Below are 72,089 nucleotides of genomic sequence, written 5' to 3' on the forward strand. Positions count from 1 at the left end.
AAGAGGATCAGGAAAAGACCACTTTTACTTGCCCTTTCGGTACCTTTGCTTATAGACGTATGCCTTTTGGTTTATGCAATGCGCCTGCTACCTTCCAAAGATGTATGACTGCTATATTCTCTGACTTTCCTAAAAAGATTGTTGATGTTTTCATGGATGATTTCTCCATTTACGACACTTATTTTAATGATTTCTTAAGCAACCTTGATCGAATTTTGCAGAGATGTGAAGAAACTAATCTTGTCTTGAATTGGGAGAAGTGCCACTTTATAGTTAATGAAGGTATTGTCTTGGGGCATAAAATTTCTGAAAGAGGTATTGAAGTTGATAAAGCTAAAGTAGATGCTATTGAAAAGATGATGTGTCCTAAAGATATCAATGGTCTAAGAAGTTTTCTTGGTCATGCTAGTTTCTATAGGAGGTTTATTAAAGACTTCTCAAAGATTTCTAGGCCTCTGACTAATCTCTTGCAAAAAGATGTTCCTATTGTTTTTGATGATGATTGTGTATAAGCATTTGAAATACTTAAGAAAGCCTTGATTTCTGCACCTATTGTCCAGCCACCTAATTGGAATTTACCCTTTGAAATTATGTGTGATGCTAGTGATTATGACGTTGGTGTCATACAAGGACAAAGAGTTGATAAAAAATTAAATATTATCCAATGTGCTAATAAAACTCTAGACAGTGCCCAGAGAAATTATGCTACTACTGAAAAAGAATGTTTAGCACTTGTATTTGCTTGTGATAAGTTTAGACCTTATATGGTTGATTCCAAAGTAACTGTTCACACTGATCATGCTGCTATTAAATATCTCATGGAAAAGAAAGATGCTAAACCTAGACTTATTAGATGGGTTCTCTTGCTACAAAAATTTGATTCGCGTATTATTGATAGAAAGGGAGCTGAGAACCTCGTTGCAGACAACTTTTCTAGGTTAGAAAATATTCTTGATGACCCACTACCTATTGATGATAGTTTTCCTAATGAATAATTAGCTGTCATAAATGCTTCTTGTACTGCTCCACGGTATGCTGATTATGCTAATTACATTGTTGCTAAATTTATACCACCTAGTTTCACATACCAGCAAAAGAAAAAGTTTTTCTATGATTTAAGACATTACTTTTGGGATGACCCGCACCTTTATAAAGAAGGAGTAGATTGTGTTATTAGACGTTGTGTACCTGAGCATGAACAGGAACAGATCCTACGCAAGTGTCACTCCGAGGCTTACGGAGGACACCGTGCTGGAGATAGAACTGCACATAAGGAATTGCAATCCAGTTTTCATTGGCCTACTATTTTCAAAGATGCCCATAAGCTTGTCTGGTCTTGTGATGAATGTCAAAGAATTGGTAATATTAGTAGACGTCAAGAAATTCCTATGAACTATTCACTTGTTATTGAACCATTTGATGTTTGGGGGTTTGATTATATGGGACCTTTTCCTTCCTCTAATGGGTATACACATATTTTAGTTGCTATTGATTACTTTACTAAGTGGGTAGAAACTATTCCAACTAGTAGTGCTAATCATAACACTTCTATTAAGATGCTTAAAGAAGCTATTTTTCCATGGTTTGGAGTCCCTAGATATTGAATGACTGATGGTGGTTCACATTTTTTCATGGTGCTTTTCGTAAAATGCTTGCTAAGTATGATGTTAATCATAGAATTGCATCTCCATACCATCCTCAGTCTAGTGGTCAAGTAGAATTGAGTAATAGAGAGATTAAATTGATTTTGCAAAAGTCTGTTAATAGATCTAGAAAGAATTGGTCCAAGAAACTTGGTGATGCATTATGGGCCTGTAGAACTGCATACAAAAATCCTATGGGTATGTCTCCATATAAAACGGTTCATAGAAAAGCATGTCACTTACCTCTCGAACTAGAATATAAGGCATATTGGGCTATTAAAGAGCTCAATTATGATTTCAAACTTGCCGTTGAGAAGAGGTTATTTGACATTAGCTCTCTTGATGAATGGAGAACCCAAGCCTGTGGGAATGCCAGGTTGTTTAAATAAAAAGTAAAAAGATGGCATGACAAAAGGATACAAAAGCATGAGTGTAATATAGGTCATTATGTGTTGTTATACAACTCTCGTTTAAGATTATTTGCAGGAAAACTTCTCTCTAAATGGGAAGGTCCTTACATTATCGAGGAGGTCTATCATTCCGGTGCCATCAAAATCAACAACGCCGAAGGCACAAATCCGAAGGTGGTAAACGGTCAACGAATCAAACATTATATCTCAGGTAATCCCATAAATGTTGAAACCAATGTCATTGACACTGTAACACTGGAGGAGTACATAAGTGACACTTTCCAGAATGTTTCAGACTCCGAAAAGGAATAGGTATGTGGTACGGTAAGTAAACCAACTCCAAAACTGTTCAAACATCAATTTTTCTCTGTTTTGGAATATTTAAAAAATTAGGAAAATTAAAAGTAGTCTGAAAGAGACATGAGGCATCCACGAGGATGGAGGGCGCGCCCCTTGCCTCGTGGAAACCTTGTCTGTCCTCCGGATTCCGTTTTCTTGCACGATACTTCTTTTGGTCGGTAAAAATTCATTATATAATCTCCCGAAGGTTTTAACCACCGTATCACGACGAAACCCTCTGTTTTTCTTTTGAGTTGTTTGTGTCGCAGATTTAGAGCAATATGCTGGCCCAGGATTCGGAGGGAGAGAGCTATGTGGCTGATTACCTTGCAGGCCCCAAAGTCTATGGGGACTTGGAGCATTGTGGTTGGACCATGGTGGAAGAAGAAGACTATGACCCTAAGGGAACGGAGGAGACAAGCTCAGATGAAGATGAAGCCCCACTACCTCAACCTGGGGACATGCATGTGGAGTTTAAAAAATCAAGTCTCCCTAACAGAGCAAAGAAACCCTCAGATCGAGTTTATCCCTTTTCGTCTCTTGCACGAAAACAAACAGGAACTATGTAAGAAGATATTAAGTCTTGAGCAGGAGATAGATGACTTCAGGGAGCAGAATTCTATCCTTAAGCGCAAGCTAAGGGACAAGCCTACATAATCAACAACTCCGTCATCAACACCCCCGAAGAAAGAGACATAAATACATGGGTATGGGAACTCCCCTTGGCAACTGCCAAGCTTGGGGAGGTGCCCCAGTATCGTATCACCATCACACTTCTATCTTTACCGTTTTTCTTAGTTCGATCCTTTTGGTTATATCTTTATCTAGTACAATAAAGTTTTAGTATGATCTAGCTTTGAGTTTTGCTTTGATCTCTATCTATGTAATCGAGTATGTGATTTATATATAATAAAGAGTAGTTTTGAGTTGAGGGCTTTGCTTATTTGCTATGATCTTGAGGGAATAAAAATAAAAGAAAGAATAAAAAGAAATAAAAAGGGAAATGACTTCACACATAAAGAGTGTGATGAATAAAAGTTGTTGAGAGTTGACAAACATAGTTTTGGTCATCGTTGAAATTAATAGGAATTAATAAAGAAAGAGAGGTTTTCACATATAAATATACTATCTTGGACATCTTTTATGATATAGCACTCATTAAAATATGACATGCTAAAAAGTTGATGTTGGTCAAGGAAGACAACGTAATGGGTTATGTTTTCTTATATCTGAATAAGTTATATTGTCATGGATCATCCAACATGTTGAGCTTGCCTTTTTCCCTCATGCTAGCCAAATTCTTTGCACCAAGTAGAGATACTACTTGTGCTTCCAAACATCCCTAAACCCAGTTTTTCCATGAGAGTCCACCATACCTACCTATGGATTGAGTAAGATCCTTCAAGTAAGTTGTCATTGGTGCAAGCAATAAAAATTTCTCTCTAAATATGTATGATCTATTAGTGTGAAGAAAATAAGCTTTATACGAGCTTGTGATATGCAAGAAATAAAAGCGAGGGACTGCATAATAAAGGTCCCTATCACAAGTGGCAATATAAAGTGATGTTCTTTTGCATTAAGATTTTGTGCATCCAACCATAAAAGCGCATGACAACCTCTGCTTCCCTCTACGAAGGGCCTATCTTTTATTTTTACCTTCTACCCTTGTACAAGAGTCATGGTGATCATCACTGTTCCTTTTTACACTTTATCCTTTGGCAAGCACTATGTGTTGGAAAGATCCTGATATATATACCCAAGTGGATGTAGGTTTTCATAAAATAATATTGTTGACATTACCCTTGAGGTAAAAGGTTTGGGAGGCAAAACTAAAAGCCCCTATGTTTCTCTGTGTCCGATTGAAACTTCATACCCATAAGTATCGCGTGAGTGTTAGCAATTGTGAATGATAAATTGATAGTTTAGAATGTGGACTTGCTGAAAAGCTCTTATATTGACTCTTTCCAAAGTTATGATAAATTGCAATTGCTTCAATGACTGAGACCATAGTTTGTTAGTTTTCAATGAAGTTTCTAATTCATACTTTACATTGTGAATAGATTGTTACTTTAGCATAAGAAATCATGATGCCCTCATATCCGTATTTTATTTTTATCGATACCTCTCTCTAAACATGTGGACATATTTTTTGATTTCGGCTCTGCTTGAGGACAAGCGAGGTCTAAGCTTGGTGGATTAAATACGTCCATTTTTCTTTTATATCAATATTTATTGCATTATGGGCTGTTATTACATGTTATAGCACAATACTTATGCCTATTCCCTCGTATTTTACAAGGTTTACATGAATAGGGAGAATGCCGGCAGCTGGAATTCTGGGCTGGAAAAGGAGCAAATATTAGAGACCTATTCTGCACAACTCCAAAAGTCCTGAAACTCCACGAAAGTCAGTTTTGGAATATATTAAAAATAATGGGTGAAGAAAGCACTAGAGGGGGGCCAACCACCAGCCACGAGGGTGGAGGGCGCGCCCTACCCTCCAGGGCACACCCCCTACCTCGTGGGCCACCTGGCAGGCCCCCGACATCCATCTTCTGCTATATGGTGTCTTTTGCCCTGGAAAAAATCATAAGGAAGTTTTCTGGACAAAGCGCCACCATCTCGAGACCAAACCTAGGCAGGACCAATCTAGGGCTCCGGCTGTTCTGCCGGGGAAACATCCCTCCGGGAGGGGGAAATCACCGCCATCGTCATCACCATCGATCCTATCATCAAGAGGGGGTCAATCTCCATCAACATCTTCACCAGAAACATCTCCTCTCAAACCCCAGTTCATCTCTTGTATCTGTTCTTTGTCTCCAAACCTCATATTGGTACCAGTGGGTTGCTAGTAGTGTTGATTACTCCTTGTAGTTGATGCTAGTTGGTTTATTCGGTGGAAGATCATATGCTCATATCCTTAATGCATATTAATACCCCTCTGATTATAAACCTAAATATGCTTTGTGAGTAGTTACGTTTGTTCCTGAGGACATGGGAGAAGTCTTGTTATAAGTAATCATGTGAATTTTTATTTGTACGATATTTTGATAAGATGTATGTTGTCTATCCTCTAGTGGTGTTATGTGAACATAGACTACATGACACTTCACCATGATTTGGGCCTAGGGGAAGGCATTGGGAAGTAATAAGTAGATGATGGGTTGCTAGAGTGACAGAAGCTTAAACCCTGGTTTATGCATTCCTTCGTAAGGGGATGATTTGGATCCATATGTTTCATGCTATGGTTAGGTTTACCTTAATTCTTCTTTCGTAGTTGCGGATTCTTGCGAGAGGGGTTAATCATAAGTGGGATGCTTATCCAAGGAAGGGCGGTACCCAAGCACTGGTCCACCCACATATCAAATTATCAACGTAACGAATGCGAATCATATGAGCACGATGAAAACTAGCTTGACAGTAATTGCCATGTGTCCTCGGGAGTGCTTTGCTTTATATAAGAGTTTGTCCAGGCTTGTACTTTTCTACAAAAATGATTGGGCCACCTTGCTGCACCTTAGTTACTTTTGTTACTAGTTACCCGTTACGAATTACCTTATCACAAAACTATCTATTATCGATAATTTCAGTGCTTGCAGATAATACCTTACTGAAAACCGCATGTCATTTCCTTCTGCTCCTCATTGGGTTCGACACTCTTACTTATGGAAAGGACTACTATAGATCCCTACACTTGTGGGTCATCAGCCACCATTGTCTTCCATCTTCTCGTAAGGGCAATCCACCACAAAGTGACTCACATTGCCAAAATTGTAGCAAGTTCTTACACGTTGCTTGTCCTTTGACCCACTTGAGTCGTTCTTGGTGAAGTTGGGCCTTGAGTTCCTCTTGTTGCTCCAGAATTGCCTTGATCCAAGAGCCATGTGCTCATGGTAATCATATTTGGTGTCCTTGGGATCACACTCCTCTTCTTCTTCATCTTCTTCCGAAATGGCCTTGGACTTCAAAGAAAGTGTGGAGTGATTTTCTTCGACCAGACCCGAGCAAGAGCATTGTCTACGGTCTTGTTCATGATGTTCATGGCAATAAACTCATCAAACACTTCACTTGAGGTTAAGGAGTGAAAGTCCGGCCTTTGAAGAATCACAGAAAACATGGCCTTGTTGAAGGGCATGATGGCCTTGAGGAACTTGCGCTTGATCCAAGTGTCATCCGTATCCTTGCTTCCACTGTCTGTGGATAGCAACCGCTAGAGTAGTCACCCTCCGGTAAAGATCACGTGGATCCTCGTGTTGGAGCATCATGAAATCATCGGTCTCATCAAGGACCACTTCAAAGTTGGACTGTTGGATGCTTGAGCTCCCTTTATACATCGAAACAATGTGCTCCCAACAATCCTTTGCATGAGTGAAAGGTCATAGGTGCGCTAGGTCTTCGGGAGGGACCGCTTCTTGAAGGATGAACAACGCGGAGTGATTGTATTGATTGTCCACTTCTTCTCTTGGGGTGAAGTTGTTTGGATCATGCGGGTAGAAGCCTTGCTCGATGATTCAAGGTTAGTTGAGCAATGATTCAAATGAGAGCTGCGGGAGGAGGGCCACAAATATTAATGCGAGTTGTGGGGACCGGTCCTCCATAGACTAGGAGAGGGGGAACCGAGGCAAAGGTTCCTGTCCCATTCTTGTCATGAGGGGAAGGAACATGAGTACCTTTAGCTGCTTCCTTGGCAGAATTGGCCTCCGACTCCGATGCCATGGGATTAACCACGAGCAAGGGATCGGAAATGAATTTTATCCCCTCAAGAAATTCTTTAAGAATGGACTTGACTTCGTCCGTCATAGATGTCTTAAGTGAAGCCATAGCTTCATTTAAGTCGTCTCGAGTAATCGAAGTCAACTCCACGACGTCAGGCACTTCCTCCCCGGTGTCAACCATACTCTTCGGGTGGTGAAACCCTTAATAAAGAGACGAGGCTCTGATACCAATTAAAAGGATCGATATGGTTGACTAGAGGGGGGTGAATAGGCAACTACCAATTTTTATCTTTTGTTAACAAATTAGGTTTAGCAAAAAAAGGGTTGCCTAGATGAGCAACTAGCTAAGCAACCTATATGATCTAACTACAACAACAACTGCAAGCAAATGATACAACACAACAATAGCTTGCACAAAGTAAAGAGAAGAGATAACCACAAGTGGAGCCGGTGGAGACGAGGATGTGTTACCGAAGTTCCTTCCCTTTGGGGGAAGTACGTCTCCATTGGAGCGGTGTGGAGGCACAATGCTCCTCAAGAAGGCACTAGGGCCACCATATTCTCCTCACACCCTCACACAATGCGAGATGCCGTGATTCCACTAGTGGTGCCCTTGAAGGCGGCGACCGAACCTTCACAAACAAGATTGGGGCTATCTACACAACTTGATTGGAGGCTCCCAACGATACCACAGAGATTCACCACAATGGAATGTGTCTCCGAGGTGACCTCAACCGTCTAGGGTGCTCAAACACCCAAGAGTAACAAGATCTGCAAGGGATTAGTGGGGGAATCAAATTTCTCTTCGTGGAAGTGTAGATCTGGGTCTTCTCAACCAATCCCTAGAAAATCAACAAGTTTGATTCGCTAGGGAGAGAGATCGGGCGAAAATGAGCTTTGGAGCAACAATAAAGATTGAGGGAGAAGAGCTAGGTCTTCTTGGAGAAGAGGACCTCCTTTTATAGGGAGGAAACAAAACCAACCGTTATCCCACAAACCAGCCAGCAGAGGGCGGTACTACCGCTCAAGGGAGCGGTACTACCACACCAGGTAGCGATACTACCGCTAGGCCCAGCGGTAGTGCTGCTGGGGCTTTGCACAGAGAGTGGAGAGAAGGGGCAAAGAGGAGGAGGCCCTCGAGTGCGCAGTAGTAGAGGTGGTAGGATCATACTATCGCTCTAGAGCGGTACTACCACGCCTACTGCCGCTCCTACTGCCGCCCAACCCGACACGAGAGTCGACGCCCCCGAATCGAGGCGGTACCAGCCCAGAACAGGAGTAGTAGTGTCGCTTATGGTCATGAGCGGTACTACCGCTTGAGGCCATAAGTGGTACTACCGCTCTGGTACGGCGGTACTACCGCTGGCTCCACTCAAGACCCACTTCCGTGATAACGGTAAACTCCAAGAAAGAGGGAAGGAGCTGGGGGTGCAAGAATGAAGTGTACGTGTTGATTCCACCCTAGCCTTTCCGATGTGGACTCCCTCTTGATAGTACGGTGTCTCCTATGACTCAAGTCCACAAAAACCGAAACGAAAGAGACAACACCGTCTTCACTTTGACCTCCGATGGGAAAGAATCATCTTGTGCCAATGAATGAATATCTGAAATGCTCAATGCACATAATTATTCCGCAAATGCATTGTCATCAATCACCAAAACCACTTAGAGAGAGATATGCCCAAACACCAGCGAATGGGAATCCTTTCATGGTACGTACTTGATATAAAGCTTAGGGCGACCGCGAAAAGATTGTAGAGCTGGAGCAACCGGTGAAGGTCATCCCCAAGCTGGACAAGGCGATGGAACTGTCGACCAGGAATTTAGTCTGAGAAAGCTCTTGAAAGGAAAACTGCTAGGATTGTGTTCTCTTCAGAGAACAATTGCGAGGCAGCACTCGAGGATGATGTATATGAGGAAGGGAGATGCCAATACTAGTTTTTTCACCAGCATGCCCGACACCGACTAAGGAAGAATGCCATTACAACCTTGCGATAGGAGGACATTATCTTGACTGGTCAGAAGCAAATTACCACGGTGATAGACGATTTCTATAACAACCTCTTTGGCCAGGCACCAGAACGGGAATACACCTTGGACTTGGGGCTAGTTGGCATCCCATGTAGGGATCTATCGCATTTGGAGGTAGAATTTGTCGAAAAGGAGGTGGAGAAGGTGGTGAAGGCTATGCCTCTGGATAAGGTCCCAGGGCCGGACGGGTTCACATGACGTTTCTTCTCGACATGCTTGCACAGCTGCTGGTCCAAATATATACAAGAGACAAAGTAAGGTTGCAACACAATGGGCCCTATTTGGCCGTATATCCACACATAATTTGTAAGCAGTAACCTTGTGCGGTGCTTCCATTTCGCCTACCAATTGTTTTCTAAAATTGTGTGTGATGGCTCCATGTTTGCCTTGAATAAACCATATCGCACACGTATATTTTCTAGAGAAACCGCGTGCCTCGTTTTCATCTTGAATAAATGGTGTATGGGGCTAGGGCCGGTGGTGAATGCGGATAATTTTTTCGGAAATGTACTAGGAAAAACATTCGAATATAACAAATATTGCATTACAGACTAAATTAACATAAAAATTACTTAGTATTTGGAGGGCTCCATTCAGAACATTTCAGCCCTTCCAAAGATATACAAGGTACTCAAAACATCGACATATAATTTGGAACGAAGGGACTAATAATTAACTAATTTGACCGCTTGTGAGAGGAGTTGATGTCCACGTCGCACTGGGTGTCGTCAATGCATGGCTGGCTGGAGCCCAAGGCCCTGGCAACATCGTCGTTGGCATTGCACTTCTTAGTGTCGATCTTCTAAGAGCATCTCCAGCAGTTGGCCCCCCATATGTGGCGCCTAAAATTGCCGCCTGAGAACGAGCCGGCGCAAAAAAGGGTCTGGGGCGAGTTCGCCTCCAGTCGTCGGCCTCTGGCCCGCACCCAAACGCGTCTGATTTTTTTCTTTAAATTCAACAAGTTGGCGAAGTTCGGTTAACACATGCCGAATTTTGGACAAACTTCGGCATATATTGTTTCGCGACGCGTTTACAAACATAAACTAAAAAAAGAAATCACTGAAAACGGAGTAGTCGCCGTCGTCGTCGGCCTTCTCCTCCTTGACGTGGTCGCCCCTGCTGGACCCCTGCCCGGCGTCGCCGTGGCGGACTGGTGGCGGCGGTGGCGGCGCGTCGTCCTCGTCGCTCTCGTCGAGGACGATGGCTCCTCCTTCTTCGTGGCCCTGGCGGCGCTGCTCGAAGCGCCGCAGGGTGGCGATCTGGCTTTCCCGCTCCATCCTCACGAAATCCTTGTGCGCCCATTTCAGGGCCATGTCGTCGAGCTCAGCGTCGCCGGGCTCCGTCTTCACGGCGGGGAGCCCCTGCTCCGTTTTCACCGGCGCGAGCCCCGGCTCCGTCTTCGGCTTGACGAAGCATGGAGGAGGCGACGAGGAGGCGCGCCGGCCGCCCTCGTTGATGACGATGCCGGCGCTGCGAGTGCGTCGGCCGAGCGGCATCTCCGCCGCAGGCTCGGCCTTGACGCCGAGCAGCGCCAGAGAGCCAGAGGAGTGGGAAGAAGATCGTGACGATGAGTGCGAGGAGGAAGATGAGGGAGTAACGAACCTCCTGGGCAGCCATTGCCCGGCACGTCGGCACTGGGCCGAGGCCGTCGGGGGGTATGCCAACGGCGGGTTGTTGCCGCCCTCGAGGTGCGCCAACACGCCGTCGAGCGTGCGGCCGGGGACGCCCCACCACACGTGACGCCCCTCGCTGTTCTTCGTGCCGCCCAACACCGGCGCCCCGTTGGTGGACGCCAGCCGCTGCTCCTGACGGCGTGCGAAGTAGTCCGCCCACGCCGTGTGGTTGTCGGCACCATACTGGGGGAGGGCGAGCTGCAAGTCGGTGAGGGAGACGCGCACGAGCTCGACCTTGGCAGCGAAGTAGTGGGGGCGCGCCGCGATGTCGGGCAACGCGGGAACGGGCACTCCCCCATTGCTCAGCCTCCACCCTGACGGCCCGGCGCGCATGTCCGGCGGCGCCGGAATGTTGGCCTCGAACAGGACCCAAGACTCATGTTCGTGGAGTGAGCGGCGGCCGAAGCCATTGGCCGCCGCAGCGTAGCCGTGGAAACGTGCGGCCATCGGGAGAGGGAGAGATGGGAGGGGGAAGGGCTCGGCGGTGGCGTACGGGAAGAGAGAGGGCTCGGCGGCGGCGCGCTGGAGAGGGAGAGCTCGTCGTCTAGGCTGGTGTGGCCAGAGGCGAGGAAGGCCGACGTCTTAAATAGGCGGGCTCGTGTGTACGCGTGGCGGAAGGGAAGGCGTCGCCGCGCCGCCCGTGAGGAATCAATGGCAAGGCTGACCGGCGGCGACAACCTTGGCATTGATTCCTGCGGGAACCGAGGCGATGAGGGCGACGAAATGCCTGTCTCGCTGACTTGGCGGGTCCGCATCTGTTTCGTGCCAAAACCAGTTGCCCCGGCGCCCCCTGCCATTGACTTCCTCGACTCCTCTGTTCTCTCTCAAATTTGGATTGATCGATGACTGACTCTAGCCTCCTGCCAGGTGTTTAGCTAGTCCTTTTCGATTAACTTCGGTTTCTACTCATAATTCCTCATTTTCTAATTAATTAACTAATAACTATTGGCAGGACCCAAAATTAGGTGAGTTAGAATGTTCGTCTAAATGGAAAACATTGATGCATGATATCCAATTGATATATGCTACTGTGTAACTTTAATTTTATTTTATTCATCTTCTTTATCTTCTTATGTAAGACATTATATTATATACATACAATTTTTTATGCGATATATATATACTATAATTGCTTGTTAATTCATTTTTTTAAGATAGGGCCCTATTTTTTTTAATTTCGCACAGGGCCCCGGATTTTGCCGGCCCGGCCCTGCAGGGTGGCCTCGCCGGAAGAGAGCGTCGATGGCCATGGACAACGCGGAGGACAACCAGCTGGCCTCATGTCCACGGAGAACGTCGTCCGGGCATACTGCCTCCTCGACAACGTGATCCGTGTCCTCATGATAAGCCTCGTTCTGCCAAACCTAGATCCCCTCGTTTCACCCGTTGCCGACGCAGCGACGACGGCGCATTGACGAGATCGCTCGAGCACGTACCGGACCAGCCCCTCGTCAAGTAGCTGTGCCGTGAATGCGCTTGCCTCTTATGCCCCATCCATTCAGAAGGATGAGGAGATTCGACACCAGGTAGGAGCTCATCTTCGTTGCCTCTACATGTCCCCAAGTACAACAGGCTCTCCCTTGCACAATTTCAGGCTAAACTGTCAGATGCGTGCCATTAGCTTGTGTTTAGGTCTCGTGGAGATGAGAAGCTGCTACGATCCCATCTTCTGAAGGAGGATGCCCACCATCTAAGGTGCTCAACATCACCATCATTTGTTGCCCACAAGGTGACTTATTTGATTAGTTTTACTTTTACGTGAGAGATAATCCTCAAATACAATCAGAGCAAATTAAACTGCGGCGTCACACAAACAGATTGATATGCAGTTTTGCAGATTTTTTGTACATTAACTGAAATATAGTTCTATAATTAAACAAAAAACTTTGATCTATACATAAGCCAAATGCTGAAACATAAGCCCCAATTGTCATTCTCATACGACGTATCATGCTGGATATGTTATCGATCTTTTGCCTACCAGGGGTCATCTGGACTCCAAGCAGTACATTGCCACATTCTATATTTGTTAGTGAGCAAGAGTTTAGAGATTACTGCGTCAGACACATGCCAAGTTATTCCCTTTTCGTTGTCTTTCTAAGCTTTAAATAATTCAATCATGGGATTGAAAAATAAAATAGTATTCAATTAGGTTTAGTGTGTTATCTCTTTGTTTGGAGTGGGCATATTTTAGTTACTTCTTTATCTTAATTAACCTGTATGGCTAATTTGAGAGAAATGTTTTGTTTCACAGGACACACATAACCAAGAAGGGTTGCCTTTACTGAAGCTTCTTGACTAAAAAAATGGTTCTCTGTAACATAATCCCGTGTTTGTTCTTTACGGAGTTGCGAACAATGAGGTAATTCATAATTGTTCAAAAGATTGGTTTCTACTTATTATTTCATATTTTTCTTAAAAGGTAATGAAACCATGTACTCATGTTTCATTCCTATTTTACGTAAGCTTCTTACTTTCATGTATCCATAATAACTTCCTTCTTATAGGATTTTGTCTCTGACTTCGTTAAAGTAGGTGTCGAATTGATACTTTATTAGTAAGTTCATACCTGAGTTTCGTAAGCACTTCTAATTTCAGCCTAAAAAGGACTATGTGTCTAAGACATTGAAGAGGCTAGAGGAGAAGATAAATGGACTAGTAAGTTCTGCTCACTGCTTCTTTTTTCTTTTATTTGCCAAGTTGTTGTATCTACTCGACTTGACTCACACACTATCTTCAACAGGTATTAAAACCACTGTTTCAAATAGCCGGCTATAGCTCCGCTATAGCACGCTATAGCGTTTACAAAAGATCTTGCGCTAAGAGACTTTGGTCCAAACAAATGAACAAACATTTTAAATAGCGCGCTATAGCTCCGCTATAGCACGCTATAGCATTTGAAAGAGGTCCGGTGCTAAGATGCTTAGCGCGCTATTTAAAACTTTGATTAAAACACTTGGTTTATCTCATGAGAGTAGGAGAAAACTCTGTGTAAAGGCGTCAACGAACAATTTTTACTGATAATAATGGTACGAATATTAGACATCTGAATTGTTCCTTGTCTCAATTGTGTTTTGTTCTCCATTGATTAAATTCTGGCTTAATTCAGGTCTCAACTTGCTTCTTGATCTTCTGGCTTCAGTGACCTCCAAACATCAACAGGATGGTTCAATAGCACTATACAAATTAGCCAACAAAGCTGCAACATTCTCTCTGATGGATGCTGAACCTCCATCTCCAACGCGACTGGTTTAGTAGAAACAAAAAAAGGGTGGTCTGTCTTTTACTATGTAGTTATGCTATTAAACTGAATAAGGTCGTGCTTAAAAAAGAGATTTGTCTAACAAAATTGTTATAAAAATATTGAGTTCTAGGGACCTATAACACGGTTTATAAATGTTTTCAATTAAATATTATGCATTGTCAAGTGCTCAAATAACTATACTGTCTTCCATTTCTTAGTATCTATGCTGAGAGCATCTCCAGCCCTCCCCCCGCCGAGCGCCCCAGGACCACTTTTTTCACCCCAGCGCTAAAAAAATGAGCCAGTCGGACCCCCAAGATCTCGTTTTGCACCGGATTTAGTCAAAAACATAGCCGGCGATCGTGGGCGAGACCCAGAAACCTGGGGGGCAGCTGGGAGGCACCGGCGCTATTCTTATTCCTTTTCGGCCCACTGTCGGTCACTCTCCCCTCTTTCTCTCTCTCCTCTCTCCTCCTTTTCTTCCACCGAACACAACACACCGTGCGGAGATGAGGCGGAGATGACAAGATTCGAAGCGGAGGAGGCGTGGACGGTGTTGAAGGCCGGCAGGAGGGGAGGAGGAGGGCGTGAGGTAGGGGTTCGAGCTCCTGGCGCCATGGGAGCTGCAGCTCGCGGACGCCTGGGTGGCCTCCCACCGCCGCCACCACCTCCCACTCCTGCCGTGCGTGGCTGTGCGTGGCCGGGACAGGCGAGGCCGGGGCGGGCGCTGGCCGGAGCTGGCGAGGCGGGGCGAGCGGGCAAGGCCGGGGCGGGCGCAGGCCGGAGCTGGCGAGGCGGGGCGGGCGCAGGCCGGAGCTGGCGAGGAGGGGCGGGCGCAGGCCGGAGCTGGCGAGGCGGGGCGGGCGCAGGCCTGAGCTGGCGAGGCGGGGCGTGCGGGCAAGGCGGTCGGGCGGAGCGCGCGCTGCCGGGTGGAGCTGCAGCGCGCGGCGGCCGAGCGGAGCGCGGCACGGGCGCAGTTGCTCCCGTCTTCCGCAGCACCTCCTCCAAGCTCCGTCGGCGGCTCGCGTAGCAGCAGCGCAAGGCCCCAAGGCGTGCGCGGACGTCGCCGGCGGCCGTGCTGCCGAGGACCGCCACCGGGCGCGACGTGCTGGAGGTGGAGGAGGCTCCGGACCAAGAACAAGAAGAGGCCGGGCGCCGGTGAGAGGCGGTGCAGGCCGATGGTCAACCTGTTGCGCCATGCTCATCCATCTCTTCTTCACTGCGCGCCACGCGTCCTCCTCGTCGAGGTGCAGAGATGCTTGGGGGTCGAGACAGCTGGAAAAATCCCCCCCCCCCCCCCCAAGCCCAAAATTTGCGCCGGCGCAGCCCCGGCCGGATGAAAAAACGTCCCTGGATTTTCAAATTTTCCTATAAAAAAGTTGGCTGAATATTTCTATGCTACAATCCTATAACAAGGTTCATTACTGTTTTCAACTCAAAATTTTGCATTGTCAAATGTTCAATTAACTATACTATCTTCCATTCTGGTTACACGGTTCATCTATTGTAAGCATGTGCCTAAACTTATAAAAGATTTCATTGATGAGGTTTGGGCTCAACTGAAAATGGTTTGTGAATCTGATACAGATGAGTTACTTTTGGAAGAGAAGCTTGCCTTTGTTTAGGAAACCAGACACGCCTTTGGAAGGACTGCGCTACTCTTAAGTGGGGGTGCTTCACTGGGTTCATTCCACGTAGGCGTAGTGAAAACCATAGTTAAAAAAGACGCGCCTAAGCGAGCGCTTAAGCGCGCCCAGCCTCTAGGCGTTGGCAAAATGCATTGCACATAACTACGCTTAATCTGTGCATAACTGCGCATAAGCATGCGCTTTGATTAGTAAAGCCTAAGGCGGTGGCAAAACGCACAATTAACGCCTAGCGTTTTTTTGAACTATGGTGAAAACTTTGGTTGAGCATAAGCTTCTGCCTCGGATAGTCACAGGATCGAGTGTTGGTTCCATTATATGCTCAATTGTCGCTACCCGAACATGGCCTGAGATTAAGAGCTTCTTCATACTCATTACAGATCTTAAAGTTCTTTGATAGGATAGGTGGAGTTTTTACTGTGACGAAACAGGTTATGACTTATGTGCACTTCATGACATTAGCCAGATGCAAGGGCTTTTGAGGGATCGCACAAGTGACTTAACATTTCAAGAGGCTTACGACATAACTGGCCGTGTTCTTGGGGTCACAGTTTGCTCTCCTAGACAAAATGAGCCACCTCGCTGCCTCAACTACCTGACATCACCATATGTTGTCATTTGGAGTTCTGTAACTGCCTCATTCCCGGGCCTCTTTGAAGCTCGGGAGTTGATGGCAAAGGATAAGATTTTGCCACACAGTTCCCTTCGACGTGCCCTTTGCCACAGATCCAGAACGGAGGCCTGCTTCGGTGCTCCCCCCTAATCTAATTTTGGAGGGGTATTTTTGTCCCCGCGAATTTGTTTTTTTCCTGGCCCGCCGCAGCCCAGATCCAAGCCCTGTCTAGCCCTGTATAACCCAGACCGTATACGTACAGTATCCTGGTCCGAAAAAAAAATATCACACGACCCCACGTCCACGTAAGACCTGCCGAATCCAATCATTCACGCGAGCAGCTCCATCAATCTCGCGAGCATTGACGCAGCTCCATAAGTCACGTAGTAGATCTCCACCGGCCGGCGGCTATCTCGTCGCCAACGATCTCGTCGGACAGCGGGCGCGACAACATCGTGAATCTCCAACGATCGCGCACAGGTACCGCATCCCACGTCCCCCCTCTAGTCTCGCTCGCGGCAACATCGAATGAACTGCCGCCGCGCCAGTGGCAGTGGTTAACCTAGCGGAGCGGGTAACCTAGCCACCCGGCGGCGCATGCGATCGTGGATCTTGTTCCGGTAGTGCTGCTCCTCATGATCTGGGTTCACGTAGCGTCGGTTGCCGTCGGTTGTGTGCACCATGTGGATCGTTAATTGATGTGGCGGCTAACCTAGGTATCCGGCGGCAGAGGTAATCACAGATCTAGCTAGGTTTTGAGATCGTGCAGTTCCTCGCGATTGAAAGTGATCTCGACGGGTGCCGTGGCCATCTTCCTTACTAAGTTTGGCAGATCTGAACGGCCTCGGTTGTGGTTGTTTACATAACATCCGTGATCATGTCCTATGTGTTTTATATTTCATCATTGATAATGTTTGCACATGTGATGATACATATTATTGGTTGTAGGAAATGGCAGACGAGGAGTTAACTGATATCATGGTAGACATGGAGTTTGGAGAACTGATGAAAGATTGGATAGAAAATTGCTCAGATGATGAAAATTCAGATCGTCAAGATCGGTCAGAGAATGGGAACGAATGGGACGATCTTAATGTGCGTGGCATTGTCATGTTGTAATTTTTTGGTGGCATCTGACAACATTTAATCTTTGTGTTGAAAATTTATAGATGGATGAGCTTGATGATGATCAGGAAAACAACTCGGAGCTCTCGAATGAAGATTACATTAGTCAGGTACGTAAGTGAAACGTTTTGTTGGCATGCAAATTGAATTTCTTCTGGAACATTATATGATAAGTAATTATGTATTTGTGTTGTATTTTTCAGTTCATTTCCGAATGTCATAATGCGTACGACTATTACGGTGAATCCGACGTGGAGACAGACCTTAACGACGAATCATTAGATGCACCTGGTTCTAGGGAGTCCGAGTCGTCGGTCATCATGAATGAGGTATGTGTGTAATCAATGTTCTATGGATGTAAGTAATGTTAAACCATACAAAACAGTTTGCATGGCTATGTTTTGATTGTGTAGGTGACAGAAGATGGTGGGGTAATGAATGTCCAAGATACTGCCAGTGCAGATGATAAGAGGGATATGTTCATGCGGATAATGGACATGACTTTTATGACTCACGATGCTGCGTATGATTTCTACAACAGCTGTGCTAGAGCTAATGGTTTCAGCATTAGGAAGAATAAGGTCAGGTATACCAAAACCGAGGCACATCTTATGCGTTATAGGAAGTTTGTTTATTCCAGACAAGGGAACGTGACAGCAAGTTGCTAATGTCAGGGATATACCCCGCGGCGTAAACCGGCCGGAAGTATAACCCGGCCGGACTTGGCAGTTTATTTGAGACCCCGCTGACACTTGGCGGTTCACCGGCGACCCGTTTGGACCTGACGGTTCACGACTGATTGGTAATCCGGCAGGCGGGTGCGAGGAGCGACAAGACCTGGTGGCCCAACAGGCGTTTCATGAAGGCCGGGTCATACTATGGTGGGCCGGTTTAAGAGGAAAGGCATAATGAATATTTGTCTTACAAGGAGTTAAGACCTGGACTTGTATCCGGTTTGTATTAGAGATAGACTAGTCATAATTCTAATAGGACTCCACATGTAACCCGCCCCTTCAACATATATAAGGAGGGGTAGGGCTCCCCAAAGAGGGACAAGCGACAAGCAAAAAGAAACAATCTTAAGGCTAGACACAAAGAGGAGAGCCGGTTTACGGCGACTCCCTCGTGATCATAATGAGACCTAGCCTCAAACAGCATGTAGGATTTTTACCGGATGATGTTTCCCGGGGCCAGAAGCTGTCTAAATCCATGTCTTGTGTTGCGTCTCTCGATTCCGCTCAACCCCTCTCAAGCTACCACATAGATGCGTTGGCCTCGCGACTAAATCCTCACACTAAGGACATCTGACGTGACAATTTCACGACAGTTGGCGCCCACCGTGGGGCTCACGCACAATGATGATGAGTTCTTGGAGGGATCTTTTCCAGGGATCTGAGACGTTTGCAATTTTTCGCATGAGTCGGTTTGGAAGGATCTGCATGATCATCAATGAGCAGTCGAGCGCCATAAGCGAATTAAGACGAGAGTTAGGGTTGCGCGTCCGTCTGCCGCCGTAAGTCGCCAAAGATAACAGAAGTTTTCATTGTGGATCCGATGCAAAGCCCGCTGCTCGTATTTGGGTAGAAGATCGCGACACCTATCCCAAGCAGAAATCAAAGTTGTCGTATCCGAAATGGACACGAGACCGGACTGGCCGTTGCTCATTACGTACAAACTTCAAGTCCAGAGAATCAAGCTACGGTCTCTGCTGCTTCCTCCACGTGAAGAAAAATAATTCATCTACCAAGTACTAGTTGAGTGCCCACGTCAAGGTCAATTGAAGTACTACTTTGTAATACTCCCATGTCACACGAAGTTGCAGTATTGCCATGAGCCGCCAGAAATCCACCGTGGCCTCACTCGCCGCCGTGTACCTTGAACCGTCTCCGCCATCTCACGCGCGCCGCTATCAACCACGAGCCGGCCCCGAGTCACCAGGCCGGTCTTTGCCTCGATGGGTCTTGCCTTGATGGCCGCTTCAGTCTCTGCCAAGTCGCCGACTCCCGCAGTGGTTCGCCGGCATCGGCAAACCGCTGTGTTGAGCAAACCCGCGCCGTGAACCGCCCGGTGTCGCGGCAGCCTCCACTGCGGCCCGCCTGCACCTCTGCGTGTTTCCTGAGCCATCGGCCCCGCTGCGCGCGAGTTCGCCTCCACCTCTGCTGTAGCCCAAACGGTTTAGTTCCGTGCGCGGCTTCAAATCGCCGACGCCTCGTCTTCTGCTCCAAATCGGCCGCTCCGGGCCACCGCTCCTCTACATCTACTGATGCCGGCTTCGTCGACCTCCTCAGTAGCTGCCGGCGAGTTACCAGCCTCCACACCCGCTGCGGCGCTTCAAGTCACGAGCTTGTTTCAATCGCCATACCGCCATGTCTTTGTTTCCGGGCTGAGTCGCCGGGGCCTCATGGCTGTTGCTTCAGAGAGCTGCTTCGTTACGAGTCGCCGGCGCCCCTTGTATTTCGGATGCACTCAACCTCCGAGGTGTGGCGTCGCCGCTGTAGCTATGCCCTTAACCCATCAAGCTGCATTTTTCTGTATTGAGTCGCCGCTGAAGAGCCGTCCTGTGCCACTCATCGCGGACTGGCCCTGTTGTGTCTGCTGCGAACCGCCTGGCCGTGTGCCGACTCCGCCTTGGTCAAACTGCCGGCCCGTCTCGCCTCTGAAATATGCCTCAAGCCGGGGCCCTCACTCGAGACACCGGTCGATTCCCGCGCGTTTGTCATCACCGGAGTACTGGTCGTGCTAATTAACCCGCCGGCTTTGCGTGGACTTTGTGTCGATCCACTAATCCGGCTGCTGCTGCTTGGCATGAATCCAAAGGCGTACTGTTATTCAATGGCACGAAGAGATTCATTACATATACGCACATGAAGGACAACTCTACTACAAAGCCCCGCAAAGACAAAAAGTTATATGCTGGCATGCTTTTGTGCCACACGCACATTACATGGAGATTGAAAAAGGAGAAAATTCATCAAGTCGCTGGCTAAAAGCGCTAGGCGACATCTTACGGGACGGTTTGATGACTTGTCTGCCTGATTTTCTTCGTCTCTGCCGCGGCTGACTACTACCTCGCCTCCACCACTGCTGTTGTTGCGGTCTGCTTCAACTCGCTGTACCGCAGCTTTTACCTCTGCTGCTGCTACACTCTGGCACTGGTTCTGCTACGTGGTTTATTAAACATCAGGACAGGCGAGGTACAAGTTCCACCATGAAGTAAAACTTTTGTCCAAAGCAAAGTTCGTCCGCTGTCCGGCAGAGAACAACAATATCATCGGTTATTCAAAGGCATCAGGTGATATTCATCTAACTCTATTTTATCAGCACATACTAAATTGTTTCAGAGCAATTATTTGGTCTATGATAATTTTTTGCAGGACCATTGTTCCTTACAAAAAGGTGTCGCAAAAGGGGCGTGGGCAAAAATTATTTTTGCACTAGCGCTCGTTTTGCGCAAGTTGCCACCCCCGCTACCTCAACACACGCGACTGACTCATTGTCCGTGCCCATGGCCGACTTGCCTGCGTCTGTGCCGTTTCCAATCCTGCGGCCAATTTTCGCGATTGCACCGGCTTACAATGCCACGGACGACTCGCCCGTCCGCTCTCGCAGCCGGTTCATGCGTCCACACCGGCTTACAACGAGGAGGACAAACTTGCTTGCACCGGCGTACGATGCCGCGGCCGGCTTATCTGTCTGATCTCACGGCCGACTCGGCTGTGATTGATTTCAGCTTCACCGTGGTGATCATCAACTCTGTGATGAATAATTTTCTGGCTTAACAAATCAGGTGATATCCATCTAAAATATCTTTTATTGGCACATATTATTGTCAAAGAGCAGTTTATCTTTGTCTTGGTCTGCAATATTGTTCATGCAGGACAATTGTTCACTATATCAAAACGACGCGATTAACTCGCCCGTCTGTGCCGGTTTACGACACCAATATCCGGTTTACAATGCCGCGGCCGACTCGTCTGTCAGAGCTGCCACTGATGATGCGGTCGTCTCTGATGTCCGTCTCTCGCGGCCTGGTCTACATCGACATACTGCGCCGCACCATCTGCATGAGCTGTTTATTGGATACGGGCAAGTCACAGCTTGGGTAGCCCGGTTTTCTTTCAAATTGGAGGCAAATTATCGTCAACCGCCGTCTACACTGGATGGCTCAATAAGCAGGCACACAAGTCGCCGACATTACAGTTCTGATTAACTTCAAATCGCCAGTTGGAAGGAACCATTGGCCGAGTTGCTGACACGGCTCATACGGGATCATTTATAACCCGCCGCAGTCACCTCAACCTTCTGTGGATTTACATCGTGCTATCAACACCAATGATATACAAGTTATGTCGGTTTATATCATGGTCAAATATGAAGAGTTTCAAGCCAACTCCTCGAGTCACCTTGAGACTCGGGGGCTACGATGACATGACTCAGCAAATCTTGCTAGTTTCAGCAAATTTAAGAACCCCAGGACGATGGAGGGAAAGATAACCCGGTCCAGGAGGCTACTGTTATTTGAAGGTAGTCAGACAATTTCCGGCTTAGAAAGTATATGACAGTTACAAAATCCCGGCTCAATGAAGAAGATCCGGGTCATCAGAAAGGATTCCGGTTTAAAATCCGGCTCAAGGAAAGCCAGAGTCATTGAAGTTCTCAAATATCTGGTTTACAATCCGGTTCAAGGGAAATCTGTCCTCCCACAAAGCTTTGAATTGCCCAAATCCGGATTAACAATGTCCGGTTCAAAAAGGAATTAACTTCTCACAAGTTCAAGTTTAAAGACCGTCAGAAAATTTCCGGCTGAAAATGAAGATTCCGGTTTAAAATCCGGGTCAAGGGAAAGATGTCTCCCACAAAGCTTTGAAGCTATCAATATCCGGTTCAAGAAGAATTTATCTCTTGCAAAAAAAAGTTAAAAATTACCAAACAGGACCTGCTGCCATGATGCGCGGTTCAAACATGGGTATCCTGCCTTATTGGCCTAACATATTATTGATCACATGGGGGCTTCTGCTTCATAAAGTGGGGTCTCTGTCTTTTTCTTATCATGTGTGGTTACATGGAGTTGTTCTGTCTTAGAGCGGCCTCCGGTTTACCCCTTGAAATTTGCTTTTCAAGCTTTGTGATATCACTTGGGGCCTTGGTCGTGTCCGAACCAATGCAACACCTCTTGATAGGCGAAAGCCACCAGATCACTTGGGGACATGGTCAAGTCTGAACCAGTCACGCCTCTTGATCGGTCTAAGGCCATAGAGTCACTTGGGGGCTTGGTCGAACCCGAACAGTTGCCACGCCACTTGATCGGCATAATGCCACGGTTTCAGTTGGGGACCTGGCTGACTTGAACCATAGCTACACCTTATTGGGAGCTTGGTCGTGTCCGACCATGGTAACACCATCTGATCGGCTCAGTAAAGCCTCTTTTTGCAAATGGTCTTATCATTGCCTTTGCTTGCATATTTTTTCATAACTGTTATTTGATTTTTGTTGCGTTTTTTAAACCGGCATTGTTAATCCGGTTCGACTGTCAATTACAAATTGGCGGAACACGGTCAAATCTTAATCCGGAGACTATCTGCCTGGTTTGATTTTATGTTACCATCTTATTATGGAGTGAACCGACGTTCATTAACCCGGCTTGACTTTCAATTACAAGTTGTCAATACAGGATCAAGTTATAATCCGGAGACTATCAGCCCGGTCTGGTTTGACTATGAGTCGCCAGTATTATATATGGTTAAACCGGTGTTTATCACAACCCGGTACGGTTTTATCATAAACCGACACAGTATGAAAGGAGTTATCATTACTCAAGATTGGGGTTATCACCCTTACTACAAAAAGTTGGTAAACCAATGATGTGATTCAATGTCACAGGTATGATATATTTCATTGATTATTCTTAAGTGCAGCCTTGGTTATAAACATGGGTTATATGTTGGGCATTATGACCCGTCCGGCGGTAAACCGCCAGGACACTTTAAACTTGTTGTATGCAGAGACAGTTTGAATAAGGCATGATGATAAATTATCCGGTGTTTGTTAACCGGGCCTGGCTTTGGACTATAAGTCGCCAGTACATATTTGGATTCCGCCATTAGAATCATGCACTTATAATTCATTGGGTTATGTTATTCAAATAGCCAAACTTGGCTGAATTTTCATTATGATATTGAATGAATAAGGTTTTTTCATACTAGATTATGTTATCTTTAATAGCCAACACGACTGGATTTTTATTATGGTTATCAATGACCAATATTATAATTGAGGTTTTCAAAGTCGCTTTTAGCGCAATGGTTATCATATTATTAATGGATATGATTTATTCTACAATTGAAGGAATAGTCCCGAGTCGCTGCAGGCTTACGACCCGGCACTTGGGAGCTACATTATTTAAGTTGAGATTATATCAAATATGCAAGTCTCATATCGCTGCAAGCATGCACCATGACACTTGGGGGCTAATGCAAAGTAATTTTCTGCTCATATTATTGAAGACCCGACTCATCACATTATAATGAGTCGGCCCTCGGGGCTACCAATTGCTCCTATCAACAGTTGAAGGTACAAAGCTTTTTATTCATTATATTGAAGGGTCCACTGCTCAGTTGGTAAAGCACAAGGCTCTTAACCTTGTGGACGTGGATTCAAGTCCCATGATGGGGGTTACATCATATGATATTATTTTCATTGAAGTATATATCAAGTCCCAGCTCAATATTATCTTACTGAGCCGGCCCTTGGGGGCTACACATCATTGCTCAAATCTATATGATTATACCTACAAAGTCCCTGCTTATTATTGCATAATGACCCGGCACATGGGGGCTACATAATATGGAGTATTCAGTTTTTACTAAGTGACTGGGATGAACAACATGGATTTCTTCTTAAGTGGCAGTATTTATATTGAAACAAGTCTTAAGCCATCATTTTGTTCTACTCAAGACTTGGGGGCTACAGGTATTATATTATTATGGAAGAACTATTTTCAAATTCTCTGTTTTGAGCAAACCGGATTGACCCGGCGTCACCAACCATTACGACCTTGTGTCTGCAACCCGGCGTCATCAATAAACATGAACTAGCATTGGCAACAATCATGACCCGGAATTATCAGTTTTTATAACCCGGCAATTTTGGTAATATTAAACCGGCAAGTTTTACATCTTTAGACCGGCTGAACATCAGTTGAATATTTGAAGACCAATATTTCTGTCAAGTCAGAGCATTCAAGGCCGATTCAAGAGGATTCTTTATTTACAAAATGTTTTCTACAAGCAAATTGGTTATGAAACTGGTCTATTGACTCGGATTTTTTAGAAGGAGGAAATGACAAGGATTTAAGGATGATCAGATGCCGGTTGACAAGAATTCTTAACCCGGAGCATAATCTGTCAAGTTTGTTCTTGTGTTTATTTCACAGCATCATTTTAACAGGATAAATCCAAATTAAATCGGGGGCTAATCTCGGGGATATACCCCGCGGCGTAAACCGGCCGGAAGTATAACCCGGCCGGACTTGGCGGTTTATTTGAGACCCCGCTGACACTTGGTGGTTCACCGGCGACCCGTTTGGACCTGGCGGTTCACGACTCATTGGTAATCCGGCAGGCGGGTGCGAGGAGAGACAAGACCTGGTGGCCCAACAGGCGTTTCATGAAGGCCGGTTCATACTATGGTGGGCCGGTTTAAGAGGAAAGGCATAATGAATATTTGTCTTACAAGGAGTTAAGACCTGGACTTGTATCCGGTTTGTATTAGAGATAGACTAGTCCTAATCCTAATAGGACTCCACATGTAACCCGCCCCTTCAACATATATAAGGAGGGGCAGGGCTCCCCAAAGAGGGACAAGCGACAAGCAAGAAGAAACAATCTTAGGGCTAGACACAAAGAGGAGAGCCGGTTTACGGCGACTCCCTCATGATCATAATGAGACCTAGCCTCAAACAGCATGTAGGGTTTTTACCGGATGATGTTTCCCGGGGCCCGAAGCTGTCTAAATCCCTGTCTTTTGTCGCGTCTCTCGATTCCGCTCAACCCCTCTCAAGCTACCACATAGATGCGTTGGCCTCGCGACTAAGTCCTCACACTAAGGACATCTGACGTGACAATTCCACGACACTAACCAAGGAAGGGCACAGCCGTTGGCTCAGAGCCGAGACACGCTGCTTTTGCGAAGCACACTTGACTGTCAAGCTTGACCAAAAGCGTGGGGTTTGGTATGTTGCAAGTTTTGAGGACAAGCATAGCATATGTTGGCAGGACCAGACGAGGTACCTTTTCTTTGGTCCCACAGAAAAATCAAAGAGTTTCAGAAGCATGAGATAATGTCCATGGGAGCTGCAGGGATTAGAATTCACGACATGATGGATTGCCTCATCAGCAAACATGTATCGTATGGCGGTGTTGGTTTTACCAGGCGTGAAATATACAACCTTTGTGCCAGGGAGAAGAGGAAGCTGCTTTCAAAAGGTGATGCTGCCACAGCCATAGGCATCATGGCCAGTAGGAAACAGAGGGATCCTTGCTTCTTTTTCGAGTACATGCTAGATAATGAAGGACACTTGAATAGGATGTTCTGGTGTGACTCCCAGTCTCGTCATGACTATGAGGACTTTGGCGACGTGCTTGTATTTGACAGCACGTACAAGATGAACCGCTATGGTATGCCATTCATACCTTTTGTTGGTCTTAACAGTCACCGGAAGACCACTGTTTTTGGTTGTGCCATAGTTTTGGACGAGACCGAACAGACATACGTGTGGCTGTTGCAGACTTTTTTGAGGTCCATGTGTCAAAAGATGCCGAAGAGTGTAATCACAGATGCCGACGCTGCGATGATCAAGGCAATTCGCGAAGTCTTGCCAGACGTGTGGCACCGTATATGTACGTGGCATATAGAAAAAAATATGAAGATTCACCTCAGTCCCAAGTCCTTGAAGGAGGTTCGAACCCTTCTGTACTACAGCACGTCCACGGCCACGTTTGAGGAGAGATGGCACGCGTTTACCAAAAGATGGCAGTCGGAAAAAATAGTAACATGGTTGAGACGGATGTATAAGAAGAGGAGACTGTGGGCCGCGGCTTATCTGGCAGAGGGGTTTTGGCTTGGCATGAAAAGCAACCAGCGGAGTGAAAGCCTAAACTCATGCCTTCACATCCACCTAGACGGTGAAATGACCCTGGTGGATATGATTTTGCATTACGAGAACGCCGTTGTACGTATCCGTGAAAACGAGGCGCGAGATGACTGCACGACCTCACAGAGCTACCGGTGCCAGTTACTAGCTCGAGGGAACTTGAGATAGCTGCTTCTCACGTCTTCACTCCAGCAAACTTCTATATGTTGCAAGATGATCTTAGAAAAATTGATGGCATGGAGATTGTAGAAATTAAGCTGGGAGACGGATCACAGCAGTACATCATGGCCTGGAAGAATAACCGGAATAGCCGTTTTTGGGTGGAGTGTACAGCAGTAAATTCCGCAGAACCTGTACGGTGCAGCTGCAGAAGAATAATTCGAAAGGGTCTACCTTGCAAACACATATTCCACGTACTGAAGTACTTGAACATATCTGAAATACCAAAGTGTTTAGTTCTTGTTCGGTTCACAAAACAAGCAAGGTTGGGACTGCCCGCGAGGCGCACAAGCGGTCTGTTGGGATATGGTTGGACTGGGGCAGAGGAAAGAATGAAATATAGCCAAGTCAGTGTGTTAGCTTCAGAAGCTATGCATGCGGCATGCAAACACCCAGCTTTGTGGGATCAGTTACAAGATAGTTTTAAGGCTGTGATAGCTAAGAGTCATGAGTATGATCTGCTACAGGAAAATTTGAGCAACAATATAACTGACTTCAGTAAGTGTGCGGTTGAATATGTAGACGATGGTGAAGGCAACATGGTCGCAGTTAAAGATCCTATGAAAGTGTCCAGCAAAGGTGCAACAAAGGTAGATGAGAACCGCCCTGTCTCGAAAAATGGTAGACCACTCTCTTTTGATGAGTTAAAAACCCGGTGCGGCGCTTGCAAATTGCTAGGGCACACTAAATGTAGCAAGAAATGCAAACTCAATCAGAAGTAAGTGTTTGTATGCATTCTGGATTATTGAAAAAATTATCATTCATTAACTTATCTTGTCTTCTATGATGTGCAGAACAGTGGAGAAGGAAGAAGTGTAGAACACTTGCTTCAATTTTTTACGGATAAATCGAGTGAACATGGCAGTATATCCTTTTCACATTATGGCATCAATTTTAGTTCGACGTTTAACATCGTGTTTGGATCCTATATATATCTTCTATACCTAAATAGCTAGCCCCCACTACTAGATTTGACTACACATGCGTGCTTCCACATCACCTCAATTATTTACAGCCTTCCGATCAAAATTGTGTGGCATCAAGGAATCATGCATGTGCTCATAAGTTACTTTTTGCATTAATGTAAATTATGCCACCTCATTGGTCATGCATGTCTTATTTTCCCAATGCATGCATGCATTTTTTGCATTAACCTATCAACTCAAACAACGCCACTTCATCAATCATGTCTTTTATTTGTGGGGATTTTTTTTCTCTTTTATGCATCATTTTGCCACACACACTTCTTTTAAGTTTTATCATTTTTAACATGTAAAACTCTTACATTTAATTTCATTGGTTTTAAGCACTAATTTATGGATTGGTTTTAACACGGTTCCCGCAGCAACGCGCGGGGAATCATCTAGTTGTAGCAACTCGATCGACACTTTGTTTAGTGGGAGTGTCAAATTTTTACATCTCTAAATAAACAACAAAATCCGACCTAAATAACTTAGCTATAAATTAGAAAGAATATTGTACATTTCCCCTCCCCACGTCCTAACTGCCATTAAATCACCTAACTTACCACTCCCCACCACACATTCACCCACCTACCTCGTGCGTCGGTTCGAACTCCCCTTATCCCCACCTACAGTAGATCGAGAAAACCCCCGCCAGCGACCGCTGCAGCCGCCTACATGGAGAAAAGCCTCGGCTGGCAGAGAGCGATGATGAAGCTCGCCAGCGATGACGAGGGGTGGCGCGCCCAGTTGGCGGAGGTGTGCAGCTGGTTCCCCAGCATGGAGATGTTGGTCAACCACGCGTGTGGCCTCGTCAAAGTCCTCACCGACGCCGAGAAGAAGCGCGCCTTCCCCTACGGCTGCGGCGTCCCGCCAGCTCTCCTCCTCGTCTGGGCAATGCGAGAGGCCACGCTAAGCGACTCCCCTGTTCAGCGTGCAAGGTGGTGGATGTACCGCTCCACCACCATGACGCTGCGGCCAGATCCAGCACGCGTCGCGTCGATGGCGGAGCGCATCGACGTCGAGCTCGCTATCCCTGCGCCCGTGAGCCCGGACAACCAGGTCCGCCACGTGCCGAAGCCAGTCCTGCCGTTGGGCTCTGACGTCGTGGAGGACGACGTGGACGAGGTACTGCTCATCCCTGATGACCCTGAGGAGGGCGAGGAGGACGCCGTGCAGATGGTAGCGCCGGTTGCCGTCGAGGGTGGCAAAACATTGCCCATCGATGTTGAGCTCCTTCCCCTGCACCCTGACATAGTGAAGGTGGAAGAAGAGGAGGTGGCTCAGGATCAGGTGGCACCGGCGGTGGTCAAGAAGAAGGCCTTCTCCGTGTGTGGTGCGCCGCTCACGCCGCCTCAAATTTCTGAAGAAGATGAAGATGGGCACAATTGCTGAAGGAGGATGAAGCTGCTGGTTATCTTAAGTTAGGTATGTTGTTATATGTTTCAGCATATAAGTTAACATTATTTTGGGTTTGATGTTGGTTAGGTATGCTTTTATATGTAAGCATATAAGTAATGCAATCGGTACGGTTTGATCGGGTTCTTTGTGGCTGAAGAACTGAATATCTACTGCTCACCCTAAGTGCCAAGTTCGGTTAAATATATGAATATTGAACATGTATTGTTGCTTTGCTTCAGTGTTGCATGGAAGCTGCTAGATGTTGCTCCTATGTTGCAACAAGACAATGTACTAGTCTGCTACATAAATCAGTAGTGTTGCTAGGTGATGTGCCCATGTGCATCACATACCAAATATAGAACATGCCAAAAGTGCATTGTCTGTGAAATACAGGACATGCCAAAAGTGCATTGTCTGCCAAATATAGAACATGCCAAAAGTGCACTGTCTACCAATCATTATGGCCCCATGTTATTTATGATGCAATCTCTGTTACACTTTGCCCACAAAATGAATAGCAAATAATTCAGCATCATTTCATCATGTCAATTACAATGATGTCAATAACTTTATGAACAATCTACTTGATAACTATGACAGCAATCATAATGGCAAGTAGGCCAAGATATAGAAGACCTCCAAATCCTAAAATCCTATCCCTATAGAGCAATATCTCCTTGTGCATCTTAACCATTGCCCTCTTTTCTTTCAGCTTCATATTATGTAATCTTAGTCTCCAGTTTCTTGTTCTTCATGGCAAGATACTTAATGACTGACTTTGCTTTGCTATCCCACTACCCATCAACCCATTCAACATACTCAGAAGTGATATCATCCTAAATAAATCATGAGCAATTCAAGTCATTTTATAACTGAACTTGTCGCTGCAAGCGTTAAACACTGAACATTTTTGCAGCTTGACCGCAATAGCAGTACTAGTTTGAAGATCATGCTCAGTACACTAACCTCCAACACACATCCCCCAAGTGCGCTGCCAAAATTGTCTGCATCTATGCAGACACGGGCACTAGGAGTTTCCTGATGACCACATAGATGGAGCTTGTCATGGCCACAGGTGATGAATTATGGGCGATAATGCTGGGATGTAAAGAACAATGGTAAAGAACTTACCTTTTTGCCACCAAAGTGTAGCACTGAAGAAATCCTAGCCGTGGGTTCTCCCAGCCCGCCACCGCCCACGAAACCCCCGTCCCCTGTTCCACTAGATCCGCCGCCGCTGCCTCCTGTGCCACTAAATCCGGCCCACCTGCTTGCAGGACCCAGGGTTCGACCTAACTTGCGGTCGCCACCGCTCTTCACGCTGCTGCCGCCGCCGTCCGATGCCCAGCCCGCTGTCATGCTTTCGGCGTTGAGATTTGGAGGCGCAAATAGAGAGGGAGGGCTAGGGATTTGGAAAGGGAAACGAGAAAAGGGGAAAGATTGATGTGAACCTGGCAAAATGGGCTGGTGTAGCGCTGCCGGGAAGATAGCCCCGCCCGTGGGCCCCTCACGTGGTTAGATTGGCCGTGCCTGGCATTATGGTGAGTACAGAAAAAGTTAATTATACATATAATAAAAATACGACGGGTTTATAAAACAAACTAGAAAAACATGATGCCTGATAACACACGATAGAGCCAACGAGCTGACACGACTAATTTTGATGAGTGTAATATTACATTTTGGCTTGATATATTTACTTATCTACCATGACTACTTTTCATAATAATGTGATGAGGGGGAATTACTGGGAGATTATGCAAGATGATGACATGCAGATAGCTAAGGCAGAATGCTAAGCTTGGTAGAGTTTAAAAAAAGTTAAGATTGTGAAATTTTTAATATGAAACTTACGAGAGCAGTTGAAGAGAAAAATAGAATATTATAAAAAATTGGAGAAGGAGAAAAATATTAAGCAAGAACAGTTGATAAGTGAAGCCGTGAAAAATGCAATTATAAAAAATTGGAGAAGGAGAAAAATATTAAGCAAGAACAATTGATAAGTGAAGCCAAAACTTTATTGGTATGACCAAATTGTCTTCTCCGAGCGAATTTTATGACCAAATTGTCTTGTACAAGCAAATTGTCTGACAGACACATACACATGCATGTGCCCTGTTTATTACATAAAATGATAGAACCCCTAAGATAATCATGCCGTCGAAACCTTCGACCGGACTAAATCCAAACCACTAAAACTTCAATCTTTGCATGCCGCATGGATTCTTCAGGCGCGCCTTTTGCTTGCGATTTCATGAATTTTGTTCTTCACACACTCCATCGTGTTTGAAGGTGACATAATCAACTCTGCGACGAAACGTCTTCTCCTTGCGTCAACGGTGGCCTGCAGAAAATGACATAAAGGTTACATGAACCGAAGTTGCTACACCACCATAGTAGCTAGTCTACAAACGAAATAACAGCATACCTGTGTAAATTTGCGGGTGATTTTGTCCCCGTCCCAATGTTCTAGACATTCTGTGAAAAAAAGGCCACAAGAGTTCCTGGTACATATGCAGACATTAGCGGTGGGCAATACAAAAATGTGTGTTGTTGTTTGATTATGCATGATGTCCTATTAACTCACCCATCCTCTTGTTGGGGTATATCATACTCCTTGATAGGCCACTTACTACGTCCAGATATTTCCCTGGTGTAATAAGATTTGCCTGACGCATATCATGTGCTATAGCCCTTCGCTATAAAGAGGATAGTGTTAAAGAACAATCATAAACAATATGTAAGAGCATTGGTACAAATGTTGGTTACATTACCAGTGCTTTAACAGTCCTCTTAGTCAGGTCCAGAGGATAGAGCGAATCGAGAACTTGGAATTCTTTCTTGATCATGTGCATGACCACGGTCATCCAGTGGCTATTGTCGATATTCAACGCGATATATGTCTACAGTGCAAAAATCCATTACGTAGCAAAAGAAATACTTGATGAACTATCCTGTAGTGATGAATCACAAACATTACGTACCTTATCACGCACAGTATACTCTTTCGTGACTCTATTAACTGCCCCAGCTTTGGTCAGAGCACTATCCATGTTGCAGCAAGATGGCAATGGATCGTCATTTGCGATAGCATGATCTACAAGGAATTTGGACCTCCACACTGGATAGAGATAACGATCATGACCAACACGCAGCTCCAAATGTCCCATATAAGCATCAATAACCTGCATAGAATATCAGCGCATTACATGTTGAGAGTTGAGACATAGATTTTTGAGCATTTTAAAAATAGGACATACAAGTAGTACTTACATCGTCCGAAAGCCATCTATGGCCTAGTACCGGTAGAATCCTTTCGGAAGTCAGAGTTATGCCAGAGCCTTCACTGTAGTAAATTTTTTTGTTCTTGTTCTTCTCAGTGCTAGCAGCTAACTCGACAAATGAAACAGCAGCATCAATTATTTCTGGCGTCAACTCATGTGCCACAACCGCCGGCACATTATTGTTTGAAAATAGAGCTGCATGAAATAATATGAACGTCAACAATGGTGATCATATGCATTGGTAGTAAATAAAAAAATTAAGAATGTTAGTTATGATACCTCTAGTAGCAGTACTAGTACCAGAGGCTCTCTGACCACGGCTGGTACGCCTGCCGGGCTTGTCAAGTGCGAAGGGGGATTCAAATTTCTTGGGAACGGTCCGCTTCCAATTACCAGACATAACCTCGTCATCCTTATCGATTGTTGCACCCTTTTTTCATTCGCCTTAGCCATGAACTTGCTGACAGAAGATGGACAAATGTCTATGTCCGATGAAGGTGCTACAGTAGAAGTACCAACCACCCAAGGGTTTTCCGGTGTAGCCCCACATACATCATTACGCCTAAAAGGTGAAGCTTCCTTGTGTCCATTCAGCTTCGGTGGGGTTTTCTGTTTCGAAAACTAAATCGTGTGAACATTTCTGGACGAAAAAAAATAAACGAGAAAATTATAGACGAAAGATAAATACATAGTACCTCAGGTACGGTTTTATGGTCGGGAAGCACTATATCAGGCTGCGTCATGTCAATGATCGGGTGTCCATCACTGTCCATGTCTTCCTTGTACACGAATTCCTTCTTTTCATATGGACCATTCTTGAACGAATCCACTTCATCCGGATCATTCTCCGCGGATGGCACGCCAGCAGCCGGCTTGTACATGACACCTGCTTTGTTCAACTTCTCCAACATCCTCTGCAATAGAAATATAAACTTAGTAATGGTAGCATGGTTTAAAACAGCAAACATACTCTAAACTATAAAGTTTGGGTGTGACACCTCAGCAACTATATCAGGGATTAGCCTCATCTCGGTGTGTGTGAAGTCCATGCACCGCTTCATTACAAGCTCCATCAAATCTTCCGACAATGCGGCTGTCGTCGACTTCTTTGTGTTTCTAGTTGCAGGCTTGGTTTTTGGCTTCATGGTAGGCGCATTATTTGGGATGTCGGGCTCCTGAGCCCTATACTCCTAGGTGATATTATTTTCGATCTGCATGGGATATTGAAGTACATGTGATGAATAAAAAATAAATAGTATTAAGTTACAAAACATTTAAGAAAGACGAAACACAATGACTTACCCCTACGTTACCACGGCCGCGCCCATTATCAAAGTCGAACCTATCTCTCCTAGTGGCTGCACCTTCTGTCCAGTTCCTCATAAGAGGTTGTATGGACAAGTTGGGATTATAGGCGCATTCGCCTTGGACCGGTTGCACCTTCTCCCAGTACAAGTACTACAAAAAATATAAGGATTTAGAGTTAGTAAAATACATCACATAAAATTGCAATGATATGATAATTGACATTATGCAACATGTCTGATATGTGTACCTGCGAGAGCCAAATTGCCTTTCGGCCATTGGCGCAGGTGTTTGCCTTTCTTCACTATGCGATGGCAATCAAGGAGAACACACATGGTGAAGGGATTCCAGTTAATCTTTGAAATACGTTTCACATCGTAGACCAAAGCGTAGTACTGCTTTGGCACAATCTTGCTGGACATGGGAGCAATAATTATTCCTAACAGGACCAGCACTACTTTGCGAAGGAAATCGTTGTTGGTGGCTTTACTTTTAATTATGTCCTCAATGACATTATCTATCACTATGTTTTCTGATGTCTTACTAAGAAATTGTGGCGGCACCCGCTCCTTCATGTCCTCGCCTTCTTCAGTCAGAATGTCCGGAGCGGACAGTCCTTGGTTCTCGAGGTTAAATATGCACTCGACGTCGACCGCACCGAGAGTCACCTCCCCAACCTGCTCTTGTATAATGAATCTGCCCGTGCTGGCCTGAAAATTCTCAATCATATACCTAATCAGCAAGGTACGCATTTTAATAGATGGTATCTGCAGCATGCTGCGCAATGATGTATCAGCCACTCTAGCGCGTTGACCGCTCGATAGATCTGCAACAAGCTTGCACCATTTCTCCACTGTGCATACTATTTCTCCATTCAGCTCGTCCATCCTGTTGAAAGTAAATATATAACTTCGTGACGTTAGCTAGCACTAAAGCAAAAATAATAATAGGCATGCAAAAATATAAAACTTTCTGGCAGTAGCTAACACTAATGCAAAAATAACACTAATGGAAATACAAAACTATCACCATGTATACTGCAACATGCAGCCAAGTGTGTGCTGACATGAGGCAATAAAAAAATAACTACAATTGGTAATTGAATTTACTTGCATCTGATCAAGTTCTTTGAGTATCATATAAATTATATAATCAATAAAATTAATATGGTAAACTGTTACTTATTCGTTTGGTTGTCTTACTAACAGGGTGACAAATTGTTCAGCTGTAAATAAACTAGAGTCTATAGCAATGGTACCTATTTGAGGTTCATCAACATCTAATGTTAATAACTCTTTAATGTTCTATGTGCACAATATTATAATTGGATCGTGTGACAAAAATATAATCGGATCTTGTGACAAAAATGTATTGCGTCATGCTTCTCGAGAAACAACATCTTATTCTACCGTGCTATGAAAGAACCAAAGAATGCTTTCATCTATGCCATCTGGTCAGAACGCATCTAGTCCAGTTCATACTAGTTGAAATTATGTGGTAAACCTAAGTCCATCAAAGCAACGAGACGGAGGAAGTAGCTTACTTTGAAGGCGCGAGGGAAAGAGGACAATTTACTTGATCTGTCGACGAAGATTAAAGAAGTCGGCGATGCGTTCTCGACATAGTTCGTCGAGGTCGGCCTGCACGTGCGGACGACCTTGATCTTCTCGGGGTTTTTGTGGCGTGTGGGATGCGGCGGACGGAGCTGTCGACGCCTCGCCGGCAGGAGTAGATCTATTCGACGACATGTGCGAGGAGGAGGAGATTATATACGAGGTCGACGCCGAGGTCGTCATTACTTCCCTGTGGCCAATGTCGTGATCTATATTTTCCTCCGTTGAAGCGAGGCCGAACGTGCTCCTCAATCGTAGGGATTAGGAACATATGGATTAGCACGATCCCAGAATTGTGTAACAGAACGGCAACTACTCCTGTGATCGACGTGCGTGTGATCGACGTGCATGGAAAGCGCATCGTTGTGGGCTCCATAATATGGATCCGACACTTATTTGTGGTCTGGGCCGGCCCACCTACCTGCATTGTTTCTTCCCTCAAAATAAATATCATTGGTTCATCCCTAAAAAAACTCTTTGTGACACGTATTAGTTATTGTATACTTGTATATGTTCAACAATATTTATAGTATCTCTATCATTTCTACAATATTATACATGCATCGAGTGTCGGAAATGAAGGATACTTGTCATGCATGCATGCCATGGTCATCGTAGGTTACAGCTTAAGTTTGGGATCATTTCGTGAGATCGTAAAGAAGAATAGATATAGGGTATCAAACCTATAGAGTTTTTGCATCAAAGGTACTTCGATCGAGATATTGGACATAGAATGCCACTCTTTAAGAAGGAAAAAAAGGTTACGCATAAACCACTTTCAGACCTGCCCTCCGGTAGACCCGAATGGTCCTGCTTGTACATGGTGCATGTGGAAGCATGCATGAGATGACCCCAACTTTTGGGAGCATGTGGGCTTGGCCAATGTGGTCCCCCAGGCAAGGTGTGCACGAATTCGGACACAAAACGCACGTTGCGTCACGTGAGGGCAGTGTTGTAGGGTTTTGTCGCCAGAAAACCCTAGAAATTGCATCGAGTGTCGCATATGAACGATACTTGTCACGCATGCAAGCCATGGTCATCGTAGGGTATGCATGAAGTTTGGGATCATTTGGTGGGACCGTCAACGAAAACCAATTTCAGACCTGACCTCTGGCAGACCCGAATGGTCCTGCTTGTACATGGTGCATGTGGAAGCATGCATGAGATGACCCCAACTTTTGGGAGCATGTGGGCTTGGCCAATGTGGTCCCCCAGGCAAGGTGTGCACGAATTCGGACACAAAATGCACGTTGCGTCACGTGGGGGCAGTGTTGTAGGGTTTTGTCGCCAGAAAACCCTAGAAAATGCATCGAGTGTCGCATATGAACGATACTTGTCACGCATGCAAGCCATGGTCATCGTAGGGTATGCATGAAGTTTGGGATCATTTGGTGGGACCGTCAACGAAAACCAATTTCAGACCTGACCTCCGGCAGACCCGAATGTTCCTTCTTGTACATGGTGCATGTGGAAGCATGCATGAGATGACCCCAACTTTTGGGAGCATGTGAGCATGGCCAATTTGCCCCCCCCCCACGCAAGGTGTGCACGAGTTCAGACACAAAACACACGTTGCGTCATGTGGGGGCAGTGTTGTAGGGTTTTGTCACCGGAAAAACCCTAGAAAAAGCATCGAGTTTTGGAAATGAACGATACTCGTCTTGCATGCTTGCCATGGTCATCCTAGGGTGTGCATACAGTTTGGTCTGAATTGGTGAGACCGAGAAGATAAACCTGCTCCTAGTACATGGTGCATGTGGAGGTATGCATGTGACTGTCCCAACTACATTTGGTTAATAATATTTCAAGTATCAAACAGAAAATAAAATTTATAATTTGTAATGAAGAATTGAAATAATGAAGATGTGCAATAGAACATAACATATTATCTTACATTTTGGAAATATTTCGAATATAAAGAAGAGAACAAATATTAGAGTGAAGAAGTGAAATAAAACAAAACATTTTATCTTACAAACTAAAAATATTTCAAAAATAATAAAGATAAGAAATATTAGAATTAATAATTAAAATAGAACACACCATTTTAGTTCATATTTCATAAATATTATCAATATACAAAAGAGAACGAACAAATGAAATAAAACACAATAGAATTTGGCTTATTTTTTAAATTTTAGTAAACACTTTTACAAATAATATAGAAAAAAGAGATTTGATTTTAAATATTAGAAATATAAAAAAGAAAAGAAACAAAGAAAATAGAAAACATATCAGCGCGCGGGTAAGGCTGCCCTGGGCCAGCCCACCCGAATTGGGCCCAAGGCGGAGCCGCGCACGGCACATCGCAGCGCATAGCCGTTGGGTGGTGGGAGTTTAGTCCCACCTCGCCAAGCGAGAGAGCGCCGCACCGGTTTATATACCCGGCTACGACTCCCCTCACAAACTCCTATCAATTGCAGGCAGTACATTGCCTAACTCTCGTACCCTCTGCCCCGTGGGGCCTACTAGTAGCAGAGATATTCTGCACCACGGGCCTGCATCCTGGCCCATGCACAGCAGGGTTCCTAGTCGTATGCAGGCCGTGGAGTATGAATTCTCCGGCTCTTGTCGGTGGGCACTTTTTTTGGCATATTGCCATGTGTATTGATCTTCAAATCACACACTAAATTATACACATGCTCACTTGCATTCAATACACAATTTTTTTTGTAATACATGGTTAATGTTTTGACCTTCAAGTCATCTAATAAATTTTTTTGAAATTGTTTGAATTTTTTATTAATTTATAATGCCTTCTAGACTGACTGGTCAAAACATCGGTCTATACCTCAGGGGGGCATTGTAAAAAATTCTTTTTCCAAATTTTCTTTCATAGCCATGATTGGCATCACATACTAAATTATAAACATGCTCACTTGCGTTCAATACACATTTTTTTGCATATATGAAAAGTTAATGTTTTGACCTTCAAGTCATCTAATAAATTATTTTGAAATTGTTTGAATTTTTTATTAATTTATAATGCCTTCTAGACTGACTAGTCAAAACATCGGTCTATACCTCGAGGGGCATTGTTACAAATTATTTTTCCAAAAACTGGCTTAAGTTAGACCAAATGGCCCCTCCGGAATGCGGTCATTTTTTCGACCACCTCCAAATGACCTCAACTTTGGCACACATGATCTATTGCACAAAAAAAGGTGGGTTCCAAACGTTTTATATTTTTTTGAAATTTTTATTAATTTATAATGCCCTCTAGACTAACTGGTCAAAACATCGGTCTATACCTCAGGGGGGCATTGTAAAACATTCTTTTTCCAAATTTTCTTTCATAGCCATGATTGGCACCTGTGGGTCACCATGTTCAAGCAAGTTTGTGTGATTTGGAGGTGGTGGGAAAAATCACATTTTTTCAAAAACTGGCTTAAGTTAGACCAAATGGCCCCTCCGGAATGCGGTCAATTTTTCGACCACCTCCAAATGACCTAAACTTTTGCACACATGATCTATTGCACAAACAAAGGTGGCTTCCAAAGGTTTTATATTTTTTGAATTTTTTATTAATTTATAATGCCCTCTAGACTGACTGGACAAAACATTGGTCTATACCTCAGGGGGGCATTGTAAAACATTCTTTTTCCAAATTTTCTTTCATAGCCATGATTGGCACATGTGGGTCACCATGTTCAAGAAAGTTTGTGTGATTTGGAGGTGGTGGGAAAAATCACATTTTTTCAAGAACATTTGGGTCACAATTTTTGAATTTTATGAAATGAAGGAATATGTGCTCAGTTATTGGAATATTTTATCATATGGTGGAGTATTTGCTATTTTTGCTTACTCAAATGAAGGAAAGATGTCATATGTGTCGACGAACAATTTCCACTTACTTCACTAAAAAACATTAATTTACTTAACCCAAAGTTTTACATTTGGTCAATTTTGCTTATGGGCAAAGCATGTTGCACATGGCCACAGCCTGGGAATTTATTGCACCATTGGAACAGCATGTTCCACATGGCCGTAGCATGGGAAGTGTTTGCAGCATGCCTGATCAGTGAAGCAACACTGATGCGGCATGTCTGATCATTGCAGCAGCTAAATTGAAGCAAATCATACATCTAAGGAACCATAATGGCAAATTTGAGGGACACAAATATAGATAGAAATATATACTACTGCCATAGATAGCAGCATCCACACAGCACACTTGCTGATGCAGACCACTACCATATTACATATGTTTCGACCGCACATCACAGTACTGCACTTAGATAAAGTTCATACTAAATGACCACCACAAGTTTCCACCATCAGAACACCACACAAAGTTCACCAAAGGACTGGGCCTTCCTACATCATACGATAACGAGGGTCTAGGGCAACTACAAGTTAGGGTTTCAGGACCTTGTGGAGGGCAGAATGCTGAGCCCTGATCTTGTAGTCATGACTGCTGATGGATGTAGCCCGACAATGCTCCATCAGATGCTCCAGCAACCCAGACCTGGGCTTGGGCCTGCTGCAGTAGGGGCACCGGTACTTGTCAGACCTCCAGTTGTAGTACTTAGCAGGTCCTTGGGCCCTGATCTTCAACTCCTCCTTCTCTTCAAAGGACTTGGCGTTCCCCTGGACCACATCATCTCCAGATTCATACTGCACACATTAATGACTGACATTAATACATTATGCATTCAAATACTATAAACATCTAACACTAACTCAATGCACAAATAAAATTTCAACTAGGCCTTACCTCGTACGGCTCATCCTCATCACTGTCATAAGGGTCGTACCCAGATGTGTCCCACTTCCTTTTGTTGCCAACAAGAGCCTCCTTCTGCTATATTGTCAACCAAGCAAGTCATTTACAAGGAATTGAATTGCAGTTCAAATAATGTCATTACAAACAAAATTGTGAATGTGAACCACATTGGTATGTTGCAAGTGCCCAATATTGTCAATATATTTTCCAATGCAAAATATTTTAATATGAAACCTATAGATAAACAAATAAAGCTACCTAAATTATTTTTTTGCATAATGATGGAAAGCTCCAATCTATATTGGACAACATAGCTAATATAAATACATATTCTGGAAAACTTTCTAATTACAGGAAACCTATACAAAAGAATAATTCAGATGTACCTAAGCATTTTTTGGGATAATACAGCAAAGCTCCTACACATATTAACATAATGCAGTAGTTAATTAGGTACAACTTCAACTATAAATGCATACATCTTCAACAAACAACTAAAATTTCATTACTTACCTAAACAACAACAAATTATACTATAGATGTATCTTATATCATCTAAATCAATTCATTGCCACATCATAATTAATGCATTCCAAATCAAATATGTTTCCATCCGATATCATTGAATCATAGATCAAATCAAATAATCATATATGTCTGCAGCATTGAACTACAGATCTAATAATCATGTATGGTCTATCTGACTTTAAATTCCCCCTTAAATAAGGTATTCAACCTCATACTAATTAAAATCTAACAAGCAAAAATTCCAGGACTAATCTAATAAGCATCTGAAAAAACCCCAAGATGCTTTTATCTCTGAATCAACGACATTGTAGAGGATTTTCAATGCTGTAAATATCTCTGAAGCAATTGCAAAATTCCACTGCTAACCCAAACTAAATAAGCATAGACTGCCCCTTCCCCTCTCCTTCAGAAGCCCCATTCCAACACAAACAAAATCCATCCATTGAGAAGCTCTTTTTGATTAACATGACAACACCAATTACATGAGCACATCCTTCACTATATTTACAACCAAACTAATGCACCATCTAATCACCTCAGGTAGACAATTTCCAAAAGCACAAGGCCATGCACAACCCATCTCATAGCGTCTGCCTGACAGGCATCAATCAAGCATCAAAGAACTGCAACTATGACAACATGCATCAATGAAGTATCTAAGAATTGCAATTATGACAGGCATAATCCCTAGAACTAAGCATCCATTTAATTAATCATCAATAGAGAAGTATATATTTGACTAATCCATCGTCTAATCCTCAAGCCAAACACCTACAGAATTGCACAAATTCCACTACTAATCTCATAAGCATCTGAAAAATCCCCATCCCTCAATCCGGCTACTTCTAACCTAATCTAATAATCATATGAGGTCCACCATTCTTGCACGAATCAAATACACAAAAACCCTAATGCAGAGAAAACCCCACATCCAAAAAATCTAACCAAAGAACCTTCTGACCACAAACCCTACAATCTAAAAACTACCACATTAAAGTGATAAGCACATACCTTCTGCTCCGCCTTCTCCTCGCCAGAGCCGGCCTCCAGCTTATCCACCTTCTCCACCTCGTGCGCCTCGCCGGAGCCCGCCTCCACCTTCTGCGCCTCGCCAGAGCCCGCCTCCACCTTCTGCGCCTCGCCGGAGATCGCCAGAGCCGGCGCATCTGGCTGGACTGCGCCGCTGCATCCCGCCCCCGCCTTCTCCAGATCTGCAGCGGAGGGAGCACCGCGCTGGACGCCGGCACGTCCCCTCACAAAGGTGTCCGCCGCGACCTGCCGCGCCTACTCCACCAGATCTGTGCCCCTATCCGGGCGCTCACCTCCTGCGTCCGCCATGGCGATGGAGAGGATGCGGTGAGGGAGACGAGGAGGTTGGAGAGGAGAGGGAGTAGGGCTCGTGGGGAGTGGGGAGTGGAGATAGGGAGACGATGCGGCGGGGGTAAATGGTGGGCGATGCGGACGGAGGTGGTTGCCGTCCACATTTATATGATGGGACAGTTTTGGCAACCCCTCGTGACACGTGCTGCCCCACGCGCGGGCGGCTGCAGGCGTGCACGAAACGCCGCCGTATACGAATACGAGCATACGGCCGAGCATACGATCTAACCGGGCCCGTACGGGCCTTCCAGGGCTCCTCGACGGCTATACGCGGGGGCAACAAAGACGATCGTGCCCTCGTTATGAACAATTTTTGGTTCATCCTGGCCGTCGATGTGTTTTTCCACCTCGCGTTCGGCCCAGGGGGGGAGCACCGGAGCAGAACGCTCCAGAACGTGGTCCTGGAGCATCCAAACGCCGGTGGAGGGACGGAAGTCTGGAGATGGATTTGCCAATGATGCAACTGAAGGAGCTGTTCAATGTAAATCATTTCATTGTCAGCTAAACTAATCCTCACATCTCTGCACTCCTCGAAATGAAGGAGATTGTCAGAGCCTATGGAGGCCGCTTTGCAGGAAATGTTTGTTTCGGGCCATTTACCGTATTATTAGGGTCATAGTTCGGTTCTGGTGTATGTTAGCATGCATAGTGAAGCTCTTTTTGCAAGTAATTTAGAATTGTTCTCCTACTCTTGATAATGCCTAACTGCCTCCTATATATGTGCAATATCTGATAGCACTGAAGGGCTAATCGTAGGACAGGTTGTTGCTATTATTTGATGGGAGGACATCCAAACAATGTTCTGTAGCAAATACATCTGCACCTCTTCACTGAACACTACACATTGCAATCCTTCCAAATTTCATTTCCTACCTGTTGCATTACCAAGTCTAATTCTGATCTAATTTGTATAGCTCGCTCGAATTGCTGAGATGGAGGTGAAGTATCGATATAACCAAGTTATAGAAATTGGCCTCCCACTGGGAGGGCTTGCAAAGTTGTTTGTTCATGATTGGGAGGGTGATGTCACCATGGTTATGCTAGCAACAGTAGCTCAGGAACCTTTGTTAATAATATCTTCATAGCTTGTATAGGTAATGCTGGTTCTTTGGATTCAAAATGCTCACCTTATATTGCATCTTTCGAATATGCAGTACTTGAAGATTATACAAAACCCGACATATCCAGAGCTCCAAATGGCTGCCAACCAGGGTCGCAGGTGCACATGGGAGAAGCTCTTTGCCATCAGAGCAAACTGTGCAATTGAACTTGCATTGGATGAACCCATAGCAGCCCTCAACCACAAATGAAGGCTAAGAAGTACTGCAAGGGCAGCAGCTTCTTCCCAGGGATATACCGACAATGTTCGAACCAAAACACCAAGGAGGGTACCATCATGGAGCTGCATCAGTCGAGATAATTCATCAGGATCCCTCTCGGAAGATCACTTCGCGGCCGCCATCTCATCCACTCACCAAGGCACTATTCAAGTTCATGGTGCACCAAGCACATCTCGTCATGTTCGTCAGAGTTCACTTGATGGAAGTGAGAGTGAATCAGAAACCATTGACTTGAACTCATGGACCAGGAGTGGAGGGCCTCTGACGAGGACTTCATCAGCTGATCAGTTCATCAACTTTATCCAGAATCTCGAGATCGAGTCCGAATTCGAAAGGTTTCTGAAACAGAGTCATGCAACACTAGCAACGCAAGCATTGCTGTGTCTGAAGGAGATTGTTTGCAGCCTGAGAGGACCACCAATGGAATTCTACTTAATTTTGTCAGAAGAGAAGATCTAATTTTTTATTTTTTTAGAAAAGGAGGATGAACCCCGGCCTCTGCATCTGGGCGATGCATATGTCCACTTCATTAATTATTCTCACAAGACCTTACAAAGTCATACAACAATAAGACTAAAGCCGCCGTCTAAGCAACAAATGTCGCTACACCTATCCAGTTGATGAAGGCGCGCAGATAGCCTGGGCCTAATACCAAACAGACATCGCAGCCAAGCCTAACATCTAAGACCTGAGACCCCAAGCTAGCCACTTGCATGGTCTGGGGCACACACTGGTCCGGCGTGCTCTCAGAGGCCGCCGCCGCCAACTGCCACCGCTCCATCTTCAGAACTGTACTGATGCATCAACCTTGCTCGGTCTAGTTATCGTCGACGCCATCACGGCGCCCAACGGCACCTCCTCCCTGCGCGCAAACAGCTGAGCACGTCGCGGTCGCCATTGATATACCTCAGCGCCTTGCTGCCAAGTACCACCAGCCGACACAGCTTGAAGTCCTTGGAAGATCTGTCATGCGTAGCACCTGCCGACCAGGCATGACCAAGCGTAGCACCTGTTGGTCAGGCATGACTTGACATCTCCACAGAAGCTCCGTGCAAGACGAAGCCGCTCCACCTCCTGCCTCTGACTTCCGGCGCTGCTCCACAAACGATGCTCCCAAGAGAGAAACGACACCGCAGTGCCGCCATCGTCCGATCTGAAACACCAGATCCTAGGGTTTCCCTCGGAGCAGCACGAGTGGGTCGACAGTAGTTACACGACGATGCCTTCATCAAGGTAACGGCGTAGAACGTCGCCATCGCCTGCCATCGCCTCGGTTTTCACCGGCAACCATGTCTCCCCAACTCGCTGCCGGGACTAGATGATGGATCTCGAGATCCGATCACCAAGCTTCTGGCCGGCCACCACCGACGAAGAAGATGACCACCACCACTGGCTACACCAGCCAGAACAGATCTGCCATGGGTGCCGCCAAGCAGTCCACCAGGCCCTTGACGCCGCCGCCGATCTAAAGCCAGATGACATGCCGCCGAAGAACGCATCGCGCCGCCGCCCGATCCAGGCCAGCCGCCGCAGCCGCCGCCCATGGCCCGAGGCAGGGCCGACCGCCGTCGTCGTCGAAGCCAACACCGTCACATCTAGATCGGCCGCAGCTCCACGCATGTTGGGGCCCGTCACCCCTGAGATGCGGGAGGGAGGAAGAGCCCCCGCCACCACCGTCGGCCTCCGGGCACAAGCCGGCGGCGGCGGAAGGAGGGGAGGAAGATGGGCTAGGCCCAGTGGCGGCTAGGGTTGGGGAGCCCCCGAGTCGCCCGAGCGGGGGCGGACGCGGGGGGCTGTTGCGGGGCATAACGGAGATCCTGAAGTGGCGCAAAGCTCCTTATGCGAAGCATTTGTGGACAGAACGCATTCGGACTCGGGTGATGCCGTCTCAGCTGCTTCTAACGGCTCTGAAGATAACAAAGATGTCGCTGACAATCCCTTGGATTCTCATTCAGATTCTGTAACTTCGCCTGAACACTGCGTTGACGATAACGAAGATGCTAAGCTAGATTTTAAATAATTCTTAGTGGTTCATTGTAGCAGCAAAGATGCTAAGCTAGATTTTAAATAATTCTTAGTGGTTCATTGCAGCAGCAAAGATGCTAAGCTAGATTTTAAATAATTATTAGTGGTTCATTGCAGCAGCAATGATGTATACGATAATTGCAGTGTCTATTTAGAGACCACTTCTGATAGCAGCATATCTGTTGTGTGGTGTCATATAGTGATTGATATTGATGATACATTGATAGAAGCCTTTCTTGGCGTCGACAGAAATGGAATTCAGTGTTTGTTGTACCACAGACCCTGCCTCAAGATTCTTCTAAACTAAACACACATTATAACAACTCTGGAAATCCATTTCTGTACACATATTCAGTTATCATATACACGCACAAAAATTCTGAGAAAAATCCTATATGAACTAATAGGGCTTCCAACTCAAATGTTGAAGCTCACTGGTTTCTATTTCGCAGATATACTGCCACAGAAGTCTTTGTGAAACTCTAACTGAATTTTATACAGGCTCCTGTCATATCTCACAGGTTCAACAGAGTAATATCAATAATAATCAACACTGTCTTTGAGCACTAATATAGAATAATTATCCAATTTTACACATGATCACCCACCTTATTGACATGCTAACACAGGCAAATCAGACATGGTACTCAAATGATTTCAGATACCAAGTAACAAATGCAGCTAAAAACTTCAACTAGTCCTCAAATGCTTTCAGGTTTCCATTCACAGATGTAAATCCACCGTCGACCACGAGGTTGAGCGCGCTGATGTACCTCGCTTGCCAGCTAGAGCACCGCCTCGGCGCCTCGGCGACATCCTTCGGCAGCAGATCAACACCTTTCAGGTTTGCCTCACCACCAACAAAGGCCAGGAAGTCCCTCACTGCATCCCCCTTGTGTTCCCCCTGGGGAAAATGTGGCATGGAGAGCGCGGTGGGCACGGCGTACAGCGATACGCAGTTCACCCGAATGCCATGCCTCCCCAGCTCCAGTGCCACGCTCTTGGTGAGGCCCACCACCACATGCTTTGACGTGATGTACGCGTGAGGCCCCATCCCTCCGAGGACGCTGGCGACGCTCGCCAGTGACACGATGGCCCCCTTCTTGCCCTGGATCATGTCGCACGCCGTGTGCTTCATGCCCAGCAGCATGCCGTGCACGTTGATGTCCAACACCTTCTTGACATTGGCAAATTCGAGGTTCCGCATATCGGTGACCTTATCGCCTGTAATGCCGGCATTGTTGACCATGTTGTCTAGGGTAGGGCTAGACTAACGAGCAGCTCGGCTCGTTAAGCTCGTACTCGTTAAGCTCATGCTCGTTAAGGCTCGGCTCGTTAAGCTCGTTAAGATTAACGAGCAGAAAACCCTGCTCCGCTCGGCTCGTTTTAAGCTCGTTAAGCTCGTGAGTGCTCACGAGCGCTCGTTAACAGATTATAATGTGTTAGAATATACATAATGAATCTGTAGGTATGGTTTTCAAGATGAAATATGGTGACTACAAAAATAAATAAAGTAGTTTGTTGTCTCATATGTCGATTTGATTAAATAGATGGGCTGAGGTGCTACAAAAAGTTTGTCACGTAATATGAAAATATGTGTTGTGTTGTTACTAACGAGCTTAACGAGCTACTCGTGAAACTCGTTAGCTCGCTCGTTAAGCTTGTTAAGCTTAACGAGTTAAAATCAATGATTGGCTCTGTTCTCTAAGAAGCGAGCTACGAGCTTAACGAACCGAACTATCGAGCAGTCGTCAAGCTCGCGAGCTAAGAGCTTTTGGTCCAGCCCTAGTCCAGGGTGCGGATCTTCTCTGCCGTTGCGTCTACGGCCCGGCTTATGTCTTCCTCCACTGTGACGTTGCAGTGGACAAACAGGACATCGGAGTCGCCTCCAAGGGAGTCGCAGAGCTGCTGACCAGTTTCGTCCTGGACGACTGCTATGCAAACCTTGGCGCCGTGCTGTCTGAAGAGGCGGATGATGGCTTCGCCGATACTCGAAGCGCCGCCGGTAACCAGTGGAACCTATTCTTCCAACCTTTGGTTCGTTTGTTATGTGATTTGGTAATTATATATAGGACGAGTCTAGGGAGCGGTCAGCTGCTCCCTAGCATTCCAGAGCGGCGGCCACCAGAAAAAGAAAGATTCGGTCCACCTGATCCAAGAAAAGGATAACCAGGTACAGACCTGCGCCAACCCAACAAACTACACACTAAAAAGGAAAGCCCACAGATCATGACGTCGGAAAGACCACATCAGACACCACCACCACCGAAGGCTGCTCCATCTCCGCCAGTGTGACACAGACATCAGACGCCACCGTGACCAGAGGATCCTCCACCTCCGCCATGATGGCGTCCAGGCGCGTGGAGGAGATCATCAAAGAGCAAGCAGATGGGGGGTAGTGGGCTCAGTTGGAGCCGGAGAGGTAGGATCTCAACCAGCCTCGGGTAGAGGAAGCAGACGACGGCCGCACCCCGTCGACAACGGCAGGGCACGGCAGCGATGGGGCTGGATCTGGTTGCCCAAGGAGCACTGGGCAGTTGCAGAGGACGCCATGGTGGAGTAGGCTGGTGGTGGTGCGGCCAAGACAACCGTCATCGAGGTGGTGCGACGACGACCTTGGGGCAGAGCCACGCCGGTGTGGTCCTCCCCTCCTCCGATCCGCCGGTGGAGCGTGGTGGCCGGTTAGTGGGAGGCTCCTGGTGGTCAGCGTTGAGGGGAGAGGCCGGTGAGCCCCCTCTTATCCAGATCCGTGGGGAAGAGAGCGAGAGAGAATAGAGAGAGATGCGGGTGGTGCGGGGAAGACAGAGAGGCTGTCGGTGGGATGGGCCAGGACCTTGTCATATAGCGCTTGTGATGGCCCAATCGTGCGTCCGCGAGCCGGCCGCTCGATGTCTCTAAATAGTGCATATGTACTTTTTAGATTTTAGGTTATATATATATATTGTAGATTTCCTTTCGTCTCCCTTTTGTTTTGTATTCTTGTCATTTATGTACATAGTGATGGATTATGAATGTGCTTAGGCCTATATAAGACAATAATCCCTAGTTAATCTCTAAGGCCGATGCATGTGTACGGCAAGTGGTGGGAAGTGTGGGAAGTTTAGTCTCATACAGCTACAGTAAGAAGAGTGAGACTTCTTTGTAAGGGCTGCTCTACCACTTGCTATTGGGAGCTTGGAAATAGGAGTTGTACACGCGCGCTCCTCCTCCTCCGCCGCCCGCCTCGCGTCGCTTCGCCTCGCCTCATCACGACGCGCCGTGCCGCGCCGCGGGTTGCGGGAATGAGCCGAGCACATTGGACTGTGGGCTGTTCGCGGACTCAGTCGTGGGCCTGGATCAGGCCTATATAAGAAGGTGCTGGCCAGTGGAGTGAACCCTAACTCAGTTCACTCACTCCCTCTCGTACAAACCTAGCCGTCATCTACTGTTCCTCTCTCTGTGCTGCTTCCGGCGATCCCATCCCGACGACCAGGCCTCGGCAGATGCTGAGGCTGCCGCTGCCGCCGCCGCGTTGGCCTGGCCAACCGGAGGGTATGATTCGTTCATCCCCTATTTGCTCGTTCATGTATATGCTGTTCATAGATATTTCGGTTTTATGTACTGTACATGCTCACATGCTTAGGTATCGGTATGAGATGCATACCATATTTGCCATGCTTACTGTTTACTCGTGGATTAGATTAGTCAGAAAAGTGCTAAGATTTCCAACAATCCAAAAACCTTATTTTACGCACTTTTCGACTCATGGCTTCGCCGCTACTCTGAAACCGGAAAAGTATACTGGAACGCATTTTAAGCGTTGACAGACGAGGACTACCTTGTGGCTCACAACAATGAACGTGTTCTGGGTTGGTGATGTGTCTCCCACGGTAATGATTGCTCCTGAACAGGAGAATGTGTTTAGGGAGGAAACCACCATCTTTGTTGGAGTCCTTCTTACTGTGATCGGAGACAAGCTAGTCGACACATAGCTCCATGTGCGCGTTGCCAAGAATTTGTGGGATGTGCTCGAAGTTAAGTTCGGCGCAACCGATGCTGGAAGCGAGTTGTATGCTATGGAGCAGTTCCATGATTACAAAATGGTTGATAACCGTTCTGTATTGGACCAGGCCCATGAGATACAATGCATCGCTAAGGAGCTGGATGATGAAGCTATGTACCAAGGGTAGGGTCATGGACCTGTCCAAACTACCCTACCCAAGGACATCTCTAGAAGAAACCACCTGTCAATCGACTCAGAAGTGTTCCACTCGACACACTCGACCATGAAGCCAATCACTCGACAGCCAGGAGATCTAAAGTCACTCTGCACGCAAACGGTCGGTCATTAAGTAGCTTTTATGGTCATCATAGCACTTTATGTATAGCGTTACCAGTAATGCCCAATCTTAATGTATCTTAAACACTGCATAACTGAGGGACGGAGGGGTCTGGCGAACTCTACATAAGCCACCCCCCTCCTCAGTGTAAAGGGTTCGCACCCCTGTAACTCATACGCATATAATACAGTCGACCGCCTCCAGGCTCCGAGACGTAGGGTCGTTACTTCCTCCGAGTAGGGCCTGAACTCGTAAATCTCTTGTGTATACAACTACTCCATAGCTAGGATCTTGCCTCTCCATTAGTACCCTCCTACACTACTATCAGACTTAGAACCACGACAGTTGGCACCCACCATGGGGCAGGTGTCTTAGCGACTTACTAGAGAAGTTGCAATTTTTTCCGATCTCCTTCATCATGGTTTCAGGCGGAGTTTTGGTTGAGGGCCGCGAGATCCGTCTCGGCGCGCTCACATTCATCGCCGATGACTCTGCTTGGCTTCAGGAGGCTCCGCTCGACATCGACGCACTCCCAATCTGCGGAGCGATGCACTTCCGTGCGTGCATCCGCGGCATCCTCCTGCGGTAGCCATCGACCAAGTATCGGTCGGTCTTTGTGTCGTACTCCCCTCCTGCGGCAGCCGTCGACCAAGTATCGGTCGGTCTTTGTGTCGTCCTCCCCTCCGGTCGGCCGAGGCTTCAGCGGTAGGTGAGACACGCAGTGGCTCGCCAGTCGTCCACCCCTCAAGTCGCGGCAATCGAGCCCGACGAATCTCTCTACGACCTGTTCGACCTGTCAACTGGCTCCGCAGAGACTACATCCGAGTGCGACAGCAGTGATCCAGCGGCGGAGGTTCTGATGGTCGATGGACCACGCGGTCCTCCCATTTTTTATGGCGCTGACGGAGGCGACGGCGGAGGCGATCCATCGCATGCCCATGAGGAGTATCTCCCCGAGCGCCTCACTTCGCTGCAAAGGGAAGAACTTCGCCGCCGGAACATGGATGCGCTTCATACTCCTATCGTTGGAGAAACTCCCGAGGCTCGTGCCTTAGAGGACGCGCGCTTGGCCAACTTGGCTGAACGCGCTCGACTGGAGAACCTTCAGCAAGCACTCGACGAGCGTGCGTGACAACGCGTTCCGGATTCCAGTCGACGTCAACTCTTTCCACAACCGACTCAGGTATACCGAACTCCGATTCAGAAAATTTAGCAGTTGCGGCCCGTATAGCAGAGTCAATTCAGCCTTCCCAGTCGGAGGCTGGCAGAAGTTTATTGCAGATTAGAGATTTACTCCGGGCAGCAGGAGATCAAAATTCAGCTGTATCGCAGTCGCGGAATAGGATTCAAAGCAGATCTGTAGCTGCAAATACAGTCCAGTCGGCTCATAGCCCACTACAATAAATATGTCAACTTGTGACCACCACTATTGGTCACTAAAAGGTCATGGTTTTTCATTTGCGACCTTTTTGTGACCAAAAACAGAAGGTCAAAAGTTGGCGGTCGTAAACTGACTATAGCGACCTTTCTTCTGGAATGGTCGTGGACGTTTATGACCAAAATATGTCCACTGTGGCGTTTTGGTCACTAGCAACCTCCCCAGGCCACGTAGGCATCCAGCGTGGCAAGCTGATGTGGCACAAGATTCAGCCCGGTCCAATTCAGTTTTCTACATGGGCCTAGCCCAACAATTCGGCCTTTTTAGTTATCATTTTTTTGTCATTCCGGTCTGCTACATGGGCCTGGCCTAATATTTCAGCCTTTTTTGTTTTTGGGTCGAGGCCTTTTTGGCTGAACGGTTCGTATTTTTTAGGAGATGGGTCCAGTACTCAAATGGGTCCGGATTGTCATGTTCTAATATGTGGGTCCATATTTTCAATTCACCGGTAAATAAATAACCAATATTCAAATCAAAACAACCAGAAAGTACAAATAATACTTCAAATAAGATAATACTTCAAATAACAGCCAAAATAAGTATGTTACATCATATAACTTAGATACAATGGTAATCACAGCCACAAGCTCTACAAGTCTCTACAAGTGTAATCACAACCACAAGCTCTACAAGTGCCCTTTGACAGCTTGGAGTGGCCCTTCGGTTTCTATTAGTCCCGATTTGAGGAATACACCAGGCTTCAGGGTCTTCTCCATAGTGTCGACCAAGATCTCACCCTTCATCGGCATCAGAGTGATGCACCCGAACATGGCAGGGAAAAGGATTACCTGCCAAAAGCCAAATTTATACAAGATATCAGCCTTTCAGTGGTGCAGAATATCAGAGAACCACGCTTCAGCATTACAGGGGATGGAAACGTAAAATGCAATTTTTTTTCACAAAGGGCATACAATCGCAAATTTACTATCCACAAAATTAAATTGGAAAAAACAAATGAAATCGGTGAAGTGCATGTCAGCCTTAGTGTTTCTACTTCCTACAAATGAATGAGACCATGGTGTTTCAACCTTTTTTAGAACGCTATTCTATAACAATATATATTGAGCATGCTATAGCAGAATCTTGAATTTATGGTTTCTATACTTCTACATTATATATCCTCAGTAATATAGACCTTTTTCTACATACTGTACACGGCAATAGGAGAAAAAATCTAATAAAATCATTACACGCTTGCCAATAAAAATGACAAGTTAACTACACACAAGGGAACATAAACTTGAGAGGTTGAGATCAAGGCCTATCAACTACATCATATATATGCATTAAAAAAGAAGGCCACATGGACGACCAATGCATCATAATTACCAGTTTTACACACTACAGGACCATTCATCAGTAATAGTAGAACTCAACCATTCATCAGTAACAGTAGCAATTTAATCTTACTAAAGATAGGCACTACAGCCAGAACTTACACGCAAAGATCCTGGAATTTTATGCACAACACCAGCAGATTAGCTATATGAACACAATACCAGAATTTTATGCATCATGAATGAAGAAATCAAAATAGGATGATTCGCTTTACTTGTGTGCGGAGGATAAGCAAAAGTAGCAGCACATGCTTTTCCTATTTGCTTTGCTTTCCTATTAGCATCTCCGGTCAATCAAACAGGATGCAGCAAGTGATTACATTAACCCCGATTCAAATATTTGATGTACTGGACAATCATTTCATGCAGCCATTCATAAACATACTACTACAAGGGAATTACAACTTTTATTTTAAGCATAATGTTTAAGTACGTAAACTTTCCTCAAGAGTCCCTACACACTACTACTCAACTACTGTACGTGTGTAGTACTCTATCAGTAAGCAGCAGAGGAGATTGAAACGTAAGGACCATGTGTGTGTGTAGAAAACACACACAATAAACACTGAACATCACTAGTCACCCTGCACACAGCAAGCTTCAGATGTTCAGAACATGTCAACATGTTGAGCAGTTAGGGAATCACGAGAAGGAAGTAGGAGGGTGGATCACGATGGTCTCACCTTGTTGCCGTCGTCCTCATCCAACCCCGGCGACCAAGTACACATCCAAGCCAGTTTACAAATCCATGGGTTCTAGCTTGCCTACCAGCACCAGCATTGTGCCCCTGGATGCCACAAAAACAACCTGACTTGTAAGCATGGATAGAGAAGAACAAAATGTATAATGTGCATGCATGGCAGTAACAATCTTCATATAATGTTTACTGAACAAACATTTTTTAGCTTAAAACTAGAAGCAAATTATGGGCTATTCTTTCAATCATGATAAAATGATTGATCAAGCCCCCAAAATACGTTTGAGTGGCAGGACACAGCATAGGACAGGCCACTCCGTAATTGAAATACTGAACTGGGTTGTTAGAGCTAACTGTAGTGAGACTAGCAGAACGACAAACAAGACGACAATATAAATACAAGGCCAACTGAAACTGGGTTTAGTACACAGGTACAGTTTAAAAGCAAATCAGATCAACTATAAAATCATTCCGAGCTTTGACTGGGCGTTTGTTCTTTTAGCAATTTTTTTGATATAATCCAAAGTTATGGACATGCTTTATTGGTATGAGGAAAGCAGGATCGATATATATCAGAACTTGTTGTACTTTCTGTATCAAGGAATGAAATTATGTGGTTTGGAAGCATTTTTTGAAGTGTGCAGTGTTCAGGATTCAACTGGCTTCCAGAATTATAGAACTGAGGCTGTGAGTGGAACTAGGATAAATTAATAAGATTTAACAATTGCTTTCAGATTCTACTTACTCTCTACTGAATAACTGGAAATTACTACTCCAATAAGTAACAACTCCCTAACTCCATCTAGAAGTTGGACACTGACTCTCAGTTATACTGATTCAGTCATAGCTTACATTTAGCTACTTTCAGAAATCAAATCATCATCCAAACGCAAACTGTTTGGCACAGATTTCACGTACCATGTACACATACAGATCCGGGCGGCCACCAGTGCCCGTACGACGCAACCCTCTCTTCTGCTTCACCAACCTGTGAATTCCAAACAGAGAGTCAGCCAACAAATTTTAGAACATCTTCAGACCATGGCCTCCACAGAGAGAGGGACGGACGGAAGGAAGGAAGGAAGGGCCTTGCATGGCCAAGGCCATGGCCATGGCCATGGGGATGGTGCTCCTCGTTCACGCGTTCCATGGTGATGACCTGCACAAACCAACCGCATGGGTCAGACCAACAAATCCCGAAGAAGTTGAGGGGTGGGGAGGGGAGGAGAGGGGCTAGGGTTACGGGAGGAGGATTGGCGTGCGTACTCTAGGCGCCGGGGAGGGGTCCTCTGCCGCTGTGCTACGCTGCACTGCGTGGTTGGGGAGGAGAGAAGAGCTCCGTCTCCATCTCCATGGCGGAGGTGCTGGACGGATGGAGCTCGACGACGGCATGGTGGTGGCGTACCACTCTCCCTCTCCGTCTCTCCCATCCCGAGCCTGCAGATCTGGCCGCAACCTGACTTTGTCGGCTCGATCTGCAGCCTGGGAGAGAAGGAGAGGCCGTCGGCGGCGGGAGATTTGAGGGGGACAAGCTCGCCGGCGGCAGCGGCGGCGACTGATTTGGGGGAACGACAGACAGGGAGAGGAGGAAGATGAGGACGACGAGGAGCCGCGGGGCTGCGGCAGGGATGCAGCGAAGTTGTCAAGGTCTAGGTCTGCGACAAAGGAGAGGTAGGGCGTGGCCGTGTGGGTGGGGAGGCAGGGGGCGAGGTGCGGGCGCCGGAACCCTGTGATGACGACGGCCTGGGTCGGTCGATGGATCCCGGAGCAGAGCGAAGGTCGGGGCGGTGGGTGAGGAGGAAGGGGGCGGTGGGCAGGGAGAGGAGTGGATCGAGAGGGCGGTCGCGGCGGCGAGGAGATGGGGGGATCCAGAAGGGGGGTGGTATGCGGCGGTGTTAGATCCAGAAGGGAGAGAGGGAGAGAAGGTGGAGAAGGTGGGGAAGCGGGGGCGTGGGGGTTGTGTTAGGGCTAGGTGGTGAGAGGGTGGGGGGCGAGGGCTACCATTGGATCCACGAGCATCCAACGGTGCTTGACGCATGATCCGCGTGAGATGGCTATGGCCCAATCAGAACGCGGTACACGTGTATACGATATGACCATTTAGTATTGGACATTATGACCATTCAAAATTGGCCGTGGTCAAATAAAAATAAAGTGTAAAATCATGTCAGCATTTTAATTTTTATGTTTTGAGTGTCCAAAATGAATTCTTTTGTGAATAAGCTAACAAATATTTGCACGAGGTGCATCTTGCAATTCCAAACAATGTTGTCTAAGATAGTTTTCATTTTCTTTGCACGGAAAATTAATTTTTTATTTTTTGAGTGCCCGAAATGAGGTTTTTTTGTGATGAACCTACCAAATAATTATTGCAAAATTGGACCAAATCATTTTTCTAAAATACTAGGCCATATTTAATGCACAATTGACCAAATGGTTGGGTGTAAAAAGTTTAGATCCACCTCTGGTGAAAAAGACAAATTTCCGCTGATTCAGATGGAAGCGGGTGAAATTTGAGCTGCAACTACCTCATAGTTTGCTCTTTATTTTTTCAAAAAATCATTTCTAGGTACATTAGTATCTACTTATTCAGAGAAACACCGAAATTTTTCCAATATGCAACCCCTAGCTAGGAACGGTCAAGCCCGACGTTGACCACATTTTGAAACAGGCATAAAAAATTCAAAAAAATAAAAAAATTGGGAAACCTTCTCATTGTGTCATTATATGTGACAAAGTTTCCAGGAAAAATAATAAACTTGTAATACGACAATTATTTTAAAAAAATGTTCTAAAAAATGAGCTATCATGTGTGAAGATTCATGGCTTTCAAGCCAAATGATTGATCTTATGGCCACATTCATTGCATAGTTTGTTCAAATGGTCTCATATTGTGTACAAGGGTGCATCTTGGAATTCCAAACAATGTTGCTTTGGGGAGTTTTCACTTTCATTGCACAAAAGAGCCATTTTCCATTTTTCGAGTGCCACAAATGAGGTTTTTTTTGTGAAGAACCTACCAAATAATTATTGCAAAATTAGACCAAATCAATTTTATAAAATACTAGGCCATATTTAATTAACAATTGATCAAATTGTTTGGTGTAAAAAGGTTTTGATCCACCTCTGGTGAAAAAGACAAATTCCCGCCCATTCACATGGAAGCGGGTCAAATTTGAACTGTAGCTGCCTCGTAGTTTGCTCTTTATTTTTTTGAAAAATCATTTCTAGGTATATAAGTATCTATTTAATCATAGAAACATCAAAAGTTTTCCAAGATTCAACCACTAACTAGGAACGGTCAAGCCCGCCGTTTTGACCGCATTTTGAAACGGGCATAAAAAATTCAAAAAAAAACAAAAAATTGGAAAACCTTCGCATTGTGTCATTATATATGACCAAGTTTCCAGGAAAAATAATAAACTTGTAATACGGAAATTATTTTAAAAAAGTGTTCTGAGAAACGAGCTATCACGTGTGGAGATCAATGGCTTTCGAGCCAAATGATCAATCTTATGGCCACATTCATGGCATAGTTTGTTCAAATGATCTCATATTGTGCACAAGGGTGCATATTGGAATGGAAAACAATGTTGCCTAAGGAAGTTTTCATTATCTTTGGACGAAAGAGCCATTTTCCATTTTTCGAGTGCCCAAAAGGAGGTTTTTTGTGAAGGACCTCCCAAATAATTGTTGCAAAATTGGACCAAATCAATTTTCTAAAATACTAGGCCATATTTAATTCACAATTGACCAAATGGTTGGGTGTAAAAAGTTTTGATCCACCTCTGGTGAAAAAGACAAATTCCCGCCGATTCAGTTGGAAGCGGGTCAAATTTGAACTGTAGCTGCCTCGTAGTTTTCTCTTTATTTTTTCCAAAAATCATTTATAGGTACATAAGTAACTATTTAATCATGGAAACACCAAAAAAATTTCAAGATTCAACCACTAGCTAGGAACGGTCATTCCCGCCGTTTTAACCGCATTTTGAAACGAGCATAAAAATTTCAAAAAAAATCAAAAAATTGGGAAACCTTCGCATTGTGTCATTATATGTGGCCAGGTTCCCAGGAAAAATAATAAACTTGTAATACGGCAATTCTTTTAAAAAAATGTTCTCAGAAACGAGCTATCACGTGTGGAGATCAATGGCTTTCAAGCCAAATGATCAATCTTATGTCCACATTCATGGCATAGTTTGTTCAAATGATCTCATATTGTGCACAAGGGTGCATATTGGAATGGCAAACAATGTTTCCTAAGGAAGTTTTCTTTTTCTTTGGACGAAAGAACCTTTTTTCCATTTTTCGAGTGCCCAAAAGGAGGTTTTTTTGTTGCAAAATTGGACCAAATCATTTTTGTAAAATATTAGGCCATATTTAATTCACAATTTACCAAATGGTTGGGTGTCAAAAGTTTTGATCCACCTCTGGTGAAAAAGACAAATTCCCGCCGATTCAGCTAGAAGCGGGTCAAATTTGAACTGCAGCTGCCTCATAGTTTACTATTTATTTTTCCAAAAATCATTTATAGTTACATAAGTACCTATTTAATCATAAATACATGGTTTGGTGGTGATACGTCGAGGTTTGGGCGGTGGCCGAGGCCCTCAACTCTAGAGCGCGTAAACTCGCATGCCCGTCGCGTGGTCACCGCGTGACCGTGGCATTGCCATGTGTTCTGGGCAGCCTAGGCATGTCTAGTGGGTTGGGCACTCCCCAGGTAGGTGCTAGGAAGAAATTTACAACATAACATTCTCACGAGGAGACCGATCGATGCTCAAACATGAATTAGCAGCCAAGTGTTTGATTAGCGGTACGGGAAATGTACATGGCTAATGGGCGTGAGTTTTGGTTGAGGATGATCAGTTACTAAGAAGACCGTCTTCACAAATTTTCAGCTCAAAAGGAGGAGCCTAGGTGGTACTTGCTTTGCAAACTACCACACTGGACATAACTACAAATGTTGAAGCTCGGCTCAAAATAATGAATGGATTGAGCTAGCATTTGGTGGAGGATGGTTATTTGGGCATAGGAAAGCACTGTAGAAAATGGATACTATTTGGACATGCCAAAGTGGTACTTCCTTCACAAACTGCTACTCTGAACAAAATAGGAAAATGAATATTGTTGAGTTATTTTTGAACTAGGAAAGGAAGGTTTTTGACAGATTTGATGAAGATATGATCCAAACAATTTATGAGAATTATTTGGGAATTTTTGGAATAACAGAAATATAGGTTGCTTCACAACCTAGGGCAAAAATTGACACATGGACATGACACATAGGCAAAACTGATGAGATGGCGCCTAGTCATCACAACCCACCACAATCTACAAGGCTATGGCCATCTATATTGGTCGTTAACAACTAGAAATAAGGCAGCGGACCAGCCCTGTTTGCTTTCTGACCATTTCATGTAAGGAAATTATGACCTTTCTGACCAAAATGGTCGCAATGGTTTAGGGTTTGGAGCCCCCCGAACAGCTTTTGACCAATTGGTCTCAAATGGTCATAGATCTATGACCAATTCTTCCAGAGTCACTGATAGAAGGTCACTAGTTGACATATTTCTTGTAGTGGCCCCAGATCGCCCCCGAGGCGTGAGGGGCGTGGAGTCCGGCATGATCAGTACAAGATCTGTGAGCAGTATGATCATCAAATTGATCGCGATGATCGACGTTGAGTGCCCACCCCTCCCACAAGGGGTGTATCGTACGCGCCTCGACAACAGGATGATAGATGCCAGCACAGCGTTGGGCGAAGGATTCTAGTCGACCCCAGGGAACCAGGCTTTGATGCAAGATCCATTATCGTTCAAGGCTTGGTCGACAAAAACAGAGCTCACTGAGAGGGTCACGACAGAGATGTACCCACCAGCACTAGAGTACACGTCTCAGGACCAGAGTGTTTCAGCAGAGCCATCAGGGCCGCGATGATTCCTCCCAACTTCAGGTTTGGCGACTGGAGTTAGTAAGTTCACTAGTGAGTCCAAGCCTGATACTTGGCTTGAAGACTACCGAGTGGCTGTTCAGATTGGCGGCGGCAATGATGAGGTGGCCATGAAACATCTGCCTCTTATGTTGGAGGGCTCGGCCAGAGAATGGTTGAATCAGTTGGCACCCAACAGCATTTACACTTGGGAAGATCTTACCTGAGTGTTTGTCAGAACGTTTGAAGGAACTTGCAAGCGACCAGCACGACTGACAGAGCTGCAATCTTGTGTGCAGAAGTCGAATGAGACTTTGAAAGATTACATCCAGAGATGGATCACATTGCATCACACGATAGAGAATGTGTCTGATCACCAGGCAGTCTATGCCTTCAAGGAAGGCGTTAAGTACAGAGAACTAAACCTGAAATTCGGTCGAACTGGAGACATGTCTCTGAGTCGAATGGTGAAGAAGAGGATCGGCTCCAAAGTGGGAAGCACAAGTCAGTCGCCCACGAAACCGGAGGAGGGGACTCCAGTCGGAAGCAGAAGGGGAAAGCCGAGCTGGCTGCTCCTGGAGAAGCCTTATCTGTGACTCAAGGAAAGTTTAAAGGGAAACCCAAAGGATCTCGGAACCCTAAGAAGGTGAAGGACAAAGAAGGAAATGACGTGATGGATTTGCCGTGCCACATCCACACGAAGAAACATGAGGACGGTAAATTCATTTACCCGAAACATACCTCTCGACAGTGTCGGCTCTTGATCCAGCAATTTCAGGGGAAACAACCCAAAGATAAGGAAAAGGAGTCGGACAAAGTTGAGGACAAGGAGGATAGTGATGATGGATATCCCTAGGTCAATTCCACTCTGGTGATTTTTGCTGACGTTGAGAGAAAAAGTCGATTGAAAGTTATCAACCGAGAAGTGAATATGGTTGCTCTAGAGACACCCAATTATCTGAAATAGTCTTAGACTGCCATCACACTCGACCAGTCTGATCACCCGACACACATAGCCACCCCTGGGAGGCAAGATCTAGTGGTCGACCCAGTCGTCGAAGGCACTCGACTGACTAAAGTTTTGATGGATGGTGGTAGTAGCCTGAATATACTATATGCAGAGACATTGAAAGGGATAGGCATTCCGATGTCCAGACTTAGTACCAGCAACATGAGTTTCTACAGAGTCATTCCTGGAAAGAAGGTTGCGTCACTCGGTCAGATTGCTCTTGATGTAGTTTTCGGTGATTCCAAAAATTACCGCAAAGAAAAGTTGACATTTGAAGTTGTGGATTTCCAGAGTGCCTATCACGCTATTTTGGGTAGGCCAGCTTATGCACGTTTTATGGCTCGACCATGTTACGTGTACCTCAAATTGAAGATGCCTGGCCCCAAAGGTGTGATCACTGTTACTGGCAATCGGAAGAAGGCGGAAGAGTGCTTTTAGAAAGGCTCAAAGATCGCCGATGCTCAGATGGCAGCAGAAGAGTGGCAGGAGCACCAGAAAAATGTAGGCCCGAGTGATTTGTTGCGAGCTAAGAAGCCCGCTACGGAATCAGTGTTTTAGTCGTCCGGTGAGACGAAACCGATTCACATTCACCCGACCGACCCCAATGCTGCTCCGACTCATATCTCTACGACGCTCGACTCCAAATAGGAAGAAGCGCTCATCTAGTTCCTCCATGAGAACTGGGACATCTTCGCATGGAAACCTTCTGACATGCCGTGTGTTCCCAGGGGGCTGGCTGAGCACCGTCTCTGAGTCGACTCAAAAGTGAAACCTGTTAAAGAACATCTTCGACGGTCCGCCGTCCAGAAAATAAAGGCCATTGGCGAGGAGGTGGCTCAGCTCTTAGCAGCAGAGTTTATCCGAGAGATTTACCACTCCGAGTGGCTCGCCAATGTGGTCATGGTCCCCAAGAAGGACAAGTCACTTCGCATGTGCATTGACTTCAAACATATCAATCGGGCCTGCCCGAAAGATCATTTTCCTCTACCCCACATCGACCAAATAGTCGACTCGACTGCGGGATGTGAGCGCCTGTCTTTTTTAGACGCTTATTCCGGTTACCATCAGATCCGTCTGTATGGACCCGATGAGATCAAAACAGCTTTCATCACCCCATTCGGGTGCTTCTGTTATGTCACCATGCCATTCGGCCTCAAGAATGCCGGAGCCACGTTCATGAGGATGATTCAGAATTGTTTGCTCACTCAAATCAGTCGGAATGTGGAAGCATACATGGATGATATTGTGGTCAAGTCACGGAATGGTTCCGACCTGCTGACTGATCTTGCAGAGACATTTTCCAACCTCAGGAGGTATGATATCAAGCTTAATCCATCAAAGTGCACGTTCAGAGTTCCTGGAGCAAAGTTACTCGGTTTTCTCGTTTCCGAATGAGGAATCGACGCCAATCCAGAAAAGGTTGGTACTATACTCCGAATGAAACGTCCTGTGCGTGTGCATGATGTCCAGAAGCTTACTGGTTGCTTGGCCGCGTTAAGTCGATTCATCTCTCGTCTCGGTGAAAAGGCATTGCCTCTTTACCGACTGATAAAGAAGTCACACAAGTTCGAGTGGACTCCTGAAGCTGATGCGGCGTTTGCAGAACTAAAAACCCTGCTTTCCACCCAGCTGGTGCTTGCTGCCCCGACCAGCAAGGAGCCTTTGCTGCTCTACATTGCAGTCACAGGACAAGTCATCAGTACAATACTTACGGTTGAGCGGGAAGAAGAAGGAAAAGCCTTTAAAGTTCAGCGCCCAGTGTATTATATTTCTGAAGTTTTGACCCCATCAAAGCAAAGATACCCTCATTATCAGTAGCTTGTATATGGGATTTATATGACCACGAAGAAGGTTGCTCATTACTTCTCTAACCATTCCATTACAGTCGTCAGCGACGCTCCATTGTCAGAGATTTTGCACAACATAGATGCAACCGGTCGAGTGGTAAAATGGGCGATTGAACTCCTTCCCCTAGATATCAGGTTTGAGGCAAAGAAAGCCATCAAGTCCCAAGCAATAGCAGATTTCATCGCCGAGTGGACCGGACAGCAACTGCCGACTCAAGTTCACTCGGAGCACTGGACCATGTTCTTTGATGGTTCTAAGATGCTGAATGGATCCGATGCTGGGGTAGTGTTTGTTTCCCCCCGAGGAGATAAGCTCAGATATGTGCTCCAGATTCACTTCGATTCCTCCAATAACGAAGCAAAATATGAAGCACTTTTGTATGGATTGTGCATGGCCATTTCACTCGGCGTCCGTCGCCTCATGGTCTATGGCGACTCAGATTTGGTGGTTAACCAAGTGATGAAGGAGTGGGACGTCAGAAGCCCAGCCATGAATGGTTACTGCAATGCAGTGAGAAAGCTAGAGAAGAAATTTGAGGGGTTAGAGCTTCATCATATACCCCGACTGAAAAATCAAGCAGCTGATGATTTGGCAAAAATAGGTTCCAAGAGAGAAGCCATTCCTAGTGATGTGTTTTTGGAACACATCGACACGCCGTTAGTTCAAGAGGATCCTTTCACCAAAGAAGCCCCGCAGCCTAAAAGTGCCACAGATCCGACTGAAGTTGAGGTCCCAGCTGTGGTCGACCTGATCATGGAAGTTTTGGTTATCAGTCCGGAATGGACAGTACCGTATATCGCGTATATCCTAAGGAAAGAACTCCCAGAGAATGAAGAAGAGGCTTGGCAGATCGTCCGTTGATCCAAGGCCTTTATTCTGATAAGGGGACAGTTGTACAGGGAAAGCGCGACTGGAGCCAGTCAGAAATGTATAACGCCAGAAGAAGGTCAGATAATTCTCGACTATATCCACTCGGGGACCTGTGGCCATCATGCATCCTCTCGGACTATTGTGGCTAAAGCATACCGAGCGGGGTTTTACTAGCCCAGAGCAAATGAAATGGCGAAAGAGATAGTCGACAAGTGTGAAGGATGTCAGTTTTATTCCAATATGTCACACAAGCCCGCCTCAGCCTTGAAGACCATTCCAATCGTCTGGCCCTTCACTGTTTGGGGATTAGATATGGTTGGACCATTGAGAACTGGCAGGAGTGGCTTTACCCATGTACTGGTGGCAGTCGACAAGTTCACTAAGTGGATCGAAGCCAAGCCTATCAAGAATCTTGATGCCGGCACTGCTATCAACTTCATCAGAGAGTTGATATTCAGATATGGAGTTCCGCATAGCATCATCACTGATAATGGGTCGAACTTTGATTCCGACCAATTCAAAGCCTTTTGTGCTTCTCAAGGCACACAAGTCGACTACGCTTCCGTCACTCACCCCCAGTCGAATGGACAAGCAGAAAGATCTAACGACCTAATTCTCAAAGGACTGAAACCCTGGTTGATGTGTGATCTCAAATATGCAGCACGCGCGTGGGTCGACGAACTTCCATCAGTTCTTTGGGGATTTAGGACTACTCCTAATCGGTCGACTGGGCGAACTCCGTTCTTTCTGGTCTATGGAGCCGAAGCAGTTCTGCCGATTGACCTGCTTCACAATGCACCCCGAGTTGAGCTCTACTCTGAAGATGAAGCAGAACAAGCCTGGCAGGACGCAGTCGACCTTCTAGAAGAATAAAGAGAGATGGCCATGATCCGATCGACCATCTATCAGCAAGACTTGCATCGATTCCTTGCCAGAAACGTCAAGAGTCGAGCCTTCCAAGAAGGAGACTTGGTCCTCCGAGTGGACCAACAGAAGCCACACAAACTTGCCCCTACATGGGAAGGCCCCTTCGTCCTCACCAAAGTTCTGCACAATGGAGCATACCGTCTTTACAATGTCGGCCGCCAGATTGATGAGCCACGAGCTTGGAATGCGGACCTGGTCCGCCCCTTTTACACTTAAGTACTCACTCGGATGAGATGTAATAAAAGTACTCCTGTAGTTTGTTTATCAAAGAAAAAAGTGTTAAAATTTTCCCATTGATCGTTGTTGCTTTTGTTTATGTGAGAAATCCCCCAGTGGGTGGCTTAGCTGCGAATCCATTTCGCCTAAGTTTGTAAAAACTTTCCCTACCGAGTGACGAGCAAGCCTCTCACTCGGAAGATTAGCTGCGAAACCGATTTGCCTAAGTATTTAAAAATCCTACCGAGTGGCGAGTCTGCCTCCCACTCGGAAGCTTAGCTGCGAATCTGTTTCGCCTAAGTATTTGAAAATCCTACTGAGCGAGTCTGCCTCCCACTCGGGGGCTTAGCTGCAGTCCAGTACTCGCCTAAGTAATTCAAAATCCTACCGAGTGGCGAGTCTGTCGCCCACTCGGAGGCTTAGCTGCAGTCCAGTACTCGCCTAAGTGTTTGAGATCCTACCGAGTGGAGAGCAAACACTAGTAGAAAAACACCTAATAGTCCCGGTTCGTAAGGGCCTTTAGTCCTGGTTCATGGACCGCGACTAATGGGTCGTTACTAATACCTCCACCCATTAGTCCCGGTTCAAACATGAACCGGGACCAATGTGCCACCACGTGGCCCTGTGCGCCGATCCAGTCAGGGGGGCTTTGGTCCAGGTTGGTGGTACCAACCGGGACCAAAAGGCATCCATGCGTCAGCATTCCAGTTGCTGGGGTTTTTTATTTTTTTTAAGAAGGGGGGGGGGGTTAATTTAGGTGTTTCATATATTGTGTTAGCTAGCTAATTAATAGAGAGAAGTGTCCTCTCTTATGTCCGTGCTTGGTCGACGCTACGTACTATATATACATAAGTGATCGAGAGAATCATTGAGTACAGAAGTTCGTCATGCATACCGAGAGAAGTGATCGATCGACCTCTCTTTCTCCGAGAGATTGGTCGAACAACAAGTTTTCGTATATCATGTATCCGATCCTACTGGCTACATACATGTACAATATGTATAAGATCTCTTAATTACAATCCCCTAGCAATTAAATCAATTTGCACATGGTATTCTCCGGCTTTATTGATGACGTGGTCAAGAAAGGATCCCGCCAATTCCTCTTAAATTGCTTTCATGCGATCTGGTTCAAGGAGTTCATTCCGCATCTACCACGTCTAATTTGAAGAAGGGGGTTAATTAATACATATATATGAATGAAACTCAACAGAAGTGATGGTGTAATAAAATGAAATTTTGAATATTATTGCTTACGCACTTCATATTGTCTTTTAGAGTAGCCCCGCTTGTTTTTCAAAGTCGCGTTGTGGATGAACTCGCACACGTAGTATCCACAGAAATCGTTCCCTTCTTCCTGCCACAAGCACTTTACGAGAAATAGAGGTCAATCAAACTGATAATGAAGCATTATAAATGGCATTGATGAAAGTATAGCTATAGAATCAATGGGAGATGCGCGCAACTAGCTAGCCAGTAGTACTTACTTTCGGGTATGTATATCGCAGCTCCTTCGGCAGTCCCTGAGCTTCTGCGGTGAACTATTTCCAAACCCTGCAAGACAAAGATAATAATTATTATTACTTGAGATATCAGGAAATGGACAAAAAGTTGCCGATATGGTGCGATAATGATTGATTGAACTTACTTGTTGAGCAATTCAGTCATGTCCGCATAGGTTTTGGGATCTTTCCGTCTCGAGTCTAAGACGGTTACTAGTCCCCGCTCAAGCTTAATCTCCAGAAGAACATAGTGGTACCTGCGCATGCATGCATAACTCATCAATTACATTACTATAACCTCGCGCGAGTAATAAGGGAAACCGAATATGCACATGACAGTAACATTCACTTGCTGTTGTAAGGAAAGAGTATGGTATCTTTGTTTTGATTTTTGATCAACGATCGTAGCAAGTTGTCCTCGGCCTCTTTGATGTCCTTTTTAACCAGCAATTCATCTATGATATTTGTGTTAATGAATCCAATATAATAAATTTCTTGTTTTTTGCACTCGATGATCTTCAATCTGCATAATATATTGAGGATAATTAATTATAAATACATGAAATGAAAGAGCCGAGCTATATATAGAGACTTAATGACAGAAATAGTACTTACCGACAGTAGCAAAAGACCATTAGTTTATCGAGGGCCTTTTGATTGAAGAACGCAAAGAACTCATCAAATGGAACAGTCAACAGATCATTTGCAACGAGGTTGTGCTCCTCTTTAATATTCAGATACAAAGAATTCGTACCCCCGAACTCTCTGCAGGTTTCCATGTACCAATTATGGAATCTTCGCATCATTGTTGTCAGAGATTTTTCATCTTTGACGAGAGGCTTCCCGTACTCATATCTATGTTCGTCCACCTCCCAGAAATCAGGAAGTTGATTGTCAGGCAGGTAATCTGCAAGATTGCCATCACCGGCCACCGTCCCCGGAGCATTAGACACATTGAGCGAGGGGCATGATTGTAGTGCTTGTTCGCCGAGCTGGGCAATTTTTTTCCCCTTTGCTCGTTCTTTTAAACTTTCAGCACTGACAGTAGTTCCCGACCGCTGGACTTGGAGATATGTCTGTTCAGTAATACGCTCATAGTTGGTTCTCGGCGGAGACTTTGGTGGTTTCCTCAGGGCATCGATAGTGTGCTTTGCTTTCACCGGATCTACCTTCTCCTCCTGAGGTGGATGTCTCTTTGCTTTCACCCCTTCAAAGAACTCCCTCCCATGGGTCCGCACAATCCTATCGTTTTCCTCCTCGGTCCTCTCATACGGTAACTTCTCTGGAGGCTTGAGAGGTGGACCGTAACTGTATTGCCTCCCACCTCTGGTTGTGCTGCTAGACGCCGGAGCAGACGGAGCGGCTGCGGCGTCTGTCTTCTTTCGTGCTTGCTTATGAGGCGGAGGAGAAGGAGTACGACGCGCCGGAGCAGCCGGGGCAGCGGCGGGTCTCTTCCGCCCTTGCTGGCGAGACGGAGAAGGAGGAGGCTGCTGGCTGCTCGGGAGCGCCGGCGCAGGCAGAGAAGGAGGTGGAGTGCCGCCACGCGCCGGAGAAGGAGGCGGAGTGCCGCCACGCGTGCCTTGATCGTCACTCGCCGGAGGAGGAGGCAGTGGAGTAGGCGGAGTGCCCTGACTCGCCGGAGGAGGAGGAGGAGGCGGAGGTGTCCAGTTCGGAAGGTTGATGAGCTCATTCCGCCATAGGCATGGAGTCTTCAAAGCAGAACCCAACTTAGTCTCCCCTTCACCGGTACGGTGGTCAAGCAGGAGGTCCTCAAATCCCTCCGTTATTTCATCCACCATCACCTTAGCATATCCTTCTGGAATCGGTCGGCAGTGATAAGTTGCTCCGGATCCAGTAGGATAAACAGAGCCAACAGCCGCCTTGACCTTCAAATTCATCAATCGCGCCATAATGTGGCAATGTTGAGACTCCGTGATAGCATCCACGGGATAGCTGGCAGGAGCTGTCAAGACATGCTCCGGCTGAAGCAGCTCGGTGGAAGCCACGCTGCTTCTCCGCGGAGATGGCGGGGTAGCTTCGAGGGAAGCTTCGGCAGGTCATTTGCTGCGATCTGCTGCTTCTCGTTCCTCTTCTCATTCCTCTAGCCCCATTACCCTTTCGTGCAGCACCTGCAGTTGGCCCTGCTCCAGTTTCTTCCTCCTCTCGTGGGTTTTGTAACCCCCTGCGTCTGGAAAACCAACCTTCCATGGAATGGAGCCTGGCGTGCATCGTGTCCGTCCAGGGTGCTCAGGATTCCCAAGGGCCATTGTGAGCTCGTCTTTCTCCCTGTCTGGTACGAACGTCCCTTTCTGCGCTGCATTGATATAGTGTCGAAGGTTCTTGACTGGTAGTTCCAGTTGCTCGTCCGTCCAACGGCACATCCCTGATACAGGGTCCAAGGTTCCGCCAGCCCCAAAGAACCAAGTCCGGCAACGGTCTGGCCATCTCATTGTCTCTGGTTCGATCCCTTCTTCAAGTAGATCATTCTCCTCCTTGGACCACTTAGGCCGGGCTTTGAGGTAGCCACCTGACCCCGTGCGATGGTGAAGCTTCTTCTTCGCAGCATTTTCCTTGTTCGTTGCCGACATCTTCTTACTCTTTTCCGCTGTCTTGTCGGCCAAAAATGCGGGCCAATGATCTTTGATCTTCTCATATTTGCCGATGAATTCTGGTGTCTTTTTTTTCGAACAAAATGGTTCAACTCTTTCCTCCACCTCCTGAATAGGGTTGGCATCTTCTTAAGAGCACAAGACTTCATTAATTGCTCTTTAACTGGCTTCTCCGGATCCTCCTCTGTGGGTAGGGTGAAATTTGCCTTCACCTGAGTCCAAAGATCTTCATTCTGCATATCATTGACATAAGACACCTCAGGGTCATCCTTAGGCTTATACCATTGCTGGATGCTGATCGGGACCTTGTCCCTAACAAGAAACCCGCACTAAGCAGAAAATGTGTTCTTTGTCCGGATGGATTCAATCGGTTTGCCGTCGGGCGCGATTTCAATGATCTCAAACCTTTCATCCGAGCTCAACTTTTTCTTCGGGCCTCGTCTCCTTACCGAAGTTATGCTCGATCCGGAGGGCTAGAAATTAAAAGGAAGAAAGACAAGAGTAATTAATATGTGTACATATACCAAAACAATGAATGCATCAATTAAGTAGTCAGCACGGGCTTAACTAATATATATATACCTGGACGGACTCGGTTCGGTCACTGGAGCAGTCAACATGGTCTCCTTCTTGTACCTCCATTGGGTCATCACCGGAGCCATCATGAACATAGCCCTCTTCTTGTACCGGCATTAATGGGCCGGAGCCATCATGAACATAGCCCTCTTCTTCACCCAGTCCTTCCTGACCAACGACGTCGTTGAAAAATGACGCAATGACATCAGTTCCTTCTGCGATCATCTCCCCCAACATCGCTTTTGTTGCTTCGTCTCGGTAGTGCTCCATAGTTTCTGCAAATATTTACAACATGTCAATTATTATTCAAACATGGCACAGATGGATATATATTAGTGGCAAACGTAGAACTAGCTAGCTAGTCACAATAAGGAATCATGTTAGTGGCCTCGACGCTGCTTCTCTAGGGTTTGGGATCGCCTCGACACAACGCTTCAAGGGTTTGGGGTGGCCTCGACGACAATGCTCTTTTAACTTGGTAAATTTGGGTGGCCTCGAGAGTTTTGGTCGAGCGAGAGCGCCGAGGGGGGTGCTGCCGTTGTATAGGTTATCACGGTCGAGAGGGGGTATATATATCGACCACCCCTCATGTCAAAGTTATCTCGAGGGGGCGGCGAGGGCGAAGGCGAGCAGCCTGACGGCGACAGACCTGATAAAACATAAGAAAACGAAGAAGAAATAAAAAGAGGAGAAGAAGAATGGAATAGAGGAGAAGATCGAAGAAAAAAAAGAAAAAAAAAGAGGAGAAGAAGAAAGGAATAGAGGAGAAGAAGAAAAAATAGAATATTTTTCTATTTTTTCTTCTTCTCCTCTATTCCTTTCTTCTTCTCCTCTTCCTTTTCTTCTTTTTTGTTCTTCTTATTTATTTCTACTCTATTCCTTTCTTTCTTCTTCTCCTCTTCTTTTTCTTCTTCACCCTCGAGAAAGGAAAATAATTAAGGAAAAGAAAGAAAAGAGGAAGAAGGAAGAAGGAAGAAGAAGAAGAAGAAAGGAATAGAGGACAAGAAGAAAAAATAGAATTTTTTTTCTATTTTTTCTTCTTCTCCTCTATTCCTTTCTTCTTCTCCTCTTCTTTTTCTTCTTTTTTCTTCTTCTTATTTATTTCTCCTCTTCTTCCTCCCCTCTTCTTCTCCTTTATTCTCTTCTTATTTTCCTTTTTCCTCTCATTCTTTTTCTTCTTCTTCCTTTCCTAGCTAGATATATAATTTTTTTCTAAAAATTAAACTAACCTAAAATGTACTAAATCATAGAACATACATAGATAAAACTTTTCTAAAAATCTAACTTTTGCATATATGTATACTTTAAAATGTCATTACAATTGAAAAAATACATACATACATAAAAAACATGTAAAAATACATACATACATATATGAACAAACATAAAAAAATACATATATCTAAAAAATACATACATGCATATATGAATCAAAAAACATATAAAAAATAGCATGTATAACCAAAAAAATAGCACGACGGCGGCGGGGCCCCAGAGGCGCGGTGCTCACCGAGGGAGGAGCGCGCGACGGGCAGCGTCGGGGCGAGCAGGGGCGCGGGGAGTGGCGCGGCGACGGCGTCGGGGCAGGAGCGGCGCGCAGCCGGACAGGGGCGGCGCGCGGGGCAGGGACGGCACGCGGCGATGGTGACGGGCGAGGGCGCGAGCGACGGCGAGGGCGCGGGCGGCGACGATGACGGGCGCGGGCGACGGCAACGGCGGCGGCGGGGGCGGCGGGCGGCGTCGGGGCAGCCTGACGGCGATGATGTGCTCGGCGTCGTCGGGGGGCAACTGTGGTGATGAACTCTGCAAAATTGCAAAGTGCTACTTATATACCACGAGCATTGGTCCCGGTTCGTGGCACCAACCGGGACCAATGCCCCCTTTAGTCCTGGTTGGTGCCACCAACCGGGACCAAAGGTCGCCGCTTCCCGCCCTTTGGGCTGCCGAAAAAGAGGCCTTTGGTCCCGGTTGGTGGCACCAACCGGGACTAATGCCCCACCCTTTAGTCCCGTTTGGTGCCACCAACTAGGACCAAAGGACCCTGTGCTGCCCGCGTCGGGGCCAAAGTTTAGTCCCACCTCGCTTGTTGAGAGGGGCGCGCAGTGGTTTATAAGCCCCACTGCAGCACCCCTCTCGAGCTGCTCTCCACTATAGGCTTGCGGGCCTAATTGATACTGCTTTGCCTGATGGGCCTTCTGGCCTACTGCGGGCCTGAATCCTGGCCCATGGTAGGGTTTCTAGTCGTATTCAGGCCGTGGGGGGCCAATAGGAGGCATTTTTTTGTTTTCTTTCTTGCTTTATTTATTTTATTTTGTTTGTACTTACAAAAAAATACTTAATGTTGCTATTTTTAATTATTTTCCATTTTTTTGTTTTTTTTCTGTATTATTTATTTTCTTTTGTTTTTTGCTTTAATTTTTAATTATTTTTGCTTTTAGTTTTAGAAAAATTATAAACTTTCTGTTAGTGCCATTAGTTTTCAAATTTGAAAACACTTTTTTGTTTTTTTGTTTTCTTTCTTGCTTTATTTATTTTATTTTGTTTGTACTTACAAGAAAATACTTATTGTTGCTATTTTTTATTGTTTTTTTGTTTTGTTTTCTGCATTATTTATTTTCTTTTGTTTTTTACTTTATTTTTTTAATTCTTTTTGCTTTTAGTTTTAGAAAAATCATAAACTTTTTGTTAGTGCCATTAGTTTTCAAATTTGAAAACACTTTTTTTGTTTTTTTGTTTTCTTTCTTGCTTTATTTATTTTATTTTGTTTCTACTTACAACAAAATACTTATTGTTGCTATTTTTAATTGTTTTTTGTTTTGTTTTCTGCATTATTTATTTTCTTTTGTTTTTTGCTTTATTTTTTAATTCTTTTTGCTTTTAGTTTGAGAAAAATTATAAACTTTCTGGTAGTGCCATTAGTTTTCAAATTTGAAAACACTTTTTTTGTTTTTTTGTTTTCTTTCTTGGTTTATTTATTTTATTTTGTTTCTACTTACAACAAAATACTTATTGTTGCTATTTTTAATTATTACGAGGGCCGAACCATAAGACATTAAAGCATTTCAAATGAACTATGCAAAAGTTGAAAGTTGGCATGGTATCATAAATTCACCCACATCGCATGTGCATGTACAAAACGTACAATGGTATCATACTCGTGTGTTACAAAGTTGGCATGGTATCATCATAATAGTTGCGGGAGAAAGTCTTCACTTTTTCTTCGCTTGTGTCATTTGCTTATTGCGCCGTAAACATGGATAATCTTCATCGCTTATCAGGATGCTGGGGTCAGCCTTGACTTTGAAGGGAGGAATTTCATGAAACTTTTCATAATCTTCAGACATGTCTGTCTTGCCCTCCACCCCCACGATGTCCCTTTTTACCGAAAGAACTATGTGGCGCTTTGGCTCATTGTATGATGTATTCGCTTCCTTAT

At 45.6% G+C, this 72,089-nt stretch overlaps 2 pseudogenes; one reads left to right on the top strand and one right to left on the bottom strand.

The window, feature by feature from the left end:
* The first annotated feature begins 15,450 nt into the window (after positions 1–15,450).
* Positions 15,451–45,368, top strand: LOC123076524 (triacylglycerol lipase SDP1-like; annotated as a pseudogene).
* Positions 45,369–46,067: 699 nt separating this feature from the next.
* Positions 46,068–54,556, bottom strand: LOC123076535 (zerumbone synthase-like; annotated as a pseudogene).
* Positions 54,557–72,089: the final 17,533 nt, after the last annotated feature.

This window comes from Triticum aestivum, chromosome 1B (genome assembly GCF_018294505.1).
Source record: "Triticum aestivum cultivar Chinese Spring chromosome 1B, IWGSC CS RefSeq v2.1, whole genome shotgun sequence".
In the NCBI taxonomy this organism is placed as follows: Eukaryota; Viridiplantae; Streptophyta; class Magnoliopsida; order Poales; family Poaceae; genus Triticum; species Triticum aestivum.